This window comes from Bidens hawaiensis, unplaced genomic scaffold, assembly GCF_021521415.1.
Source record: "Bidens hawaiensis isolate Kalapana, Puna unplaced genomic scaffold, B.hawaiensis_p1.1 tig00019471_1, whole genome shotgun sequence".
NCBI classification, from domain to species: domain Eukaryota; kingdom Viridiplantae; phylum Streptophyta; class Magnoliopsida; order Asterales; family Asteraceae; genus Bidens; species Bidens hawaiensis.
This window is the reverse complement of record NW_027492959.1, coordinates 96,332-168,420: the sequence shown is the minus strand read 5'-3', so window position 1 is coordinate 168,420 and position 72,089 is coordinate 96,332. Positions and strand designations below refer to the sequence as shown.

Sequence of the window (72,089 nt, the reverse complement as noted above, 5' to 3'; positions counted from 1 at the left end):
CCAAATTTCATGAGAAATCAATGACATGTTGATGAGGGTGATTTTTCATCTAATCTCATTCTTAGTGATTTTAATCATGTGTTAGATGCCCTAAATATTACTTGGCTTAAGGAATAAGTATGGGTCCACCATAAGTTATATTTCACTGACATTCGTGGAACTTATTCAAACAGAATATTCAGGCATAATTCTTTTATCATTCAAAATGCTATTTACTTGTATCTAATAAGTATTCTATGGTCCGCGGTCTTAAAGAGATCCATTCATATATATTTAATACGATTTCTTCTAAATATGTCCTTTAAGTTTATTATGACATCTGGACGTTAATGGAATCGAATAAAGTCTAACATATATATGATAGATTCCCACGTCATGTACATCATTGAAACTTCTCTTGTATTTTTTCCTAGAGATATTAAAGATCAATTAGAGCCTTAAGTGTCTCAATCATAACTTACAAGATTTGCAAGAGGTGGGGGAATGAAAACTTGATATTATCTCAAATACACCTCTTGTACAAGACACTGCTCCATCATAACACTATTCCATCAAAACTTATCTCTTTAGAATTTACTACTACTCTTACAAAAGTTTCATTGTTGCTTAAACGTGGACAAATTCAGATTTCTCACTAAATAAATCCTCACCAAGAGAAACTGTAACAAATTATATTATTAACTTGTTTCTCTGTTAGAATCTATTGGCCTTTAAACACTGACCCTAAGTATGCTAATTTCCTAAAGGATTCTAAGGTTAGTGAGAGCAGTAAAAGTCCTTATAATGACTTGTTAAAAGTACAAGAGGCGGGGGGAAGAGAGTCATTAAATTTTACTCCAAATTTAACTCCAATTACACCTCTTGTACACCATACTACACCAACTCTTACACCCTTAGAATCCTGAATATGGTAGCAGCCTAACCAAGAGCTAATCCTTAAAACTGAGACTTTTAAAATTACCCAATAATCAACTCAGGAGGCCATCTAGGTTTTAAAACCTACTAAAATTAATGATTATGTAACCTCCCGAACTAAAGTTGAAATGGATGTTGGAAAGTTTAATGATCATACCCCTTATAATTAAACCATTAGCATCAATCATAATTGACTCCGTAAGTCAGGCTAACGTTTTGAGATTTGGTTGAGTCACCTAAGAATGTTCATAACTAAACTAAATTCCAATGCGATACGTTAAGACAGTAAGAAGCACGACTGATTGTTAAAGGTTATATTCAAGAATAAACCAATTATCAAAGAATATTCTTACATATATTACAAAAGATTTCTTTAAGGATCATTATTGTTCTAGTAGCTTATAACAATTAAGAGCTACATTAGATGAACATTAAAACAACTTTCCCTAACAATCGGCTTACATATTTATATGTTCATAAAACAACCTAAAAGTTTTAAACTGAAGGTCAAAGAACATTTAGTCTATAAGTCAATAAAATCCATATATGGGCTAATGCAAACATCAAAATGTGATGAAATCTTTATACAATTATTTTCAATCAAATACCAAGTGGATTAATGTACCTACCTCAAGATGAGTGGGAGCAACTAAAAACAAACTTGTCCTTATATAGATGAGTATATGTTACATAAGTCAAAGCATTTTTCACACACTTTGATATTATAGATCTGAGATATATACCTTACACATGTAACAAATAATACTGCTATACTTTAGAGGATAATAGGAACACATAGATTATTTCCTTATATGCTTTATTAAGTAGAAGCCTTATATAAGTTCAAGTCTATACTCGTTTAGATATTACTCAAAAGAAATGAAAGACTTAATTTAAAAGAAGAAGTGAGAATTCAAACTGGTAGATTACTCTAAACTTTGTCATATTTAGAGATAAGAAAATGTAATTTTCGGGATATATTCTTATGTCAGTAGACAAATCTATCTCATGGAGGAGTCATAATGAAATGATAACAACAACCTAAGTCATAACGACATAATATGTTGATTAATTACAACGCTGTTGTCAATAAATGTTGTTGAACTTTTATTAGTGGACTCATAAGTTTTATCAAACTCCATATAAATTATATATTTAAGACTTATTGTGATAAAGTCAGCTACCATGTTTTCTCAAACAGTAACAGTTTGAGAGGTGCTGCATTAAATTTTGATATGAAATTAATTATTCGTTTATGAACGAATTGAGGAATCTAAATTTTCATATCGAATACATTCATAATATGCTTAAGGATCCTATAACTAAAGGTCTATTACCCATAAGTATTATGAAAGCGATTATTATCATAAGGGGTTTATTGATGACCGCGTACATATCATACTATGAATGATTAACTATTAAATTTCCTCATTAGTTTTGATTTTGTACGTCTCTTAATATGTTCTGCATGCATAATGACATATAGACGAATTAATATTCAAATCAAACATTCTGAAGGGCTTACTTGAAAATTTTGATCATAAATACTTAGGTTTTAAATAAGGACTGCAGTATGATTAATGGGGGTCTTGGGCTGATGTTCAATTCAATGACTGTATTTCTCTGCTCCAGTTTAAGTTTAAAACTAAAATGAGTGTTAACTCCTGATCAGGCTTATCTAATACTCATAATAAATGATTACTCGGCCAAGTGAGAGAATGTAAGAATAATATATAATAATATATATTTATATATGGCCATTATAATCATTTATATAATAATAGATCAAAATATTAATTATATCTTATTATATATTAGTTTGGTAATTGTCGATGGGCCATATTACCTATAATTAACTAATAAAGGGTTTCCCTTGGGTATATATATATATATATATATATATATATAAATATTAACATCATAACGTAATCATACACACATAACAATTTGTGTGCCTCCTCTCTCCTAAAACCGGGTTCCTCTCAAGAACCCTAACACCATCCTTAACTATATATCCTAAAGGGGAACTCAATTAAGATGACAAACATGTCGACTACATCATACCCTGTTTCGGTTCCTACTCTTCATGCTATAACAGGTTCATAGGTTTAATATTTATCATGTTTTCTATTGCTTACATGAAGAACTGATCAACATTAACCATAACAACCAAAGTCCACAAACATAGTTTTTAACCAATAAAGCACTAGAGTTGGAAAATAAACATCACAAACACAATCAGGTCATTCATCCACAACTACTAATCCATCTAATTGAGCTAAAACCTTCTGAATTGCTTCAGCTGATTGCGAAGAATTCTCATGGCGCCTTCGCTCTCCACAGCTTGCAATTTATGCAGTTTGCTTCAAGACCAGAAGAGGAAGGTCTTGGAGAATATATTGAACCTCTTCGAATACCAGAAGAGGAACATCCAGGAGAAGGTGGGAGAGAAGATATCTAGATTGCGTAAGCAATGATAAGAATTAAACAATTTAAAAAATTTTAAAAAAACATTTACATAAATAACAAACCTCTTGAGGTTCAATCGCCCACCTAAAACCCACATCCAAAATCTTGGGCTTTTGGCTGTCACAGATCAATCAACTTATTAAAAAATATTTACATGGTGAGTCTCTTATGCACAAAACATTTTTCATATAGAGAAAATACTACAAGCTTAGTAATTTAACACCAAAATAAAGTGAACATCAAATTCTCCTTTATGAAACCCGACGGTCTATCCATTATTAACAACTGAAGGTTGTTAGTTTGTCAAGCTTGGCTTTAGTGTTAATTCCCACACATGAGGAATGGGGATGAAACTTGAACCACATGTGTTTGTTAGAACCAAAAGAAACCTGAATAAAAGAGCCATAAGCAATGTAATTAGAAGGAATGCAAGCTTGACCTACCAAGATTTGCATGTTTCACACTGAATCATTGTAATATCAGGATTGCAAGGAAGCCTACACGTGCGGTACCTTAACATATTATCACAAAACAGATTAATGAATCATTGTAATCAACAAGTGCAGTGCCTTAAATTATTATAAAAAACATATGATTATTATGTAAACAATGTAGCATACACGGTAAAGTTTGTGTCCTCTGTAAAGACCTTGTTCATCGGATCATACTTTGAACGACATAAATACACATAGCATCAACTTATTTGAAATTTCCATATTGCTCCTCCGGATAAACCATACAGCTTTTCTCGATGGCATCAATGCTCACCTCATTAGTGTGATCAGAATAAAGCATCTCATTTTTTCCCTGAAACGGTAGCCTTCCATATTCAGTTTCCTCTAGCATATAGTACCATGAGATACGAGCTTTATTTCCAACAAACATCTTCACTTTCGCTACCCATAATTTGTTATCTAGACCTTCGGGATTCATGAGCACATCGTCCTCGCCTATTTTCGAGGGGAAAACAACAAACATTTAGAAACTAACAGATCATTCAAAATAATTTTTGTGATGTTTGATATAGATGAAACATACAACACATAAATTCGCCAGATTTGAGTTTCCTGCAGTTCTTCATAGATTTGAGTTTCTTGCCTTTCCCATGGATGCGGATGTTTAACTGGTCACCGACAGACATTTGATCAGGAAATGCAAAACAGGTGCAATTTCAAAAGGAAATTTTCAAAAGATACTTACAAACTAACTATATAACCCAGATAGAGAGACACACGCACATACGAATACACATAACAAATTAAAGATCAACGGGCGGTATCATGTAAGACCCCGTTACCGGTGTCCTACATTTGGTGTTGGATTTACTCATAAACGCAGTTCTAGATATCAGAGTTAATTAAAACTTTACGCGGAATATAAAACTTCAACCATAAACATTACATAACTTTAAAATCTTGTCTTATCAACACTCATAGTCATTTAAAAACAAAGCATAGTCTTTAAAACATCACAACATTTCCTTAACACGCCAATGTATTCAATTCGATGCCATGTGTCCTCATCAAGCGAACTGCCTCAATCTACTCGCCTGCGTGCATACTAAAAGTCAGCTACGCTGAGTGAGTTCTAGTTAATCACACAAAATACAATACATACACTTACCTGCAATTATGCATCCGAAGATACATAATAATTACCTTACTAATTTACTTTAATTACATAAGTCATACATACATTCGTACTTTGTTACTTTCATATTATATAAATTACTGTCCTTTTCTATCTCATATATCATTAGGGTCTGATCCCTTTTTCCTTTGTCTATCTCAGATATTATTAGGGTCTGATCCTTTTCTTGTCTATCTCAGATATTATTAGGGTCTGGTCCCTTCTTACTTCTATATCTCAGATATTATTAGGGTCTGGTCCATTCTATCTCAGATATTATTAGGGTCTGCTCCCTCTTTCTTCATCTTCGTACATACCGTCTTTACATACCCATAACATACATACTTTCTTTAATCATTCATACATACTCATATAATGTACATATATCTATCATACACATTCATCTATCGTAAACATACCTCCCTTGTTAGCATGTGCAATATCCGAAGATCGTTCACATACCGACAAGCTTTCATTCACATTTAAGATATACATACATAGCATATAAACCATATAAGGCATACACTTACCAGTTAAGGTAAGTGTATTAAATACCACATCGAGTATGCACACAGCCCAGAAATAATAACAAGGAAAAGGGGCTAGAAACTCACCTGAATGCGGTCACGTTCACTGTTTATGGTAATCCCTTTCTTGAGTTGTACACGACTAACTGTATAACAATTACACGTATCAATTACTATCACTACCCATAACGTCTTTCTAGTTCAATTCTTACCCACAACGAACGGGGGTCCGGGGGCAGCGCCCCTGGCAGCGGGGTTCTAGGGGCGGCAGCCCCTAGCGGGGTCCAAGGGGCAAAGCCCCTGGCTGGGGTTAATTCATTTCTCAGCGAACTTAACTTTTGGCGAACTTAATATTAAGCGAATTTAACATTTAGCGAACTTATGTACAAGCGAAGTTATATATAAGAGAACTTATATGAGGCGAACTTAATTGTAAGCGTACTTATATACAAGAGAAGTTATACACAAGCGAAATTAGCATGTACCAAAGTTGGCCACCAGCGAACTTATTCAGTGAACCCAGCTGCAGCGAACTTACCTGCAGCGAAGTTCCCCAGCAGCAACTACAGTTCGCTCTAAACCCCTTAATCGTATCCGTTTCTTCGTGAAATCCTTGGATATGATGCAAGCCAAACCCGTAAACGTTCTCATGTTCATTTTCGGATAAAACTTGATCCGTAAGCGCATAAAGTTTGGACCTTTAAGATTAAAACGTTCAAAACTATATTTTAGGGTTCCGTATTAACGAGCCGTATATGCTCACGGGTTCATTAGGTTCGTTTTATCATCAAGTTTGCTACTTTAATACTTGTTCATACTCAACCTACTCTAGGTTCAAGTTTCAAGACTAAACGTTTATAAAAACGTAAACTTTAAAGGTAAAACGACTTACCTGTATGCGTTCTTTGGTCTCGGTTAGCTTGCTTATGGACTCTAGATCTTGTGTATGGCTCGTATAGCAAAGATCTACCAAAACTAACGTTCGCTCGATCCCGCTTCACCCCTTTCTCACTCGTGGCCGTATAAGTGCGGTGGTGTGTGTGTGTTTGGAGTGTGTAGAGATTAGGATGAAAAGAAATGAGGATTTAGGGTTTTAGGGTGGTTTAAGGAAGTATTTATACTCCTTAAGGCCCATGGACCTAAGGCCCATTACCCTTAATCCATCTTACTTAATCTAAGTCCATGATCCTTTCTTTGTTTAATATTTAATTAATTACTAACACACGATAATTAAACGCGACTTTCTTATTTAATATTAGAATATTCTAGGACGTTACAAGTCTTCCCTCCTTAAAGAGGTTTCGTCCCCGAAACCTAACTATTACTTAAACAAACTAGGGTAGAACTTGCGCATTTCATCCTCAGCTTCCCAGGTAGCATCTGATCCTTTGCGATGCTTCCATATCACCTTCACCAAAGGTATGACCTTGTGACGAAGTTGCTTCTCTTTGCGATCAACAATCTCTATCGGTTGCTCGATGTAGTTCAGCTGTTCATCAACCTCGATGTCCATTAGTGGCACGTGAGACGTGTCATCAGCTAGAAACTTCCTCAGATGAGAAACATGGAAGGTCGAATGTATTCCCTCCAACTCGTCAGGTAAATCCAGCTTATAAGCTACTTCACCCACCCGATCTAAGATTTTAAACGGTCCGATGTACCTCGGACTCAACTTTCCTCTCTTTCTAAAACGAATAATTCCCTTCCAAGGCGAGACCTTGAGCATCACATTGTCACCAACGTTAAACTCAATCGGTCGTCGCCGCTTGTCAGCATACGACTTCTGTCTGTCTTGAGCGTCTTTCATTCTTGCTTTGATCTGATCAAACTTTGATGAGGTTTCTTGCACCCCCTCTAGGCTTCCCATCTCTTTCTGACCAATCTCACCCCAACACACCGGGGTTCTACATCGTCTACCGTAAAGCATCTCAAACGGCAGCATACCAATACTTGAATGGTAGCTGTTGTTGTAGGAGAACTCTGCTAGGTGCAGGTGATCATCCCAACTTCCACCAAAGTCTAAAACACAAGCACGTAGCATATCCTCAAGAGTTTGGATCGTCCTTTCAGACTGTCCATCTGTTTGAGGATGATATGCCGTACTGATGTTCAATCTTGTCCCCATAGCTTCATGGAATTTCTTCCAGAACCTCGAAGTGAATCGAGTATCTCTATCGGACACGGTCGACATTGGCACTCCATGCTTAGATACAACCTCTTTGATGAACAAACTTGCTAACGTTTCTGACAAGATGGCCTCTCGTATAGATAGAAGGTGAGCACTTTTGGTCAAACGGTCCACTATCACCTAAATGGTATCATGATGCTTAGCTGTACGAGGTAGCTTAGTTATGAAATCCATGGTGATGTGTTCCCATTTCCACTCAGGTATCTCTAGCGGTTGCATCTTCCCATAAGACTTCTGATTTTCGGCTTTGACTTGTAAGCAAGTTAAGCACTTACTGACATAATCTACTACATCATTCTTCATTCCAGGCCACCAGTAATCTCTTTTCAAATCTTGATACATCTTTGTAGCTCCAGGATGAATCGAGTATCTTGATTTATGAGCTTCATCTAAGATTCGACCTCTGAGATCTCCATGGCGTGGAATCCACATACGGTCAAATCTAGTCTTAACACCATGAGTGTTTTCCATCAACTCATCCTGCTGGCCATAAATCCTTTCTTTCTTAACTAACCCTTCATCTACTAGCACCTCTGACTGTACCTTGACAATCTCTTCAAAAAGACTTGAGTTCATAATCAGCTGGTATGACTTCACTGTTGCAAGGACTTCCTCATTCTTACGACTCAGCGCGTCGGCGACCACATTAGCTTTACCAGGATAGTACTTAATGTCGCAGTCGTAATCTTTTATCAATTCTAACCACCTTCTCTGCCTCATGTTCAATTCTTTATGCTCGAAGAAGTACTTTAAACTTTTATGATCCGTATAAATAGTACACTTAGTACCATACAGGTAATGCCTCCATATCTTTAAGGCATGCACTACTGCTGCTAGCTCTAAATCATGCGTCAGATAAGTACTCTCGTGAACTTTTAACTGCCTAGACGCGTAAGCTATCACCTTCCCTCGTTGCATCAATACGCAACCTAACCCACGATGCGAAGCATCTGTACAAACAACCAAATCCTCGTCACCATTGGGTAAAGCAAGGATTAGAGCTTGCGTGAGTCTCTTCTTTAACTCCTGAAAAGCTTCTTCTTGAAACTTACCCCAACTGAATACTATCGTCTTTCGGGTCATACTGGTCAGCGGTGCGGCTATCTTGGAGAAACCTTCGATGAATCTCCTATAGTAGCCAGCTAACCCTAAGAAGCTTCGTATATCAGTCGGATTCTGTGGAGTCTTCAGATTAGTTATCGCTTATATCTTAGCTGGGTCCACGGTAATCCCTTCAGGATTGATCACGTGACCTAGAAATTGCACTTCTCGCAACCAGAACGCGCATTTCGAAAACTTAGCGTACAACTTCTCTTTCTTCAAAGTCTCTAATACATCTTTCAGATGCTCAGCATGATCAGACTCTCTCTTTGAATAAATCAATATATCGTCGATGAAGACGATAACTGACTTATCCAACATCGGCCGACACACCCTATTCATCATGTCCATAAATGCGGCGGGAGCATTTGTTAGACCAAACGACATTACGAGGAACTCGTAGTGTCCATACCGCGTACGGAACGCTGTCTTAGGGATGTCTACCTCTTTCACCTTAACCTGATGATAGCCTGATCTGAGATATATTCGTGAGAACCAACTTGAACCTTGTAGTTGGTCAAACAGATCATCAATCCTTGGTAAAGGATACCTATTCTTTACCGTAAGCTTATTCAACTCATGAATTACAATGCACATCCTCATACTTCCATCCTTCTTCTTCACGAATAACACTGGTGCGCCCCACAAGGAAACACTTGGTCTAATAAAACCCTTGTCGGGGAGTTCTTGCAGTTGGGACATCAATTCCTTCATCTCGGACAGTGCTAGACGGTAAGGCGCTTTCGCGACGGGTTGGGCTCCTGGTATTAAATATGTCTGGAATTCTATCTCTCGCTCCGGCGGCAACCCCGGAAGATCTTCAGGGAATACTTCTGGGTAGTCGCGCACAATTGGAACGTCTTTCATCCCTTTCATCTCAGCCGTAGCGTTGACAACATACGCTAGGTAGACACCACATCCATGTCATAATAAACCTTCGGCTTTTATCATCGAGATGACATTAAGCCCGGAACTTTCCTTATCACCATAAACCGTCACCTCACTACCATCCAAAGACTTTAACCTTATTACCCTACTCTTACATACTATCTGAGCTTCAAATTCAGATAACCAATCCATTCCCAAAACCACATCGAACCCTCCTAAGTTCACTACATACAAAGTAACAGGGAACTCATGTCCCTCTAAATATTTTTTATCCGTAGTCCGTTTAACCTATATGGGCCTTTTTATTTTGGGCCGACCGAGGTATTAAAATCCTCGGGGCCGGCCCTGTCTAGTGTTATGTGTAGGGCGATTATATTGTCTTGTGTGTCATACTTTATGTTTCCAAAAGGATTTTGAAGCCATTGTTGAATGAAATATGAATTTTCTTGAAGTGCATGATCATTTATTAAATTGTGAGTTAATTATGTTATGTATTAAAATATGAACAGGTTGGGGTTGGATTCTGAGTCTCATTATGATGTTTACAATGTGAATGTGTAGGGCGATAGCCGATAATATCGACATATAGCCTGTTTCTGGTGACGGATCCCCTGGATGTGCCCCAAAGGTAGAAGAGACGAGACCTGATTCATAACTTAGTTTTCCAACATAATCATCATCATGCCCTCCTCACAAGATCCATCAACACAGAAAACGAATTTAAATCCGAAAGGATCTCAAATGCATTGTATATCTGCCCTAGTGTGAACCAACAACCGTATCTTCTTCTCGTATTCTATTTTCTGAAAAAAAAAATTATTATAAGAAATAACCACAAGAATATAAGAAACAAGTGCTAGTGATTACCTTGAAAGCAACATGAGAATTGCTACGATTCTTAATCTTAATCCGAACAGCACCAAAAACCATAACAAACTATCAGATCATTGTAATTTGACATGTAAGTTAGCCAAACCGCATGCAAGCGAGAATTGCTCGAGATTGGTTTGCAAAAAACTCGAATCTAGTCGAGCTTAAACGAGTTTGAGCCTAAAAACAAGTTTGTTTAGTAAAGCGAAAACTTCATAGAATAGAGGAACATGACGAGCCTGTTGATGAGTCGGCTGATGAGTATGAGACAGAGCCGAAAGTTGATGTTGTGTTTGAAGGTAGGACGAAAAAGAAACATGATAAAGGCAAAAGGAAGGCCGGCGAATCCTCCAAGAAGCCTGTTGCTGGTACTGATACGGAGGAAAAGTAAGAAGAAGAGCCAGAGCGTCCGCTTAAACGCTTGAAGAAGGCCAAAGATTCATCGAAGTCTTCGCCTTCCAAAGTACCTCACATCAAGGTACGAATCCTTCGATTTCTTTTACGATAAGTGAATTCCAAACCACCACACCACAAACCACCACATTACCTAACCCACACATAGGATCCCCCACCACCTTAGCCAAAACCATAGAAGCCCTCCAAGCCGAACAGAGTAAATTCACTAAGGCCGAAACCTCAACCTCACCTAAAACCAAATCCAAAACCAAACTTATATCACCACCCAAAGCCCCAACAAAAACCAAACCTAGGATTGTCCTTTGGACCAAACCCAAACCCAAACCCAAGAAACCATCACTTAGGGATGAACCCATCACCTCTCCCGAAACCTCACCAACCCGATTAGATGAACCAATGCCTTCAATGTTTAAAGACATTGCCATAACCACCCAAGCCGAAACTTTTACTTCCCTTAAGACCTTGCACCCGTTACCTCACCAACTTACCAATTCACCTCACCAATTAGAAGCACAACTTTTTTGTCCTTCACATTCACATCATCTATCCACTCCCAAACCACCACATCAGCCATAAAAACCACAACCACACCAACCAGCCTACCCTTAACCATCACTACATCATTCCCTACCTTAACCCTAACCCTACCATACCAACCACACCACACTCAACCATATCAACCACACCTCCCTCAACCCATAAAAGCCCCGTCATAGCTTCCACTCCAATCTCGAGTGGCAAATCGAAGACTCTCCTGTCGATAGGATTAAGGCATTGGAATATGCAAATGAAAACCATGCCAAGAGAGAGCTAATGTTGATTAAATTCATCAAAGATCAACACGTTATTAATAAAGAAGTCACTCAACAACGTGACGCTCTGGCTGATCAGTTGGCCATCCTACAAGAAAGACGTGATCTAAATCAAGCTCAAATTGCTAGTCAAAAGGATTGGATTGATTTGTTGCAGCAGAGAATCAACAACCAGCAAGAGTTAATCAACAACAACTCATTGAGGAATGCTGATCAACATGTTGAGATAGAAAAGATTGAATCGAGGGTGTCCAAGCTGGAGACTGATCTTCCCTCTTCCTCTACCTTTGCAAGCAACTTCGGAGGGGAACTTGATTCCACTCTTGATAAAGTGTGGATCGACTTTGAGCGTATGGGCTCAAGATTCAGTGCGTTGGAAGGTGGAACAAACATGAATGTAGATCATTTAATGGGTGAGAGTGTGAGGCTGCGGGGTTTGATTGAGCAGCTTGAAGGAGAATTAAAAGAACAACGAGCGAAACAGGGTCGCTTGAATGAGTCCTGGTAAACAGATTCCCTGCTGTTATAGAGGTGATGCGGTTGACGGACGAGGACGTGGAGAACTTGAGGATGCATCTTATGGAGACATTTCGATGGTTTCTTCGTGTAGTTGAGCCAAGGGCCGAGCAGAGCAACCGACAACGAACTGTTCTTGCTAATCTGGCCACTGATGCCAAAAGGGTCAGAGCTCTTGAAAACGTACACGGTTTCCTATACACATGAGAACCCAAAAGAGATGAGGGTGAAGAAGGATCTGGTGCAAAGGCTGGTGCTGATGAGCCTGTTGCAGTTGTTGGAACTGTTGTGGTCACTGAACCTGTAGTTGCAGTTTTGGAACCTGTAGTTACTACTGCTGCTACATTTGGGCATGTCAGTTCTAAAAGTTCACCACTTGTTGCACCCATCACTACTGCACAAGTCAGTTTTGTGTTTACAACCGCCATGGTTGCTTATACTCCACCACAACAAGCAGCTCAAGGTGATTATGGTGATGATGGTGACGATGATGAGTCTGATGATGAAGACGATGATGGTAATAATGATGATGAGGTAGATGGTGATGAGAAGAAAGATGATGATGATGACCACGAGCATGACCGTTTTAATGATACTCATGGAGGAAATGGCGGTAGTGGGGGTGATGGTAGTGGTAGTGGTAATGCCTCTGGTGGAAATAAGGCGAGTGAGGATGAACCGCCTAAGGAGGCTGAGAAGACGCGTGAGACGGATGTTGCTGTTGAGGCTGAAATCGCCTCTTTATTTAACGTTTGTTCTTTTGTAGGTACCGACTCACCGGTCAAGAAAGCGGTGGAAGAAAATATCAATGACAGTGATGATGGCATCAACTATTCTCCTAACCCTGACCAGTTAGAAAGAATGTTGTGCCTTCCATTGAAGAACCAGTTGTCACTCCTGCTGCTAAGCCTGCTCAAAGGAAGTTTGGAAAATGTGTCAAGTACTTTAGCGTGAGCAGGATGGGAAGCTTGAGATGGAGATCGACGCTGTACCATGACTCCAATCCCATTCTATATGCAAAGTGGCACAAACATAGCAACATTTGGGCTATTCGACGTGCAAATGGTGATCTGACATATCTCACATATAGAGATATGCATACCTTGTTCGTCCTCGACATGAACTACTTCAGAAAGACTATAGCTCGAGATGACAACAAGGACTCACTATAGAGCGATTCATGAAGCGAGAATGGAAGGCCTACTACCCGACATTCACAGTCAATCCGGGTAGGTCTTACAAGTCAAAAGAGATCAATCCTTTCACCAACAAGGCGTCCAAAGGTCGAAGATACAATATGCTAGAAGATCATGGTGAGCCAGTTTGTCACGGAAGGCCCTTTGAAGACGACTTTTTCTTTGACATCATTGCTTGGGAGTTTGACAACGAGCACGGTGAAGTCATCATTCACTGCATTCGCACTCATGACCCGAGGCTCTTTGATGAACACGAACTTGCAGGTTTTGGACTCAGCGGACTTAAAGAAGCTTGTGGAGTCGCCCCTGTGTACTGTGTACTATTGAAGATGTCCGCCGTGACAGGATCACTACAGTATGATATCAACCCAGACACGATGTTAGTGCGGAAACCAAACACCGTGGTGATTCAAGAGAAATATAAATGAAGAACAAGATGAACACGATGTATGCGTCAGTCTAACCAAATCGTTACCCAACAAGAAAGTTCAACAAGTTCGTCCAACTACTTTGTAACACCCCGGCTAAAGCGGAATACGCCCGGGTGTGACGTACATATTGCCCAAAGCACATGTGACACTATTAAGTGACAATAATATCATTAATTCATTCAAATCCCAAGTACACAAGTTGTTCAATTAAACAAATACAAAGGAAAACAATAAAACCCATGTCTTATTTATTTATTATTGAAATAACCTATCTTCTAGTGACTTCGTCCATTTCATACTCTAATGAAAGTACTTGTAGCATATATATAAAATAATGTCAACTAAATTAATAGTTGTTGAGTTCACACAGTTTGAAATAATTATAAAAACCATACAATTCCATGAAAACTTGTGAAAAACACGTAAGAGTTCTTTACACTAGAAACAATGGTCCATGAGTGTAAAGAATAAATGAAGGTCTTTTCCAGTTGGGATTGTGCACCAACGTACTCAGATCGGAGTCCCTTTTTCACCAGAAACAAATGGTCCATGGGTGCAAAGGGAGGGGGGCGTATGATCATACTTATCGAAGAAATCCATGCACGTAATAATTGAGCAAGTAACAAGTAAACACACAAGTCCATGATGCGAATTGTAGTTTGTAAATAAAAAATAAAATAAATTGCATTTTTGATAGGATATATATGCTACCCCCAAAATAGTTAAAAAGGGTATAAAGGGGGTGTGAGAAACTCACATTGATGTTGAAGACAAACTTGAAATAAAACCGAAAGCGCGTAAATGAAACCAAAGCAATTGAACTTCACAAACTAGAATTAAAAGTACAAAAATCAATATTAACTAACGACTTATAAAAGTAGATAAATTGGGTTGTCGGGATTTAGAAGTGTTTGAATGTATATTTTATCATTTTATGGTGTTTTGATAATTTAATATTATTGTTAAGTTTTAACGAATTTTAACAAATTGTTAATAAATTATGAATTTAATATTAGTTTAGGTTATGAGATTGAGAATGTTTATGAATTATGAATTCATAAATATAGTTTATAAATATAGTTCATAAATATAGTTTATGAATTTAACAAAGTGTTGGGTTTTGGGTGAAAAATGATAAATATAGTTTATAATAAATTTACTTAACTTAAAATAATTTTTATTTGGTTTATAATGATTTATGAATCAATATATAGTTTATAATAATTAATATAAAGGTTTTATAAATAAAACTATAAAAAAATACATTCCCGGGTTCGAACCCGAGTCCTTATGGACACAACACAGCAGACTAAGCACTGGACCAGCTTAATGTTTTGAGAACAAAATGGAAACAGAAAAATATATAAAATACAAATAGTTCATCATCTTTCTCAACAAAACCCTAGGTTTTCAATTCTCCAGATTCGTTCTAGATTTGTTTGATTTAGGTTAGGGGTTTTGTTAGACGTGTCAAAACAATGAAAACCCACCTATCAATTACCTCTAACGGTGCCGGAATGATAGTGAACGAAGGGTGGCCGGAATCGGATTTTGACGAACGGTTTATGGGATTTAGAGTGTATATTAGATGGAGATGAATATGTGAGCAAGTTTAGATGAACGAGTAGGTTGTATTTATAGCCTCAATTGATCCGTTGGATGTTTAATACGAGTTATTGAGATTTTAATAAAATCCGGCGGTTTGGGTTGGGATTCGGCCGTTGGGGTTGTTATTACGCATAATAGGTATTGATTAAGCATTAAGATGGTGAAGAAACGAGTTTATAACATTAAAATGGGATTAAAATGGCGTTTTGGAGAGATTTTAATGTCGCCGGAATGTTTCTGCCGTCGCCGGAATTTGGCCTCGCCGGAAAAACATGAGGGATGGGGAAGAGAGGGCTGGTTATTATTTAATATTAAATTAAAATTCAGATTTTACACATTCAGCCCCTATACTTTCATATTTCCTTTAAATCATAATTAAACTATCTTTACCATTTGAACCTTGAACTTTAGAATGTTATAACAATAACAAAGAAGTTTATAAGCTTAGGTATTTTTCGTATTATGCCCGAATAGTTCGGGACTCGTTTAAGTACAAAATTAGATTCCGGAGCTTTGTTATTTGTACATAATCAGTAGAGAATAAACGAAATATGATTTAAATCGTCGGGAATATTATTCAAAATATAAACGAACGTTATGAATATATCGAAACATCAAACGTGTCGGTTAACGAACATAATAGAAGTACATAAGATGAAACTTGAAATTTATATTTAAATTTATACATACATTTATAAATAAAACCGAAAATTTAAAACGGGTCGGATTTTCGGGTTTGAAAAGTAACGAATGTTACATACTTGTTGAAAAGCAACCATTTCAAGACCCAAACAATGACTTCGAGTACGAGTCCGAGTGCGAGTGGTGATAGAAGTCAATAAAGCAAATACCAAAGACTAGAGGGAGATTGTTAGGCTAATTTCTAGTTAGTCTTTTGTATTTGTAACATGTATTTGGTTTGTATTTTATTTATTGTATCTTTTGGATGCTTGGCCCTAGGCCATTTGTATTTGTAGCCTATTGGGCCATTTTATACGAAATATGTGCATGAGAATAAACACACTATATTATCATATATTGTGTGTATATCATACACAACTAGAACCCTTTGCAAATCTTATCTTCACAACTTACAAACTATCTTTCTCTCTTCCTCTTGGTAATAATAATCACCAAACAAGATCCGAGATCTCAGTCCTAACTAGTTGTTTCGCCAACTAGTGTAGAGGTTGATTCAAGATACCTAATAATAGTTGTGTGTTGTTAGATCCGGTCAAGAGACCTACATCATGCTATTTTGCTTCTCATTCTAGACTGCCACGTCAACATCACATCATACTTCATTTCACTCTACTGTCTTTCAAAATATCAAAGAAATTGTCACCAATTCACCACTTTCCTCTATTTTTAATAAAATAATAATAATTATATAACTAAAATTAAATTAATATAACTCAAAATTAATTTTATTTTTTTACGTTATTAATATAACAAAAGTAGATAATAAAATTAATTTAATACAACTCAAACTAATTTATTTTTTAAAGATATTAAAGATTACATACGTAAAACATATTATTATTAATATCTCTACTGTATATAAAGCATGAGTTAGGAACCTCTTAAATTTTAAGAGGTACCAAACTCATTGTTTTATATACAATCTACAATGCATACAAAATATGAATATTAAGGGTAATTAAGTCTTTACTCACAAATACAATGTTATAACTTTGGCCCCTCAACTTCACCACCTTTTGTGTAAAATTTAATCATAGTTACACATGTGCCCCCTAATTCAAAACTAACCACCCCACGATTTTTTAACGGTCATAAATTTTTAACACGTTAATATTTTTTCAAAAAAATTACATCATAAAAACGAGCATTTTATTCTCTTTAATTTAAGTATGATATTGCTATAGTTTTTCACTTTTAAAAAGTTAGCATGTGACGCGCTTACCATTTAGAACCGGGTAACATGTCGATTCGGGCGTGCTTGAGTCATTTGTAAAAAGTACATTAGGATCGAAATGAGTCGATACAAAAGTATGGTTAATTTGGTTCGGGTTCGAGTAGAAAGGGGTTAGGTTAGAATGTTGTCGAGTCAGAACGGGTTTAGGGCCAAAACGGGTTGGTTTAAAAAAATGATTGATTTCAAATTACTGTATATTTCAGGTTTGTCTTTTGATTTTTGTTACATGTTACACATATACCGTTGTTTACATGTACCAGGGTCTATAAACACGTGTCCAACACCACGTAACGCACATAACCTAATCTTGGTAAGGGCTCAACCCAACGCCCTACACCGTTAATCGGAATGAATTACACGTGTGGTGTTGGTTAAGCATGTTTTGATGCCGGTAACGTACATTCTCGTCCGGTTACGCGTGTTCAATCGTTGATAATACGCAACTGGCTTTGCACGAGTTACGCATCCAATATTAGGCTACGTGCGCTCTGTCATCAGGTGACGATGTACCGACACGAATTATGCTTTCAATAGAGAGTCGCGTGAGCGCCCCGCTGCATCGCGCGGGCACATAGCTAGTTAATTATAAAAGAATAAACATAGTATTTGTGACATCTGCCCGATCCGACCCGACCCAGGTACCCGTTTCTCTGACCCGATCTCTTTCTTTTATGATTTAATATTTATTTGTACTTATATTTTATTTTTAATAATAATAATATATATTTCCTTCCCGCCTCTTTCTCTCTCTTTCTTTCCGCCGTCCCCTCCCTCTTCCTTCTCTCTTTCCGCCTTCTTTTCCCTCTTGTCGCCGTCCCGCCCTTACGCCTTGTTTCCCTCTTTTTCTTCTAACTCTTTGCTTGTCCTTTGGTTCTTCCCGCCTAAGGATGTCTGCAGCTCCACGCGCCAGACTCCTTTCATGGAAGCCTGCGTGAAGACATCTTGTTCCTGCGATGCGTGAAGAGAACTCTTCTCGCAGCGCGCTAAGAATGCATGTTCTTCCCGCAATGCGCTAAGAATGTATGTTCTTCCCGCGATGCGCTTAGAATTCTAGTTCTTCACGCAGCACGCTAAGGATTTGTGATTCTTCCCGCAGTGCGCTAAGGATTGTTGTGCCAGCCTTCGCGCTCGCGCACTCAGCCTTCCCGCGCTTAACCCTTGATATTCTGTTTATTCTAGCCGTTTGCTTTTGTAAATGTCTTTTCTTCTGAGCTGTTGACCTAACCTATCTAATGTCTGAATAGTTACTTTCGGCGCAGCATGCGTACCAACCCCATTGGTTGGTAGAAAAAGTGACTGACATTATCTTTTGAGATCTGCTTTTCCATGCTTTAACCAGTAACTTTATCTGTCCTCTCCCATGCCTTTTTCTGGATCCTGTCAACCTTTTTCTCTTTTTCCCTGCTGCCATATCTTTTGATATCTCTTGCTTTTGGCATCTTTTACTTTTTGGAGATCTTTTCCCCTTTTCTAGGGATTGTGTTCCCTAGGGTTTCCCTATAAATAATAATGTTATTTTTCTTAACACTGCACACACCAACACTTATTATCTTCCTCTTCCTTGCTCTCTGCCGTTGATCCTCTGCCGTTTCCTTTCTCTTTGCCTTCGTCTTCCTCCCTGTTCTGCCCTGCTTTTCCGGTAATATATATTATATATAATAATTTACTTATTAATTATGCTAACTTATAATCAAGACTTAAATCAAATCATTAAAACAATAATCTTTAATTATAGGTTAACTTGTGCTTGTTTAAAGTTGGTTCTTGCTTTATCTATCATCGCATCTTTATCAAGTGAGTAATCTCGTACCTAATCCCTTTTTGCTTTTAATGTTTTGGGATGTTCATGTGTTCATACAAACTTAGAGTCTTAAACTTGTTTATGAACTTTAGTCGCGCAGTATCCCATGTGTTGAGGACGTAGACTTGGCTGTTTATTTGTATGTGTGGATCATTAACCGTCTTGTCGGTCTATTCCGCAGTTTTCATGGTACCATTAGATGAACACGGGAGAACTATCGTTTATGATTTTCTCTTTTATTTACACATGCACAGTTAGTCTTGTTTGTGAGCTCAATTGTGAGCACTGGCAGTCTTATGAATCTTAGAGTTGGTCCCGATCAGATTACACCCTTGTTGAAAACCAGACATACACATGTTTGCGCGCAGATTTATTGTTATCTATGTATTGTATTAAACTTGATTTCTCACCAACACGCAAGTGTTTGACGTTTATTTTAACACGTTCAGGTTTGCAGTAGCTGTTTTGGAGCTTGTGGACACATAGGAAGTTTTCTTTATTTTGGACCTAGATTAAAATGTATCAAGACAAGTTATTGCTGTTCGAATATTTTGATTTATAATTTATGATGATTTATGTTATCTTATTTATGCTTTGCGCGTGCGCGAATGAATGTATTTATTAAATATTGACACCCAATAGTGTCACGAGTAATGAAACAATATGTGGCGCCCCGATGTATAATCCGCCTTTGGTCGGGGTGTTACAGATTGGTATCAGAGCTCGTTGACTTTAGGATAGGTGGTTAGACGTAACGGCCTAGAATACCTAAGAGTCCCTTCTCGCGCATGAGAGAAATCTCATGTTTGCGCGCTTATTGTTAATTACTCGTTATTTATGAATATGCTCGCGCTTGCGCAGTATATGATTTTATTTCGCGATATTTCGATGAATTTCGATTTTTATTGATTTTTTTTCTTACATATTCGTTTGTTGGGTTTGAAAATCCGAAAAGTCATGGTGATACATGAATAGTTGATTTTCAATTTCCATTTACGATTATGTTCTGAGGTTGGAGACTTGAAAAGTCATGGTGATACATGAATTGTCACTCTCCAATACTCATTTTCTTGTATATTTTATATTGAAGATTGAAAAGTCATGGTGATACATGAATCATCAATCTCCAATACTCGTTTGCTCGTATATTTTAAATTGGGAATTCGGGAAGTCATGGTGATACATGAATTGTCGATTCTTGATTCGAATTTGTTACCTTTATTAAGTCTGCATTTAAAGTCATTTAATCTACTTTAACTTTTGATAGTATCTAACCCTGCGAAACCAAGCTTTATGAGATTATACTTTGCACTAAGACATTAACCAAAATTAAAACTTTTATAGAATGCCTCCGCTATCTCGCCGATTTCAGAGAAGAGAAGCCTCGCGCATGCGTAGACAGCAACGTTCCCAGGAAATGGCCGCCGCAATAGCCCAAGCTTTGAGCCAAAACAATACCAACACCTCTGGTTACAACATTAAGTCCTTTAACGCGGGTAACCCTCCAAAGTTCACAGGTCTTGAAGGAGCCACCGTGATGCTCCAATGGCTCGAAAAGATTGAAAACACTTTCCTCCATACCCAATGCCCCTCAGACAGACGAACCCTATATGCTTCCAGTGTCCTGGAATCCAGAGCGCTTACGTGGTGGAATGGAGTAGCTCATGCGCGTGGCGCAGAAGCTGCTTCCAGCATGCTCTGGGAGGAATTTAAGGAAATTCTTACGCGAGAATTCTGCCCTCCCAACGAAGTTAAGCGCCTGGAGGAGGAATTTTGGAATCTTAAGCAGTACAGCGGTGAAGCGCGCGAGTACGCGACGCGCTTCCATGAACTAAGCCTGCTGGTCCCTCACCTTGTTACCCCTTCACGCCGAGCAATCGAGAAATTCCTTGGGGGTCTCCCCATGGAAATTCAAGATTCTGTATGGGCCAGAAACCCAGTTACCCTCTCTGACGCCATTGAGTTGGCCGCTGTGCTCAGCGACAACCATGTCAGAGCAGGAACCCTGTTCCTGCGGGGAACTGAGAAGACCAAACTCACCAAGACTGTCCCTGAACCAACAGAAACCAAACCTGAACCCTCAAACCGTAACAACCTCAAGCGCAGGCGCAAGGCCTATGCGCTTACCAACCCGCCCATTGTCCAGCAACCCGCATACCAACCTCCAGTTCATGCGCCTAACCCACTGTCAGCCTACCCAACACCTCCTGTAGTCCATAACTATGCCTTAACCAATCCCGCACTCCCTGCCCCGCCAACTAAGAAACCTTACACAGGAAACCATCCCTTTTGCCCAACCTGTAGATTTCACCACCCAACCCAAACCCCGTGTCGACTTTGTACCCGATGTGGCCGTACTGGTCACCATGCAGAAAACTGTAGAGTCCTTCTCGCCAATCCAATTGCGCCAACACCACCAGTCTACCCGCAGAACCCACAACCAACCTACCAAAACCCACGACCCAGATCGTGCTTTAACTGCGGTGATCCCAGTCATTTCCGGAACGCGTGCCCGAGACTGCAAGTGCAAATCACACAAGCGAATCCGGTGAACCAGATTTCAAACCAAGTAACGCGTGGACGAGCTTTTAACATAACCGCGCACCAAGCGCAAGCGAATAATGACGTAGTTAATGGTACATTTTTACTTAACGGATTTTATGCTTCTGTACTTTTTGATACTGGCGCCGATCGAAGTTTTATCTCTCGCGCCTTCGAGCAGAAGCTTGCGCGACCGCGCAACGATTTAAAAGAAGATTTTTCAGTTGAATTGGCTAGCGGTGAAACTGTTTTAATAAACTCTGTGATCAAGGATTGTACGCTTAACCTTAATGAAAACGATTTTCTAATCGATCTCATCCCCATGCCTCTTGGAAGTTTTGATATTATCATTGGTATGGACTGGCTTTCGAAGAATCGCGCCGAAGTTATTTGCGCCAAGAAGATGATTCGCATACCTCGAGAAAATGGTGATCTTCATATCTACGGCGAGAAACCCTCCCGCGGTCTTAAACTTATGTCTTGCGCCGAAGCCCAAAGACTCATGCGGAAGAAGTGTGTTGCATTCTTAGCCCATGTGGTTAAACCTGCTGAAGAGAAGAAGCTTCGCGATATCCCTGTTGTGCGTGATTTCCCTGAAGTTTTTCCTGATGATCTTCCTGGTATCCCTCCCGCTCGTGAAGTCGAGTTTCGTATTGATCTTGTCCCTGGTGCTTCCCCCGTGGCTAAATCTCCTTACCGTCTTGCGCCCGCTGAGATGCAAGAATTGGCAAGCCAACTTCAAGAGTTGACTGCTAAAGGATTCATTCGCCCTAGCTCTTCGCCCTGGGGTGCTCCGGTGTTGTTCGTTAAAAAGAAAGATGGATCGTTTCGCATGTGTATTGATTACCGCGAGTTGAACAAACTCACCATTAAAAACCGGTATCCCTTACCGCGTATTGACGACCTCTTTGATCAACTCCAAGGTGCCTCTTGTTTCTCGAAGATTGATCTCCGCTCTGGCTATCACCAGTTGCGCATCCGCGATGAAGATGTTCCGAAGACTGCTTTTCGAACTCGTTATGGCCATTTTGAATTCTTGGTCATGTCCTTCGGTCTAACCAACGCACCCGCCGTTTTCATGGATCTAATGAACCGGGTGTGTAGGCCTTTCTTGGATAAATTCGTGATTGTGTTTATCGATGATGTTCTGGTGTATTCTAAGACCAAGGCCGAGCACGAGCAACATCTCCGGTTGGTATTGCAAAAGCTTAGAGCTGAACAACTCTATGCTAAGCTTTCCAAGTGTGAATTTTGGTCTGATGAAGTACAGTTTCTTGGTCATGTTGTAAACAAGATGGGTATTCATGTCGACCCATCCAAGATTGAAGCAATCAAGAATTGGATTACGCCATCCTCTCCTTCCGAGATCCGTTCCTTTCTGGGCTTAGCTGGTTATTACCGGCGTTTCATTTCGAACTTCTCAAAGATCGCTTTGCCTTTAACAGCTCTAACGCACAAAGGTAAACAGTATATTTGGGGCTCGAAGCAAGAAGAAGCCTTTCTAACGCTCAAACGTTTGTTGTGTGAAGCTCCTGTTCTTGCGCTACCTGAGGGTAATGATGATTTTGTAGTGTACTGCGATGCCTCCAACCAAGGTCTCGGTTGTGTTCTTATGCAACGAGGCAAGGTTATCGCTTACGCATCAAGGCAACTCAAGGTTCATGAAAAGAATTATACAACTCACGACCTCGAACTAGGTGCAGTTGTTTTTGCCTTGAAGATCTGGAGACACTACCTTTATGGCACTAAGTGTATCCTCTACACTGACCATAAAAGCCTTCAGCATATCTTTGATCAAAAGGAACTTAACATGAGGCAACGCCGATGGAACGAACTCATCAGCGATTACGATTGTGAGATCCGGTATCATCCTGGTAAGGCTAATGTGGTAGCCGACGCGCTCAGCCGAAAACCCTGCCAGCTTAACTGTATTTTGCCGCGCACGCAGCTTCACTTCGCGCCGATTCAAAGCAACCTTGAATCGCGTATTCTTGACGCGCAGCGCGCATCCATCAGTAATGGTAACCTTCGCGCCGAGTTAGCGTGTGGCGCGGAAGCACTCTTTGTCCCTAATCTGAGTGGAATTCTCTGCTATCTCAATCGCATCTGGATTCCCTTTGATGAGAATCTTCGCGCTGATATCCTGAGTGAAGCGCACAAATCTCGGTATTCTATTCATCCTGGCGCTGATAAGATGTACAAGGATTTGCGCATAACTTATTGGTGGCCCGGTATGAAAAAGGATATTGCTGTGTTCGTAGCTAAATGCCTGACTTGTTCTAAAGTAAAAGCTGAACACCAACGCCCATCTGGTTTGCTCGAACAACCAGAAATTCCTACGTGGAAATGGGAATGTGTAGCGATGGACTTTATTACCAAGTTACCTTTGACAGCAAGCAAACATGATAGCATTTGGGTAATAGTGGATCGATTGACTAAGTCTGCTCACTTTCTGCCCATTCGTGAAAACTACCGTGTTGAGCATCTCGCGCAGCTTTATGTCAAGGAAATTGTCTGCCGCCATGGTACTCCTTTGAGCATCATATCCGATCGTGATGGCCGTTTTATATCTCGCTTTTGGAAATCTCTCCAATCTGCGCTAGGAACTCGCTTGGACATGAGTACGGCATATCATCCCCAGACTGACGGTCAGTCTGAGCGAACTATTCAAACTCTTGAGGATATGCTCCGATCTTGTGTTCTTGATTTTGGAGGTAATTGGGATTCGCACCTGCCTTTGATCGAGTTCTCTTATAATAACAGCTATCATTCCAGTATTGGTATGGCCCCATTTGAAGCACTTTACGGTCGTAAGTGCCGCTCCCCGATTTGTTGGAGCGAAGTGGGTGAAACTCAAATCACAGGACCCGAACTTGTTCAAGAGACAACCGATAAAATCGCCAAGATCCGTGATCATCTGCTGACTGCCAGAAGCCGACAGAAGAGTTACGCAGATCGTAGGCAAAAGCCTCTCGAATTTCAAGTTGGTGATCTTGTTCTCCTCAAAGTGTCGCCTTGGAAAGGTGTTGTCCGCTTTGGGAAGAAAGGTAAGCTTGCTCCTCGTTATGTTGGACCATTCAAGATTCTCGCGCGTGTGGGAAAAGTTGCCTACAGACTTGACCTGCCGCCCGCGCTCAGTAATGTGCATCCAACGTTCCATGTATCCAATCTCAAGAAGTGTTTAGCTGACGAGAACCTTCACATTCCACTTGATGAAGTTCAAGTTGATGAATCTATGCATTTCGTTGAGAAGCCTGTTGAGATTATGGATCGCGAGGTTAAGCAAACCAAGCGCAGTCGTATCCCTATTGTTAAAGTTCGCTGGGAGTCCAAGCGCGGAGCCGAGTTTACATGGGAAAGGGAAGATCAAATGAAGATCAAGTACCCGCACCTGTTCTCTGCGCAACCTACTTCGAGATAAATTTCGGGACGAAATTTCTTAAAGTAGGGGAGACTGTGACATCTGCCCGATCCGACCCGACCCAGGTACCCGTTTCTCTGACCCGATCTCTTTCTTTTATGATTTAATATTTATTTGTACTTATATTTTATTTTTAATAATAATAATATATATTTCCTTCCCGCCTCTTTCTCTCTCTTTCTTTCCGCCGTCCCCTCCCTCTTCCTTCTCTCTTTCCGCCTTCTTTTCCCTCTTGTCGCCGTCCCGCCCTTACGCCTTGTTTCCCTCTTTTTCTTCTAACTCTTTGCTTGTCCTTTGGTTCTTCCCGCCTAAGGATGTCTGCAGCTCCACGCGCCAGACTCCTTTCATGGAAGCCTGCGTGAAGACATCTTGTTCCTGCGATGCGTGAAGAGAACTCTTCTCGCAGCGCGCTAAGAATGCATGTTCTTCCCGCAATGCGCTAAGAATGTATGTTCTTCCCGCGATGCGCTTAGAATTCTAGTTCTTCACGCAGCACGCTAAGGATTTGTGATTCTTCCCGCAGTGCGCTAAGGATTGTTGTGCCAGCCTTCGCGCTCGCGCACTCAGCCTTCCCGCGCTTAACCCTTGATATTCTGTTTATTCTAGCCGTTTGCTTTTGTAAATGTCTTTTCTTCTGAGCTGTTGACCTAACCTATCTAATGTCTGAATAGTTACTTTCGGCGCAGCATGCGTACCAACCCCATTGGTTGGTAGAAAAAGTGACTGACATTATCTTTTGAGATCTGCTTTTCCATGCTTTAACCAGTAACTTTATCTGTCCTCTCCCATGCCTTTTTCTGGATCCTGTCAACCTTTTTCTCTTTTTCCCTGCTGCCATATCTTTTGATATCTCTTGCTTTTAGCATCTTTTACTTTTTGGAGATCTTTTCCCCTTTTCTAGGGATTGTGTTCCCTAGGGTTTCCCTATAAATAATAATGTTATTTTTCTTAACACTGCACACACCAACACTTATTATCTTCCTCTTCCTTGCTCTCTGCCGTTGATCCTCTGCCGTTTCCTTTCTCTTTGCCTTCGTCTTCCTCCCTGTTCTGCCCTGCTTTTCCGGTAATATATATTATATATAATAATTTACTTATTAATTATGCTAACTTATAATCAAGACTTAAATCAAATCATTAAAACAATAATCTTTAATTATAGGTTAACTTGTGCTTGTTTAAAGTTGGTTCTTGCTTTATCTATCATCGCATCTTTATCAAGTGAGTAATCTCGTACCTAATCCCTTTTTGCTTTTAATGTTTTGGGATGTTCATGTGTTCATACAAACTTAGAGTCTTAAACTTGTTTATGAACTTTAGTCGCGCAGTATCCCATGTGTTGAGGACGTAGACTTGGCTGTTTATTTGTATGTGTGGATCATTAACCGTCTTGTCGGTCTATTCCGCAGTTTTCATGGTACCATTAGATGAACACGGGAGAACTATCGTTTATGATTTTCTCTTTTATTTACACATGCACAGTTAGTCTTGTTTGTGAGCTCAATTGTGAGCACTGGCAGTCTTATGAATCTTAGAGTTGGTCCCGATCAGATTACACCCTTGTTGAAAACCAGACATACACATGTTGCGCGCAGATTTATTGTTATCTATGTATTGTATTAAACTTGATTTCTCACCAACACGCAAGTGTTTGACGTTTATTTTAACACGTTCAGGTTTGCAGTAGCTGTTTTGGAGCTTGTGGACACATAGGAAGTTTTCTTTATTTTGGACCTAGATTAAAATGTATCAAGACAAGTTATTGCTGTTCGAATATTTTGATTTATAATTTATGATGATTTATGTTATCTTATTTATGCTTTGCGCGTGCGCGAATGAATGTATTTATTAAATATTGACACCCAATAGTGTCACGAGTAATGAAACAATATGTGGCGCCCCGATGTATAATCCGCCTTTGGTCGGGGTGTTACAGTATTAAAGTATATAAAAATAATAACATCCCATGACCCCAACCTAACCCATGTCTTGCACCTTTTCTTTTTCCCATCTTCTCTCAAGCTCCATCTTCTTCTTCTACCTCTTTCTATTTATTTGGCTTTTCATTTTTCATTTTTCAACCTAACTCACAACAGCAGCAACAACAGCAACAGCAACAGCAATAATAATAAAGTCGATCTTTAAACCCCAGCTATGATCTTCATCCATCCGCAAGTGTGTTGTCACTATTGTTAGCAAGCAAGTGGACTAGACTACTTTCATAAAATGTTAGTAACTCTTTACGTACTCATTATTTCCATATGTTAGTTATTCATCTTTACGATTTTTAACTGTTTGATATGTGTTCTCGTTTGGTTGGTGTAATGCTTCCTCTTAAAAAGAATAGGGACTTATATTAGAATTAGATTCACTTTTTTTTATCTTTAATTGTGTGATTAAAAGTCTATATCTAAAACCTTGTTTATGTTGTTCTTAAAAACTAGATCTAAAAGTTTTATTTATTTTGTTCTAAAAGTCTTGGAAAAAACTATTGTTGTGAGTTCTAAAACTTTAATGGAAAACCCTAGATTTGGGTTTGTTTGTTTGTTTGTTTGTTTGTTTTTCATCATTCACTCTCTTTTACGTGATGTTTCAAGTTAAATGAATATGAATTGCAATAAGATTCACCTTTTTTTTCTTTAATTGTGTGACTAATTGTCCAGATCTAAAAGTCTAGGCAAAATCTTTTGTTGTGTACGTGTTCTAAAACTTTAATGGAAAACCCTAGATTTGGGTGTTTTTTTCCATCATTCATGCTCTTTTACGTAAGTGAGTTAACTCATAAAAGATTGATTTTGAATAAACGGGTCTTTGAGGTATGTAAAAGAATATAAATGTGTGAAGGCTTAAATAAACGGAAAGAGTGATGTTAATATGGCAAAATGTTTGTGATAACAAGAATGACAAATCGAGTTACTAGCTAACGTGACTTTAGTACCTCATGATATGAGAATTATATTAATAGTAAGAGACTAGTTATAATTGTGAACAATATATTAACCCAACATATGCTAAATGAAATAACTACGGCTCGTGTTGTGATAATCGGTTGGTAATTTCCAGCCACAAGACTAAGATTAGAAAGGGTAACTTAGTCGCAACATATGAAGTGCAAGCCTAGAAAAGAGCTTTGTCCAATTGTCCGTGAAATAATCGGTTGAGTGTTTGAGATTCATGATTTTTGATTATTAGAACGCTTAAGGAAAAGAATTTGGAACAACAAATTTTCGAACACTAGATCGATCTTACCTATTCTGGAACCGATCTAAAAATTGGTTCCTCTACAACAATCGAACATGAGACTTGAGAATTACAAAAAGGTTAATTTTTTAGTAGAAATTAAAAAAAGAAACTAATCTTAATATGTTTAAATAAATGATAATCAAATTATATTATATATTGTTATAAAACCTTTATATATTCTTTTAAATAATTTGAACTAACTATGATTTACTCCGATTTATAAATCTGCTCCGACAAATAAACCAGTAAGACGACCTGTTCGATATCTAGTCCGCTTAAAAAAATTGATATAACCTAACAATTGTTTATTTTTCTTGGTAGGTATGCGAGCCGAGTAATGGAGAAAGTGGGCTACTTAGAGTCGAATGCCAAAACGAAAGCTTCAGGCGACTTTGAATGTTTTTCGATTTGCATATGGTTATATATTAAAGGCTTCATACCTAAACCAGGCATTGAACTGGGTCATAGGTCGGACCGGGTTCAAAAACCGGACATCCTAATTATTTTTAGAAAATAAATTATATAAGTAATACATAAAATTTGTTTAATATTTGGATTTAGAAATTTTTCATTTAATAATCATAAAGGCAAAAAATAAATAAATAAAATTCAAATCTAATAAAGAGTCAACAAATACCTTAATAAAACGTTAAAAAATAAGCGTATTAATGTAATAGGCTAATAGCAGTAAAAAAATTCATAAGGTACCCACAGATAATGTTTAAAAGCCCCCAACAAAAATACCCAGTTAAGTAAAATCCTACCAGGCCCCTCAAAATTATCCAGAGCATCGAATCATCTATTAGTTTAATTATAGACTTAGAATTGTTGATTTGATTGTAACTTTTTTATTTAAATTTTTATAGGTTAGGCTCCTACGAAATAAGTCTCATATTGCTCTTATGGTCCGACATCTTTATAAACTATAAATTTTCTTTTAAACTCTTTTGGTCCATTTTTAAACTTAGTTAATTGTGTATTCTAAATAAATTGATTAATTTTTGCATAGTTTTCCAACAATAATAGTTGATGGGCCATTCCATTCACCAACGCAATATTACGACAAGTATGGGATCGTATTGCTTATTGGGTTAGTATTGAGGCAACCCTTAATCCCTTATGCTAAGTATAATTAAAAATATTGTCAGGAAAAGTGCAAATAAGTTGAACGAAACCCGCGTCTATTTTTTTCTAGATGACATGGGAACAAAATTCTTTTCAGTGGTTTAAAGATACCATAAACGAAGTGACGGAAATGGATCGTCATGACAATGTAGAAGTTAACTATTACTGCAGTGTTGTTTACGAGGAAGGCAATGCAAGGCCTGCACTAATCAGCGTGCTCCAATCGTTGAGATTAGCCAAAAAAAAGGCATGGATGCCATTTCGGACACTCCTATTAAGTCACACTTTGCCAAAAACCAAAATGGTGGACTGCTTATGAATGAATTGCTCTTAGGCACACGGGTTCAAGAATAAGAATAGGTTAGTCTTGTTACTAACTTATTCTCTTTTTCTTTCTTTTAACTACGTAAAGTAAAATTGGCTCGTTTTGATGGGTTGGGTCATGGATTGAAATGGGCATAGTTGTATAACTTTTGTATGGTACACATTTGCAGGGGGGTTCTACTGTGGGCCACCGGCACTATCAAAGGAGCTAAAACAATTATTGGCTTTAGATTTCTTATAAAATGCGTCAACCAAATTTACCTATCACAAAGAGAACTTCTAAGAAATTAAAACAACTCAAACCTTTAGAATCATATATCCCTCTCATCCCACCGAACCCACCCCACCCTCATGTGTACGCAGATATGAAGGTCAAGGCTATTAGAACAAAGATTAAAAGATATGATTGGACCTTTTGAAGATATCAATAATCTTATATCTTTATCTACAAGTTATTTTAAATTACCTATATGTTTCTTAGTCTAATTATGTTTCCTAGTTTATCTTGAATTTTTGTTTCCTTTAATACCCTTGGATTGTTTAATAATAACTGAAAATTTATTTGGTCATTCGTCTTCTTTATCTTGTATTTTTTTTAGATTTGCGGTTGTCTCGAATAAACCATATTAGTAATCCAATAAAACCTTTTGACTATTTCTTGTTTGGTGTATCCACTTATGCTACTCAATGTTTTAAAAACCAGTATTTTATTTGTACCGGATTGGACTAAAAAATGGTACAACCGGTTGAAACGGGAGGTTCAACCGGTTGAATAGTTTACCTTATAATTGCCTATATATGTAACTTTAATATAAAAATAACCTAAAACTAAATGATTTCTATAACAAAAAATAATCCAAATGTTAATCCATTTAAAAAATAATGCAAAAGCACTCAATTTTAAAAAATAGTTTTAAAGTTTACACGTTTGAATGTTAATTGTTGGGTTAAAGGTAATTTTGAAAAAATATGGGTCACAAATATAAAAAATTTCTCAGGCTTAAAAACCAGTTTATGGGTAAAAACCGGTATATTGGACAAAAACCGCCGGTAGGATGTTCTAGCAAATCGGTCAAAAATACGGGACTTAAAATACCGGTCTATTGTGCGAAATCCGGTTTAACCGGTTCAACCGGCCGGTTTGAACCGGTTTTTAAAACACTGATGCTACTCATCTCATAGACAGCACACAAATCGGCCAATACGATCCATATCCTTAGTAAAAAAATCCTTAATAAAAATATAAAATCACATAAACTCTTCATTGCATAAAACTAAAAAGTTTACTATGATTAGAGAAGGGTAAACAGTCCATAAGAGTTTGAACAATATCGGTGGTCATGAGCACGCTTGCAGAAACAGAAACATTGTTTCTCATTTACTGTGTTTTGAGTTTATGTATAGATTGAAAAATGTACCACTTGCGGGTTATTTTTGTAGGGATTATGATGGGGTTCACATGATACTTTTCATCCAGAAGCTTATCTATTTACAATTAGCAAGTCAATAATGATTAGAAAGTTATGTTAATTTAGTAATAGTTTAATATTCGAGTAGAATGGTTTACGAGATTTTAAATTGTTTAATGTGTTTAAGTCCTACTAGTTGTTATTAATTTTAGAGTAAAGTGTCATTTTAATTCTTGTGGTTTGACAAATTATACGAATTTAGTCTAAAAAGTTTATTTTTTGTATATGGACCCTCCACATTTCCAGTTCTTGCCAATTACATCCAAATCACTAACCCGTTAAATTTTATCATTAAGTCAGGGGTAGACATGCCTTTTCACTATTTCTTTATTATAATACTTATTTCAGTGAACTGCGGTTTTCGTCCTTCTGGTTTGTCCAAATATGCGGTTTTAGTCAAATAGTTTTAAGTTTGCAATTTTCTTTCCTAAGGTTTCATTTCACTTGCAGTTAAACTCGAATTCCCTAATCTCGTTAAGTTTTGGTTGTTAAACCCATCAGTGTGTCCTTCACGGGGCAATTTTGTTCCTTCTTTTTTTCCCTTTTTCCCCAAATACACTCCAGCCTCTCACGTGAGGGGATTGCGAATTAAGGTTGAGGTTTATTTGGAGAGAATAAAGACAAAATTGATCGTCACATGAGGGGCACGCAAATGGGTTAACGACAAGACCTAACAAGGTTAATAAATTCGGGTTTAATTGCAAGTGAAATGAAACCATAAGGAATAAAATTGCAAATTTGAAACTACTAGACTAAAACTGCAGATTTTGACAAACTAGAGGACGAAAACCGCAGTTTACTTAAATAAGTATTATAATAAAGAAATAGTGAAAAGACATGCCTACCCTGACTTAACGATAAAATTTAACGGTGTTAGTGATTTGGATGTAATTGGCAAAGAACTGGGAAACGTGGAGGGTCCATATGCAAAAAATAAACTTTTTGGACAAAATTCGCATTATTTGCCAAACCATAAGGACTAAAATGACACTTTACTCTTAATTTTATATATAACTTGTTTGGCCGTTAGAGATATAACATAACCTATATAGATTTTTTAATAAACCGGTCAAATTGGTCTCTAGCTTTATTTATGTCTGTGTATTCTCTTCGGGATATTATCAAGACAATAATAAATACGAGACAATAATCTGCATTTTTTTTCAACTAGATGGGTAACAACAAATCCTGATGGGAAAATATAGTCTAGCATTCTAAGGCTATGTGCAAAGGGCGCCGATTTAGACGATTTTTGGGCGCGAAGGGGCTGCGAACACCGCCCCCGGCGATAAGTGGGCGATTTGGGGTGGTGGCGAGGTGATATTATCGCCTGGAATTATTATTATTATTATTATTATTATTATTATTATTATTATTATTATTATTATTATTATTATTATTATTATTATTATTATTATATGTATGTGAGTGTATATATATATGTATATGTATATGTATATATGTTGTGTGTGTGTATATATGTATATGTATATGTATATATGTTGTGTGTGTGTGTATATATGTATATGCAAAATGAATCCTAGAAACAACCCGAACCAACCGAACCACCCATTCCCTCCTTTCGGTCAACACCATGGTTCGCAAAACCAACCGAACGTGAACTTACAATGGAACCCGATGAACCTAAACCAACCGAGCTATCCGTTTCAATTTCTCGACCCGAACCTAAATATGTACGCCAACCGAGCTATATGTTCTTTTATATTTTTAGTTATGTATTTTTTTAGTTATGTCTTTCTTTTGTATTTCTTTTTAATTTTAATGCATTTTTATTTAATTATTTGAAGAAATTGGTTTTTATTTGATTAGTTTAATTATAAAAAGAAAATAATAAAAAAAGATACTATGAGCCAAACTTGTAGCCCCTACATCATTACACCCCAAAAACAAATTCGCCCCTTTTGTTGACTTGACATCACGTGTCACAATTCGCCCTCATTTATAGCCCCTCCACTACACAAAGCCTTAGAGACTAAAATAAAACAGTCAATGCGAAACATGTGACTGGTTCAGGATTCCTGCAAGAAAAATAAGGTTTTTCATGTTTCTTTGCTTTTCCTATCAACCATGCATCCATCAATTCATCACACATCAAAATGGATATATAGGCTATAAAGTGGGTACTAGCTAGTACTACACCATCTTCCTTTAAATTTAAACATTACTTTAAAACGATATTTTAAAATGATATTAAAGATGATTTTCTTAACAGCCAATATATTGAAGAGGTTATGTTAACTTGTAATTTGACATGTAAATTAGCTAAACCGCACACGAGCTAATTGAGATTGGTTCGAAAAAAATCGAATCGAGCCGAGCTTAAACGAGTTCGAGCCCGAGCTTTACTTATTAAGCTCAAGCCAGCTCGCGAACCTAAATGAGCCTATTATTTATATAACTTTTATATAGTATGCTTAATATGTATATTTATTTAATAATTATAATTGCACATAAAAATATGTTAAATATAATTAAAAAATACATATTGTGTTATATATATAAAATCACAACTAGATCAGCCCTTGCCATCATGGACTCTCAATTAAGAACCCTTTTGCCGTGTCCCAACGACAATGGAATGAGGTGCACCTGCATATTTAGCAAAATTAATTACTTGCAGAAACCAAAACTTTATGAATATTTTTTACTCTCCACCGACCACATCTTTCATCTCTCCAAGACTTCAACAACCTTACTGTCACCCACTCCGGTCGTTGCCTCTTATAAGTTATAGGCTTGAAGTAGTTTTGGTGTTCACACTGCTGTTGTATCCCACCATTTGCCGGAAAATAATTCTGATGACCCCATTCTTCGTTTAATAAATCCAGACAACTCGTAGTGGGTGCAAGTGGACTAGACAACCTTCATAAAATATCGTAATTAACTCTTTACTCTTATTATTGTACGTCTTATGTTAGTTATTCAGCTTTACAATTGTTTAGGATACATGTGATGTTTGGTAAATGAATATAGACTTTTTCTTCTTTAATTGTGTGACTAATTGTCCAGATCTAAAACCTTGTTTATGTTATTCATAAAAATTAGATCTAAAAGTCAAAACCTATTGTTGTGTACGTGTTCTAAAACTTTAATGGAAAACCCTAGATTTGACATGTAGAATATTATTGTTTTAACGCGTTATCTTATTACTTGCTGTCATTCAGGATAAAATATTTTGCAAGTCTATTATGGCTGAATATGCAACTACGAAGAATATAGGAAAACCCGTATACGAGTTGTTGCCATCACTTCTTGTTTTCCGCTCTAAGTTGGTTTTCAATGGTGATACTTTTCCTGGAGACAATGTCACCAGCAAAAGAAGCCGAACAATTGGTGGCACACTCTGTCATTATTAAATTTTTAGGTATTTTGCAAATCTTAATACCATGTTTTCCATGAGTGGCTTGCTTTTATATCATATATTTTATGTTAATTTCAGTTTCGGAAGCTGCACTGACATGGCGGACATAGTTAACTCCATGTTCAGACAATATTGGAAAATATCACAGTATTTAGATGGTTCAAAATTAAGTAAGTAAAATCCTACTAGGCCCCTCAAAATTATCCAGAGCAACGATTAGTTTGATTATAGACTTAGAATCATTGATTTGATTGTAACTTTTTTATATAAATTTTTATAGGTTAGGCTTCTACGAAATATGTCTCAAGTTGTCATCTTTATAAACTATAAATTTCTTTTGAACTCTTTTAATCCATTTTGAAACTTGGTTAATTGTGTATTCTAAATAAATTGATTAATTTTTGCACGGTTTTCCAACAATAATAGTTGATGGGCCATTCGGTTCACCAGCATAAGATTACGACAAGTATGAAATCGTATTGCTTATTGGGTTGGGTGTTGGGGCAACCCCTATGTTAAGTATAATTAAAGATATTGCAAGAAGTACAAATAAGTTGAACAAAACTGGCGTCTCTTTTTCTGGGTGACATGGGAACAAAATTGTTTTCAGTGATTTAAAGATACCATGAATGAAGTGACGGAAATGGATCGTCATGGCAGTGTAGAAGTTAACTATTACTGCAGTGCTGTTTATGAGGAAGGCAATGCAAGGTATGCACTAATCAATGTGCTCCTATCGTTGAGCTTAGCCAAAAACGGTGTGATGTCATTTCAGGCACTCCTACTAAGTCACAGTTTGCCAAACCAAATCGGCGCACTGTTTATGAATAAATTGCTCTTAGTCACACGGGTTCAAGAATAGGTTAGTCCTATCGCTAATTCATTCTCATTTTCTTTCTTTTAACTATGTAAAGTAAAAGTTGCCCGTTTTGGTGGGCCAGTCATGGGTTGAAACATACCTAATTGTATAATTTTTTTATTGTACACATTTGCAGGGGGTATTCATTCTACTATGGACCACCGAAACTATCAAAGGAGCTAAAACACTTGTCACAAGATTTCTCACAACACACGTTAACCAAATCTACCTATCACAAAGAGAACTTCTAACAAGTTGAAACAATTCAAACATTTAGAATCATATATCCACCCCACCCCACCCCACCCCACCCTCATGTGTACACAGATATGAAGGTCAAGGCTAATGGAACAAATATTAAAAGATATGATTGAATCCTTTTACAATATATCAATAATCTTATATCTTATTTACAAGTTATTTTAAATTACATATATGTTTCTTAGTTTAGTTATGTTTTCTATTTTATTTTAAATTCTTGTTTCCTTTAATACCCTGAACCTTTTAATAATAAGAAGAGAAAATTTATTTGGTCATTCGTCATCTTGTATTTTCGGAAGATTTGTGATTGTCTCAAATAAACCGTATCAGTAATCCAATAAAACCTTTTGACTATTTCTTCTTGTTTGGTGTATCCTTAATAATATTAAATAATAAAATGAACTCTTCATTGCATAAAACTAAAAAGTTTACATCATGAGCACGCTTGCAGAAACATATAAAAGAACCAATAGACATACAAACCACGATACTTAAGTTTCCGGTTCAGAGAACGATGTCATCAAATGTCGATTTATTTATTGCATCTGTCAGTTCATCGATTTCTCGACTAGTTCAAAGGGCATCTTGTCCAAAATAAGTTGAAGAGCATTGGAATGAGAAAAAAAGGTGGTGCCACAAATGGAATGGAAATATAATAAAAAGTTACCAATTCAGTCACAAAGTCTATTCCTTCTTTCACCTTGAGGCTCATGATCTTGAACTTCACCTTGCTTCTTTGATCCGAGTATCCGACTGTTTTTCATTCTTATCCGGTAGCTCAACAAACTTGAAAGCTGTTATCAATTTATGTTAGTCAATTAACCATACATATGTTGTTTGAATCTAAAGGATTTGAAACAGAAAATACAACAAGATAGTTCATTTCCTGATGTCATTTCATAAATCAATTGGCTTAAAAATTGAAGTTAAATTGTTTGAAAATTAAGATACCTTGAAAGCAACATGAGAATTGCTACGGTTCTTAATCCGAACTCAGTGGTGGATCTAGAAAATTTTCTCACAGGGTCGGGAATTTTTATGGTTGGTACTAATACAACTATCGGGTCGGGTCGAATCGGGTCGAGTCAGGTCATATATATAAAAAAAAAAGATTACCAAACAAAATATTAGATAACAAATATATTAAAGTTGTTTCTCTACGAGTTTTCATTTTTTGAAATCTAACCATTAATCATCTACTTTAACATTGACAAACAAGTCTTTCTCAATGTAACAAATACAATTGTCGCTTAAATTTTCATCACCCATTCGATTACGCAAATCGGATTTCACATACTTCATCGCCGAAAAGGATCTTTCAACGGTTGCGGTTGCAACGGGTAATACGAGAGCTAAACCATTCAAGTTTGAACCAATGCAAAGGAATGATGTTTCTTTGTTTGAACCATCAATTGAACAAGACTTGCTAAACCATTCAAGTTTTTAAATCGTTTATCTCCTTTCAAATTATCGATGTATGTCGCGAGTTCAACCGGGAGTCTTCTTTTATCACTTTTATCAAAATCATATGGGTACAACTCGACTAATCGTAATATTTTTGGAATATAAAATGCCCGAAAATTATCACAAGGAGTCAAACAACTCAACGAAACAAGTAAGTCGGATGTTACCCCAAATTCCCCCAATTTTTTTACATAGTAGTCTAAATAGCATAAACCTTAAATCTAAAAGCCAAACTAAATTAGACATAAATTAAATGTATTATGTTGTACCTGGAAGGCTGAAAACAATTTTAGTGGACGTGAGGGTTGTTGCCTGTTGGAAACTTGGAAACAAGTTGTAGTGCAGTAGTGGACGTGATATTGTGTGAGAAGATAAGGTGTCAGGGTGAGTGACTGAGTGCGCCCCTGGTCGGAATTTCCGATTCCGGCAAGTGGTGAGATGAAAGGACGAAGTGAGGCAGCAAAGGCAGTAAAAAAATAAATTTTAGAAGTTAAAATGGGATTTTGGGTTTTGGGCTAAAAATTGAGTAGGGTTTGAATTGGGTTTTGAACTTAAAAATTGGATTGGATATTGGACTAATGGACTTGTTAATATTAACGACAAATTTAATAAGAAAAATTGTTTATATAACGTTTATATAATTATGTTTATAAAATTGTCATTGTATTTTTTTGTTAGGGTTAGTTTCAAAATCTCCTGGGGTTATCTTGAAATTATACAGGGTACGGCTTTAAAGTTTTACATGGGTCGGTGCCAAAATTTTATAGGGGTCGGTCGGGAATTTTTCGGCATATTAACACTGATTTTTTTTTTCACAGAAGACGGGGGACACCCGTCACTTATGAGTGGCTACGCCCCTGATCCGAACAGCACTCCTCACCTGTTTACCAGGATCATTTGCAACACCAAAAACCATAGCAAGCAATCATATCATTGTAATTTGACATGTAAATTAGTCAAACCGCACGCGAGCTACTTGAGATTGGTTCAAAAAAACTTGAATCGAGCCGAGCTTAAACGAGTTCGAGACCGAGCTTTACTTATCGAGATCAAGCCGGCTCGCAAACCTAAATGAGTCTATTATTTATATAACATTTATATAGTATGCTTAATATATATTTATTTAATAATTATAATTATACCTAAAAATATGTTAAATATAATTAAATAATACATATTGTGTTATATATATAAAATTACAACTAAACCAGCCCTTGCCATCTTGAACTCTCAATTAAGAACACTTTTGCTATTGCTGCTACTAGAGGTGGACAAATAAACCAGTTAACCGAATTAACTGGAAAATCGAATCGAAATCGAACCGATTTAAAACCAGTTATATAGAAACCAGTTTGGAACCAACTGAAACCGTAGGTTCGGAACCTATTTGTATTTTTCTCCACCTAAACCGTTAACCGAACCGAGGGTGTGACAAAACCGATCAAAACCCGAAGTGAAACCGGTTGTAGGACCGGTTTCAACCCGAACCGAAACCAATCATATGTCGGTTTTGACTTTTGTTGACCAAACATAATCTAAGTCGTTAGATTAACTAATAAATTGGTCAAATTCATCTCCAGGCTTACTTTTGTCTATTCTCCGCGGGAAATACCAGACAATAGTTTGCGTTTTCTTAACCTTTTTTTGACGGCCAACAAACATAGTTAGCCTAGGTACTCAGTATGAGGTGACCCAATGGCAAAAGCCCACCGCCATCTGGCCCAACCTAGTTGTACGGAGCCCTTAGGCGTCTTCATGTTATCTCCAGCTCCGGGGAAGACCCACTCGCGTGAAGACCCACTGGTGGTAAAACTCGGACGCCCTCAGAATCGAACTGGAGATCACAAAGATCCAAATCTTCCTTCATGTCTCCCAAAATGTTGTAAGCAAGGATTGAACTTGGGTCTCAATTTCCTACCACTACACTACATATCAAAAACATTGAAGTAGCAAATCCAGTTGGGAATTCTTTTTCAGGTTCCAAAATCTATGTATAACTCTAAAATGTTGAGTTTTGATTAAAGTACAAAAGGGTTAGCCAACTAGCACATGCTAATAACGTCAAATAAGTTATCAAAGTTTGTTTGTATAAGAATATAAGATCATGCATAGTTAAATCTAGGTAACCCCAGGTATTTTACGTCATGCGACGCTTAGTCAAAATTTCAAAGTTTTGCAAAAAAACAAGTGTAGTAGAAAATACACATAACTCTCCACAATCCTTTTTTATTCCTCCACTCTCTCGCTATCTCTCACATAACTCTCCTCAAAACACGGGCCATTGCAAGTTATGTACGTAATGTCACCCAAAATGCCACTCAAAACATCACCCATAATTTCTAGGGGCAGTGTTCCCATACATTAAAATGGTTGCTATGGGCGCCTTTGGGGGGGCATCATTGGGCATCGATGCCCCTACACACCGCAAAGGGGGGCATTTGGGGGGGGGGACCTTGGAACGCCGGCCGCCGGGCACGCTTGAGCATTATTGGTAGGCCCTCTCTCTCTCTCCATACATACATGCATGCATGCATACATACATACATACATAATGGGCCGCCCAAAGGGCTTTAAACCACAGCGAGACATTGTTGGGGCATCGACGCCCCCGGTACTCACATGGCGCTGACGTGACACTGTGAAAGGGCATCGATGCCCCTTACCATAGAGACCAATCTTATGGCTTCAAAACGTCACAATAAGGCCACCACTACGAATGGTCTAAGGGCAAGATGGATGATCATTTAAGATACCTAATACCCACTAATGCTATAATATCATTTACATCATATACTACCCTAAAATCATTTAAACAATAGGCAACATTGCTCTCTCTTCCTCTCTCTCCCCCTCCCCCCTCCACTAAAACAATTATTATTATATAATACAATTTAGAAATTTGGTGTCGTCAAGCCCTAATTGGGCCACTTGGCGGCACTATATTGGCCAAGGTATTTTGTTTTTTGTTTCTTTTTTTCATTTTACTTCTAGTATTGTAACAAAAACCGACTGAATATCAACTTTTTTATAGTTCTGGTATCGTAATGAGCGTGATAGAAACAAACCAAATTCGCGTAGACTCACCGCATTTTATTTTAGTTATGATACTGTGACGAATGTAACGAAAACCACCGAATGCCAATTGTATTTGTGTTTTTTTTTGTTTTTAGTTCTGGTAAAATAACGTCGTGACGAAAACTGGCCAAATTTGCGTAGACTCACAGCCTCAACATCCGGGTTCGACAACGCTCGAGTCTAATCAACGCCCGAGTTTTACCTGCAACGGTGGTTCACCTCCATTTTTATAGACTTTTTTGTTTTGTTTCTTTTTTTTAGTTCTGGTATCATAATGCATCTAACCGAAACCAATCGAATTCATGCCAAATCAACTCCTCAACGCTCCGGACCGACAGCGCTTGTGTTTTATCACCGCGCATGTGTTGCGCCGGGTAAAACACTAGTTAGCTTATAATTTTAATTATTCATTAATTCGGCGAACATTTTTATTTTAGCTCCAAGTTTGAGAGCGCGGTGGTATAACACACGAAGGTCGCTGTTCAAAAGAAATGTTTATGTATACACATAATATCTGATTTTAAACTTTCATTTTATAAAAATTTGAAAGCTACCACTTATTTTTCTAAATGCTACTAAGTTATTATCATGTACGTTATATTCAACTGAAAGTTGTTTCTTATACAAAAAATTTGAAGGAAAAAAAGAGTAATGTTCGAAAACTGGCTCGATATCACTCAAAAAATAATCGGAAAATGTTTGTTTGATTTTGGCTCGGTGTGGCTCATGAACAGCGCTACTTGTTCAATTCGTTGATGTTTAGTTATATTAAAAACTATGTAGTTAAAAAAACCCAAAAATATTGTAGCACACTTCTATATATGGTTCGTTAGCATTTTCTCTTATCAAGGAATTCCACCAGATCAATGGCCCGCCTTGAATGATCGACGTCATGATGATAAAAAACTTCACACCTCCCGTTCTTCATACATTTTTCAATATGAAAGATTGTGAAGCACATTGAATCATCTCGTCTTCATACTTTCAAGCACGTACTACCAAAAGCAGCACACCCGCTACGAGAATCAATCTTTGTGTGCCTGCAAAAGGACCTAATCATGTAATTTAACTTGTTATCAGATAACTACAACCATACTTCCTGTTGTATGGTTGCAAAAAGGCAGTTAATTTAGGCATGCTCATGTTGAAACCGGTTATTTTAGTGATGGTTGAAACAATTGTAAAACCACGAAATCCGTGAAAACGCCCCCTCACCCCAAAATCAAAGTGTGGTGTCCAAGTTTAGGGCCGGCCAAGGAAGTGTGTTTCATAGGTGCATCCGTGGCCCATGTCCCACTCCTTTTGTAATAACTAATTATGTAGAAAGAATTTACTCAAATTAACTTAAGATTATGATATTGGAAAATTATATCGATTCTTAAAAAACAAGAGTTAAGTGTTATCTTAGTACATGTGATTTGTTTAAGAATACATCACAGTTAATTTTATATTATAATTTTTAATTAATTTTGTTAAAAAAATGGTTGTTTTAATGATTTTCATAAAGTTTAATTAAAAAATTTTTGACCGACAACTTTCTTGTATATTAAGCCATCAAACTTTCCCGTTTGGAAAGCCCGGTTGTCCCACTATAACCAAACTATTTTGTCTTAAACGGGTCCACGCTGACTTTAGAGTTTGTCTTGGACATTACTCTGTGAAATCATACCGTTAAGAGCAGAACTTTCAGGCGTTACACGCGACGGGACTAAAACCTGGACGGTATTGGGATTCAAACTGACAATCTCGCAAGACATAACTCAAATCTTTCATTACTCTGCTATAAATAACACAAGTGTGTAATGAAGTTGGGTATCCATAAATTCATAAAGTTTATTTAATTATTTTAAAAAAAAAGTGTATTTGGTGGCCATTGAAGGTTTACAAGTAGGTGACGTTATTAAATGCGTAATTATGTAAGTGAGCAGCTAGTTGAACTACATTGTACGTTTACAAGTCACTTTTCTCACATGGCACAGTATTGGTTTTTATGGCTTTGCAGAAACATCACGTGGCGCAGACCTACAATATTGGTTTTGACCATTGTACAAATCATGAGACTCTTTTTCATTTCTCATAAATAACTTCACCATCGCACTTTTCTCACTATCAATTTTCATTTCAACCTTCACAATGTCGAAATCCAAGCCATTACTGCCCCAGTTGTGGCCACTCTTAATTCATACTACTATTGATCAACCTGTCCGCCACTTGCTGGAATATTAACAAGTGGACTAGACTACTTTCATAAAATAATTGAACTGACGGTGATTCAAATAACCGAACTATCCGAAACATTAATTTTTTTTTAATATATAACAAATAGCAACAGCATGTGTCTATGTGATATGAAAACCCTAATCCTTTCAAAAACACACCACTCTCATTTCTCATATCATATCGCAGCCTCTGTTCTCTTCATTGACCGTCGGCGTCGACCACGGGCATCTGAATCCACTTCACAGATCCAGCCTCCACTCCACTCTCTTCCCGATAAGGTTGGTAGATTTTCATATTTGCAGGTTATATTTGTTGTTAGCATGGAATATTGGAAGTTGGAAACTTGGAACTATGAAGTGGTGATTTGGAAGATTGATTTGAATTCTCAAGATGTTTGTTGTGTTTGTTACTTTATTTTGAACAAAATTGTGTGTTATTTGGATTTTTCTTGTTTTGTTTGTTGGATTTGAAAGAATTGAGATGATCCGATGTTGTATGGATTTATTATTTAAAGCTGAGTTTTTTTTCCTTAATATTTTCGGATATCCGAAATTTTGAATTCGAAATTGGATAGTGAAAACCACTATTCGAAATGTTCGGACATCCGGTTACGAACGGCCCTAATTTTAGCCATTATTCACTATGTCCAACCCAAAAGTGTGTAAAAGCTTATTCAAGGCTTCAACCCAAACGAATTAGGGTCACCAAAAACATTTGGGCCTTTATTCAATAGGTCCAAATCACTACCCTCACGGCCTCACTAATCTCTTAAACGTCATAAATCATAATAACACTCTCCGTCTCTCGTAATTAGGGCTGTTCACGAGCCGAACCGAGCGAAGGCTTGCTCGTTGCTTGGCTTGTTTAAAATCGAATCGAATCGAACGGCCGAAATTCGAACCGAGCCAAAATCGAATCGAGCATTTTTCGATCGAACATCGAGCGATTTCGAGCATTATTTATTTCTTTTTCGCTTTAAAGTTTTCAATAAAAAAACAAGTTTAAGGTTGTAAATTATATATTTTATAAATAAATTAGTAGTTTTGTAGACAAACGTGTAACAAATTGTAATTTTTAATTAAAAGTAAGTTTGAAGTGAGATAAAATGATCATGTAAACACATTTCTAGTATTCTAAAAACTTGAAGAGAAAAAATAAAACTATAAAATTGACGAAGTAGGAAAAATTTTAAGGGGTTAAAAAAAATTTAAGCTTATATTTATGTGTTTTGTCTATATATTTATACATTTGTTCATATATAATTATATATAAAATAAATTAAAAATATTCGAGCCGAACCGAACCGAGCAGACCTTCCCTCGTTGCTTGGCTCGTTTGCAAACCGAACCGAGCAGAGCGGCTCGTTTACAAACGAGCGAGCATTTTCCGAGCAATCGACGAGCGAGTTCGAACGACGAGCGGTTTGGACGGCCCTACTCGTAATACATTCTCTACTTATGGTACTCTAACGATACTCTCTTTATAATTCTTAGATTTAGAAGATAGTTGATAGTGTTGGGCAAGCAGGGGGGACGCCATGTAGGATTCCAACTTGAAATTAAGTTCGCAGGCCGGACCATGTTTAAGTATTTGTTTATTTCTCGTTCCATGGCTTTTTTTAGGAAAAAATATTACTTTTAATCTTCAGTCTATCCAAATTTTGTGTTACTCATTTTAGTTTGTCTTTAATAAGTAATATATGAAAACTTTAAAAAAAATAAAAATGTAATAATAATAATTATCTATCATCTAACATTTTTCAGATTGTAATTTTGATTTTAAAGATACAATCGGTTTGGACAAGCAAAAAAATACCCGTTTAACTTTAATGCATGTTTGTACCATGGTGAGAAAGATGGTCTCAGTTTGATTTTTTAGAGCGCACTCGGTTTTTGTCTTATCGTGTGTTACATTAGAGAGTTACATTTTTGTTATGACACTACAGGTGTCAAGTGACAGTTGACGGTACGGTTTTCCGAAGGAACGCCCAAGCCAAAATCTAAAGCCAGTACACAACATGGTCTGCTCAAAGTGGGGCAAAAACTTCAAGGAATTCCACCAGATCAATGGCCCGCCTTGAGTAATCGACGCCATGATGATAAAAAACTTCACACCTCCCGTTCTTCATACATTTCCAATATGAAAGATTGCGTAGTACATTGAATCATCTCGTCTTCTTACTTTCAAGCACGTACTACCAAAAGCAGCACACATGCTGCAAGAATCAATCTTTGTGTGCCTGCAAATTAAGGACCAGATCATGTAAGTTAACTTGTTATCAAATAACTACAACCATGCTTCCTGTTGTATATCTAGAGGTTGCAAAAAGGCAGTTTAGGCGTGTTCATGTTGAAACCGGTCATTTTAGTGATGGTTTAGACAATTGTGAAACCTTGAAATCCGTCGAAATTCAAGCCATTACTGCCCCAGTTGTGGTCACTCTTCATCCTGCTGTTGATCCGCCAGTCCGCCACTTGCTGGAAAATAATTCAGATCACTCCATAGACAAACTAGACTAGAATACAGCATGCAATAGTTTGTTGCTGTTATCACTTTTTATTAATAGAAAGTAAATGTGTAGAAAAGATGTAAATGTGTTTGGTGTGTCAACAGCTACCCATAAATCCATAATGTAAGGGGTTACAAATGGAACCTTTTTTTCCTCATTCAACTTTTAAACAGAAGCTAAGGAGTTTTAACTCAACTATGTAGTTAAACTTGAGACTCAACTATTGCGGTCTATACCGCTCGTCGCTCGATTGTAAACGAGCCGCTCTGTTCGGTTTGGTTTGTAAACGAGCCAAGAAATGAGCAAATGTTTGTTCGGTTCGGTTCGAATATTTTTAATTTATTTTATATATAATTTATATATGAATAAATATATAAATATATAGACTACACACATAAAATATAAGTATGCAATTTTTTAAACCATTTTAAAACTTTCTTATCCCATCAATTTTATAGTTTTATTTGTTACATTCAAGTTCTGATAAAAATATTAGAAATTTGTTTACATGTTATCTCACTTTAAACTTTTTTCTCCTAAAAAAATTACAACATATTACATGTTTTTCAAAAAACTACTAATTTGTTCACAAATACATATTTTTTACAACATTCAAACGTGTGTCTTATTGAAAAAATAAATAAATAACGCTCGATATCGCTCGATGTTTGATCAAAAAATGTCATATTCGATTTTGGTTCATTTCGATTTCTGCTCGATTCGATTTTCAGTCGTTGGGTTTAATTCAGTTGTAAACGAGCCAAGCAACGAGCAAGCCTTCGCTCGGTTCAGCTTAGCTCGTGAACAGCCCTAGACTCTACTAAGAAAGAACTTTAAGAAAAACGTTTTCATAACCCCACGACAATGGTGATTGCATTTCACCATTGTGTGTATGTGTTTTAGATGTGCAAAGCAAACTTTTTATTGATTTATTAAGTTGCTCGATATAAATGGTGACCAGTGATCGTGCGTTGGTGGGTGATGAAGTATGAGAATCACTAATGTTGTAATAAAAATAATTAAGTCGTGGTATAGTGCGACGTATTCTCTCATGTCACCCAGGAGACTGTGATTTGATCTTTGTCAACAACGGGTTTTTTTATGTTTCTTTTTTCACATGTGCATTAATTTGAGGATTTTTTTTAGATCAATATAAAACCCGCTACCAAACAAACTCGTGTTATATCAATATATTTATATATGTGTATGCATATATTTTGATACATATATAGGAGCTACTTAGTTGGTTAAAAAATGTTATAATTAAAAAAAAAAACAACATGCATAAAAAAACATTATTAGTTTTTATAATCACAACAAAATAACCAAAACTAACCTACTCTCTAACTGATGCGCGCATGCACGGCGATAGAGTGGTGACTCGCGAGTGCGCGTGCATGGCGGAGGTCTCTTGCGCAAAACCCACATGGTGGTTTCCGCGGTGGCACATGCACGGCTGTGGAATGAGAACCCGCGGGCGCGCGTACATGGCGGCGGAATGGTAATTTTTTGATCTGCAATTTAAGAGTTAGACCTGCAATTTTAAACCTAAAATCCAGGTCTGTAATCTAGATCTAGATCTGTAAATCAGATCTGGATAGATCTGAAGCTCGGAGCAGATTTAAAACCATCACAGATCCGGAGACTTGATCATTCGAGTCCGGCAGTTTCTTTTCGCACAGATCTGGAAGCCTCTTTTAGATCTATGGATCTTTTTGAGCTTTAATAGAACAAGCCTTGAAGCCTTTTTCTGTAAACTTCCAGATCTGGATTTTTCCTGGGAGAGATCTGACAGCCGAGATGAAGATCGAAGGGTAGTTCGTTGCCGTCCCACGGATGGCGCCAATGTCGAAGCATGAAATGAATCTGACCTGATCCATGACGATGTTTCCACGGATTTTGAGATGAACGAACCACGTCTTGATCTTCTTCTTCAGCTGCTTGAGACCTGCAATGGTTTTCGGGGGTGTGGAGGTGACTGCTAAGAAATCTGAAAGATCTCTTGTTTACAGACACAAAAAGTGGTGGTGGCTCTTATTGAGTATGACCCCCTAATAAGGAGGTGGAGACCTCCTTATATAGAGAGCCTCATGGCCACCATCATGATACCCTAATGGGCCTAGCCCAGTTAGGGTTACCTCCACAAAACCCCCTCAGCCCAATAACATTGTATTAGTCCATGTAATAAAATAAGCCAAACATAATAGATTTAGGGTCGTAGAACCGGGTTTTAGTACCATACCCCTACAATTGTTGGGCCTTATATACGCATTTTCTACCTCATGGGCTTTTGCACTTTTGCATGTAATTACTTTTAGCTGGCTTAAAACAGCCTATGCGTTATGTCACATAACTTAAGTGTATAGTGTATACATCATTTATTTTATTTTCATCACAAAAAAAGTCTAGTGATTACAAAATAATATAGAATTATAACTAAATGGTCATGCTCCAAGCTTCAAAATGCCAATAATCACCTTCAAAACGCACATTTAAACGCCCCATAAAACATGAAACCGAACTACATACCTTTAATTTTTTCCCAAACCATTTGAGGCAAGAGATACAATCCTTGAAAAAAATGTTCTCATAATATCACCAGGGAGTTGATCCGCAATCAACCCATAGTCCCATAGAACCAGTACAGAAAGACGGGACTTTCACCCTTTTTCTTTCCCCGCAACACATCCACATGTCGCAATAAGATCCAAAGAAAAAATGAAAAGAAAAATGATGAAATAACAGCATACGACCATTGGAGGTTCTATGGATTCGGTGAATTTACCATAGCAATTATCCACCATAACCTTACATTTTGGATTTTGTGACTGCAATAATGCTGTAATGAAACATTTAGTAATAATATCATGAAATTATTACTTTACACACCTGATGATGTGTAATCGTGTATTGCTCTCTAAATTTCAATCACGCTTAAACTTTTACACCAAGAATAACTGCATGATGTTAGATCAGTGCACATTTTGTTTTGGGTTTTATAGCAACCGAAAGAGTGTCCCAGTCAAGCCTTCCGCAACCTGAAACAAGGTACCATGGATTCGGGTCAAAATGTGGTACTGGATACAACGGGTTGGTTTGGGTCGAATTAACCAAACCGTAATCAAACAGCAACCGAGTTAACCAAGTCAAGCAATTAACTGATGATTCGGTTAAGGAATAACCAATAAAACTGAATATTGTGGTTCGCTTTTGATGTTTGAATAACTGAACCAAACCAGCTTCAATAACTGATAAACCAAAACCACAACCAAATTAACAGAACCGAACTGAACAATTAACCGATGGTTCAGCTAAGCCATAACCAAACATTACAGTCGTTGTGGTAGGCGATTTAGCTACAAACAACAAGCTTTAAAATAAGAAGTCTTATCAGTAAGAATTACTAGATCAAACCATTACCAACATTTCATTTAAACCAGATCAAGACTAACCATCGCTAACAGTTAATTTTAAGTCTATTGGACTAAATAAATAAAGCAAAAGGTTTCTTCCAAATAAATAAAACCAAAGAAACAAAACAATGACAGAAAGCCAGAAAATAAACCAAAAAGTACCATTTATTCAAACAAAGCAAAACCATAGAAATTGTATCATAACACTTGTCCCAAATACCAACACAATTCACCAGAAACACTTTTGAAATCCATGAAAACGAACATTCACCAGAAACACTTGAAACCCATCACACGAACATCTAAAACCCACCACGCAGACGAAGGACAAGGTGAAGGGTGGACTCTTTCTGAATGTTATAATCAGCAAGTGTGCGTCCATCTTCCAGCTGCTTCCCAGCAAAGATCAGCCTCTGCTGATCCGGTGGAATCCCCTCCTTATCCTGTATCTTCGCCTTCACATTGTCAATGGTGTCCGAACTCTCCACTTCCAAAGTGATCGTTTTCCCAGTCAACGTCTTCACAAATATCTGCATGCCGCCTCTCAACCTCAACACCAGATGCAAAGTAGACTCCTTTTGGATATTGTAATCAGCCAGAGTCCTGCCATCTTCCAACTGCTTACCTGCAAAGATCAATCTCTGTTGGTCCGGTGGGATACCCTCCTTGTCTTGGATCTTGGCTTTGACATTATCAATCGTGTCGGAGCTTTCGACATCAAGAGTGATGGTCTTTCCAGTCAACGTCTTCACGAAGATTTGCATACCGCCTCTAAGCCTCAACACCAAATGCAAAGTAGACTCCTTTTGGATGTTATAATCAGCAAGAGTCCTGCCATCCTCCAACTGTTTTCCAGCAAAGATCAACCTCTGTTGGTCCGGTGGGATACCCTCCTTGTCTTGGATCTTGGCTTTAACATTATCAATAGTGTCCGAGCTTTCGACCTCAAGAGTGATGGTCTTTCCGGTCAACGTCTTCACGAAGATCTGCATACCTCCCCTAAGCCTCAACACCAGATGCAGAGTAGACTCCTTTTGAATGTTATAATCAGCAAGGGTCCTGCCATCCTCCAACTGTTTTCCGGCAAAGATCAGCCTCTGCTGGTCTGGTGGGATCCCCTCCTTGTCTTGGATCTTGGCTTTGACATTATCAATTGTGTCTGAGCTTTCGACCTCGAGAGTGATGGTCTTTCCGGTCAACGTCTTCACGAAGATTTGCATACCACCACGGAGACGGAGGACAAGGTGGAGAGTAGACTCTTTCTGGATGTTGTAATCAGCAAGAGTCCTGCCATCTTCAAGTTGTTTACCGGCGAAGATCAGCCTCTGCTGGTCTGGTGGGATACCCTCCTTGTCTTGGATTTTAGCTTTAACATTATCAATGGTGTCCGAGCTTTCAACCTCAAGAGTAATAGTCTTGCCAGTTAAAGTTTTCACAAAGATTTGCATACCACCACGGAGACGGAGGACAAGGTGGAGAGTAGACTCTTTCTGAATGGTGTAGTCAGCAAGAGTCCTGCCATCTTCAAGTTGTTTTCCGGCGAAGATTAAACGCTGCTGGTCTGGGGGAATTCCTTCTTTGTCCTGGATCTTAGCCTTGACGTTATCGATTGTGTCAGAACTTTCGACCTCAAGAGTGATGGTCTTGCCAGTAAGAGTCTTAACGAAGATTTGCATCTGTTCAAACCAATAAAAGCAAGAATAAGTAACAATATCTCAACAAATTCATCTTCTACAATACACACAGAGATCCATATAATTCACTAAACCAATATACAGTTAAAATACAACACGTTAACCAATATCAGACTGAAGAACAAATTAATTCACAAAATACGAAACTTAAAATAATGATAAACACTATGCAATCAAGTAGATTGCAAGATCCATACAAAAAACTGTTTAAAATCAAATGAAAAACATCTAAATCGTTATATAACCGTTAGATCTAACGAATTCTCTTACAGACATATTCATAATTGATTAGAACAGGTGATCTGAATAAAACTGTTCAAAATCAACACCAAAACACATAAATTGTCAAATGATCTAACAGATTTTATTACAACAAACAGATTCACAATCGATTATATCTCCAAAACCAAATAAAACTATTCAAAATCAACACCAAAACACATAAATTGTCAAATGATCTAACATTTTATTACAACAAACAGATTCACAATCGATTATATCTCCAAAACCAAATAAAACTATTCAAAATCAAAAGAAAAACACTTAAATTGCTGTGTAATTATCAAATCGAATTAGACCTAAAATTGTATAACAAAAAGCTACCTACCAATCAAAATACCAGCATCACGATAAGAAACACATAAATAAAACAGGTTAATAATCGAGTCGATTACCACATCTAAACACAACAATGCTTATAATCAATCAATCGCTTTGTAAGCGTTAGATCTAACAGAATTTCTTACAAAAAACAGATTCATAATCAATTAGATCACATTATCTGAACAAGACTGTTCAAAATCAACACTAAATCACCTAAAACGTAACACGTAAAGTTTTATAACATGAAAGCTACCTAACGCGATCAAAAACAGATCAATAGACCTTCAACAAAACACAACCGCTGTTCATCATCAGATCAAATAAGAGACAAAAGCGTACAATTAACGACAGATCTAATAATTTCATAATTATAACAAATTTTAATCCATATGATTGCTAGATCTAAACCTAAACTCAATAGTAGTGCATCATCGGATCAAATCAGACGTAAATTCATACAAACTAACATCAGATCAAACAACTTCATAACTATAAACAGAAAAATTATCCATACGATTGCTAGATCTAAACCTAAACTCAACCGTTGTTCATCATCACATCAAATCAGGCGTTAAACCGTACAAATTAACAGCAGATCAAACAAATTCATAACTCTAAACAGAAAATAATAATAATCGATACAACCGCTAGATCTAAACCTAAACTCAACCGTTGTTCATCATCAGATCGAATCAGACTTAGATTCGTACAAATTCATACAAATTAGAAACAATTTCATAATTCTAAACACATTAGATCTAAACCTAAACTCAACCGTTGTTCATCATCAGATCGATTCATACAAATTAGAACCAGATCTAACGATTACATAACAGTAAACAGATTAATAATCCATGCGGTTGCTGGATCTAAACGTAAACTCAACCTTTGTTCATCATGATATCGAATCAGACTTAAATTCGTACATATTCATACAAATTTATACAAACTAGAACCAGATATAACGATTACATAACTGTTGAAAAGAAGAATTAAACGAAATATACCTTGAGTGAATTGAAGGAATGAGAGAATTTGATGAAGAAATTGGTGAATTGTTTAGATGAACGAAAAAGGAAGAATTATTAGGGTTTTATTAAATAGGATGATAAGAAGATATTATTGGATGGTGCACGTTAAAGAAAGGTTAACGTGACGGTGCGGTTAGATAACCATTGAATAAGAATTTGACACGTGTAATATAAAGTGTTGGTGACCGAATGCTAAAGTTTAGAATAAGAGGCGTTGATGGTTAGGAGATTGAATGGAGTTGCTGAATTATAGGTTGCCGTCTTGTATCTATATCTATCTATCTATAATATATATAAACGAATACTCAAAAATCCAAAGGGGCTGTTTGGTTGGAGGATTTTATGGGATTTGGAATTAGAATCCCATTACATAACCTGTTTGGTTAGGTAGAGATGGAATTGGAATTGGATTTCATTTCCAACCAAATGCTTCAATTAATGGAATTCATATTACTTCCCTATTCCAAAGGAAAGTTAAAAATACCTCTGGAATTATGGGATTTGGAATTAGAATCCCATTACATAACCTGTTTGGTTAGGTAGAGATGGAATTGGAATTGGATTTCATTTCCAACCAAATGCTTCAATTAATGGAATTCATATTACTTCCCTATTCCAAAGGAAAGTTAAAAATACCTCTGGAATGTTTGTGACATTACATAAATAACCCTCATCACTGCCATATGTTATCTTCTCTCTATTGGACCTCACGAACCCTAGCTGCCATGTTCGCTCTGTTCGATCTCGCAAGAACCCAACCTGTTATGTTCGATCTCCTTCTCTGTTAGAAATCTCCTCCATTGTTGTTGTTAGCAACGCTAGCGGATCTCGATCATCGTTCTCCTTTGTTTGGTAAGTCTTCCTCCCTCTCTATTCCCGTGCTATGTAATACTACTACTGCTAGTATTTAATTTCTCTAGTTTTTACTCAAGTCTTTTCTCTTCCCAACCAACTAACCATATATTCATGGCCACCAAATAATTCCATTTTTCTTGCTTATTAAATCATCGGTTCTTGGTTATTTGCTAATTTCTTGAATTCAGACTGTGATTTGTTTGTTTAATTTTGGTAATTTGTTTGATGATTTGAGACTGCCTAGTGTTTAATATGAGTTTTTATTGTTTCTTCAATTGCACACCATGTGCTCGACATATTGCCTCAAATAAATTGATGTTTTTAATTGAACATTCATGTGCTTTTTTAATTGAACATTCATATTGCCTAAAATATGTATTTACTATTTTAAGGTAATTATGTCATTTTACATGTTTTTAAATTCCAATTCCAGTAACAAATGTACCAACCAAACACATGAAGGATTCCCAAGAAAATCATTTCAAATTCCAATTCAAATTCCAATTCCAATTCAAATTCCAATTCCTTGCAAAACATTCTGCGAACCAAACAGCCCCTAAGTGTTGTGATGTGGTTACTCCCTATTTTTTTGGAGTCACCAGGTTTACATGATTTTTAAATAGAGGCTTCTCATGCATTTGACCCGAATTCACGAGTATGAGTCTTACCAAACCCAGATATTCCTTAAACGTGTTATAACGTCACATTAAATTAAAAATTATTCATGTGAATCCTATAAAATAGGATATACTAAAAATTATTATATGATTTTTTTTAAATATTATTTGTAATTAAAAAACAATTTTATAGTAAAAAAGATTAGCGGGTCTTGGGTCTTACCAAACCCAGATAACTTTTAAACCGGGTTATAACATCTTAGTTATTTGTGAAACATTTTTATTTGCAATAAATAAAATTAAACCCAAAAAAGTATATAAATATTAAAAACGAGTGATGTAAAACAGCCCCCGTAATACGGGGATAAAAAAGGAAAACATAAAAATTCTATGTGTCACGATGTGGTTATTCCTCATTTTTTTAGAGTCACCAGATTTGCTTGATTTTTAAATGGAGACTTCTCATGCATTTAACCGGGATTCACGGGTATGAGTCGCATCAAACCCATATATTTCTTAACCGGAGTATAACATCTCATTAAATTAATAACTAATCTCACCAAATATTTGATATAAAAATCCTATAAACTAGGGATATACTAAAAATGAATATATGATATATTTAATATATATATATATAATTAAAAAACCAATTTTATAGTAAAAAATAAACGGGTATTGGGACTCATCAAATCAAACTCATATATAAATAAAAACTCCCTATTTTTTCTGAAGCCACCAGATTGCATTATTTGTAAATAGTAGTTGGGATTTTCTAACATATACCCTAAGGGCACATATAAGGACCATTTATTTATGAAATATTTTTATTAAACTATCACTTTACATTAGTTACATTAATCTTGTAATAACTAATAACTACCATATTTAACCTTCTATTATTCCCTTTTAAATCTTTCCTTCACTAATGACTACTAATTAATTTATTTTAATTTCCACTAAAATTACTATTTCATCACTTCTAATTTTCCATCATTTTTTTGTAAATATTTAATATTAAACACCCACTTTCATTACCTTTCTATCTATTTTTTAAGATTAAATGATATAAAGCATTACTATCATTATGCAAATGGATGGACGTGTTCTTTTGGATCTGAATGAGCTTTATGTTAAAGAAGATGCTAATAAAGAACAAAGTGAAAACTAAGAAAATAATTTGTGATGAACCATTCGTTGTTCAACGCTCTATTTTTGTTATCATATAATAGTGAAATTACTTATTCTTTTGGTTTTTAAACTTTCGTATTTTAATATTAAAAAAGTCTCTATTAATTTGTGTGCACAATAAAAAAAATCACTTTCATATTTCAATATTCTTTACATATATATGAATAGAAAATTGGTGGGAATTTAGAAATGATGAAAGAGTAATTTTAAAAGGAATTAAAAATAATTAATTAGTAGTCATGTATGGAATGAAGATTTAAGAAGGAATAATAAAATGTTATTATAGTAGTTATTACATAACTAATATAAACTATTAGATTTTTAAGAATTTTCCATAAATAAATAGTCCTTATATGTGCCCTTAGGGCATATATTAGAAAATCCCATAGTAGTATCTCAAGCATTCGACTCGAATTCACGGGTATGGGTCTCACCAAACCCAGATAGCCATTAAACGGATTAGAACATCTCAATATATTAAAAATTAATCTCACCAAATATATGATATAAAAATCCTATAAAATAGAGATATAATAAAAATTAATATCTATATTTTTAAAAAAATATATTATTTATAATTATGAAACTAGTAAAAAAAAATAAGCGGGTCATGGGTCTCATCAAACCTAGATAGCGTTTAAACGGGTTATAATATCTCATTTATTTGTTTCATCATCAAACCCTAAGTATATTATTAATTTCCTTACAATAAATAAACTTAAAATACAATAAAAATATATATATATTAGAAACACGTAAAATGTAAAACAAACCCCGTAATCAAACCCTAATTTAATTTTTCAATATGGATTTAGTTACACAATTCTTTTTTCTTTTAAGTTTTAACTTAAATGAAAAGTTTCACAAAATAATATGCAAATTATAACAAATGAACATAAACGAATAAATATAAAAATTAAGTAGATAAATCATTCAGCGTTTCATTAAAAATTGAACAAACCCAACATAAATTAATCAAAATAGGTTCAAATATATTATTAACTTCTTACAATAAATAAACTAAAATCTAACAAGATACATTCACCATAGTAGAAATAAAATTTTAAACAACCCTCCATAATACGGGGGACAAGACTAGTTGGAATATAAAAACCTTCTAAAGTATGATTTCAAAATTATAATCTTTTAACAACTCTCATTAAGAATTAATGAATTATAACGTTTACTGAAAGGTTTTGGGTAGGGGGGGGGGGTCATTTGGGTACCTTATATCTCGTACTATACTCGAAATGGGTATAAAGCTGGCCCGATTGGAAGACAAAAACAAAACGAGATTTTGAGGTCTTTTTTAAATTTATTGTTACAAAGCAACACATGATCTAATTATGAATATATTTGTACTTTCAAATAACTTAAGGATCATTTTCACTATTTAGTATTTACAATGTTGTTTGCCTAAATTTGGTTTGGTTTTCATCATCTACTATGTTTTTGTTTAAAATTTGTCTAAATTGGAGGCCTTATTCAAATGAAGCCTAAAGCTCTAACTTGATTTTACCATCTCTAAAGACGGTCATGATAAGGAACATCATTGCTGCATAATCAGATAACCAGCTCGGGTACCATAAGCGGGTTATGGTCACCGATATTAAACATGACAACTCGTTGCAATGGACCGTTTGGGGTTTATTCCAATACATTAAAAAATCTTTTTACTATTCTAATTCACACCAAAATACACACAATGTTTTACACACACAACCAATATTCTCCATGAAATATATGAAAGTTCTTTCAACCAAAAAATCTTCTATAACCCAAGGAGTATAATATGGTGTCGTTGAAAATATGTAGTAGTATTATGACTCAATGAGATGTATTCACTAGAGCAATCTCTATAACTTTGATCGAAACTTCAAGATTCAAGAAGACTTAGGATTCAGGAACAAACTTGTAATATTATGTTGTGTATCACCAACGAATTGATTCTTTAAGAAACAATTCATATTTTCAAAGTTAAGAGCGTTCCTAAAAATCATGAAAAATGTCCATATTTTTTTTTGTTTGTCTCATTACAAATATCCATTTTTAAAAGTTCTTAAGCAATTTTTAAGTTTACTCTTAAATACACACAACTAAAATTAATAAACAATATTGATGAACCCAATTTCCAAGAGCATTATTGTTATTTGGTAAGCAAAAAAATACGGTAATTATCTACCTTAAACGTTGTATTTTTTTCAAACCATGACACTTTTAATGGGACGGGTGGAGTATGAAATTCAGATTAACAAAGGAGATTAATTAGTCAATGAGAATTTGATAGATTAGTCTTGAGAGTGTACTTAAAATTCCATGGTTTATTATCATATGGTTGCTTTGATGGAGTTATCAACCAGCCGAGTCAAGAATCTAACCAAACAACGTATCATAGTGCGGGTGGATTCGTGGAAGGGGGTGCATTCTTTTTAAAACGACGACACAATATCCAATTTTACACCATGCAAAATACACCTAATTTGAAACCTCACCGGCCACTTGGTTGAGTGGAAACCAATGTCATTGGGCCAAAGATCGATCTTGGCCACAGATGCATTTAAAGTTAACGAAGTAATTAGATTTCGAACGAAAACTGGATTTTAATGAAACATATTATTTTTTTATGAAACCCTGACCCTCAAAATCGATGGCCTATACTAACGAGAAAAAAAGAGAGGCTAGTTTCACCTTAGAGACTCGATATACATATTGATCTTTGTATTATTGGTTGCAATCACTTACAAAGATGATGCATGCAAGGTGTTTTTAGAACAACTTAGAGAAACAAGAAAAATAAGAACCAAAGGAACCTTCATAAATCTTATAAACCCTGATCCTTAAACCTATAAATTAGCATGTAAAAGAGATTAACTTCACCTTAAAGATTTAATTTCTACCCAAATGAAGAAATCGGGTACTGCTCTACCGATAGATCTAATGACCGCCTTCGGTGTTGGTGTAAGCTTGCCTAGGATGTCCTCAACTTCACAATATATGTTTAGCCTTTGGAAGGAAAAATAACTAATTTGGACATAATAACCTAAACAATAACCAAACAAGACATTAACTATAGCACTACTTTTGTTAATTTTCCAATAAACATCTAACTAAATCCCACCCATGTTCTTAAATTATCTTGTATATTATTTCCACAAGTAACATGACAATCATTGTACAAACATTTATAGTATCAGTAAAAACGTCGTTGATGTTGTATATTTTTGCGGTGAATGGTCCTTTTTATGTTCGAGTTAAAGTACTAGGAGTGTATTTTATGTTTCATATCCTAACACTACCTTATCACTTATCTGTCAACAAACATCAATGTAAACAAACAGTCTAGCATATGATATGATGACTATTATGATTTATGAACAGTAAAAAGATGGAACATTTAATATAACTTACTGGCTTTCAGAATGTCACAGTTAATTATATAACATGGGGTAGGTTGATATTTGTAAACAACATTCAATTCTAAATAACTCACTAATGCTTTTCAAACCAAAAACACATAGATTCATCATAATCATCTATAACTCTATATATGATGTAAGCATGCATATAATGATATGATGATGATGATGATCATGGGTAGGTTTTAAGAGTGGCACCACAAAATGTGCAAATAATAGCCTTGTGAGATCTCCAGTAAATTGTAACATAACAGAATCTTGTTTTGGTTATGATGTCAGCAACACTAGCTCCTCGTCGGCATCTCGAACAAGATCCTGCGACTGGTTTCGTGCTTTTGATCTTTCGGTTTTGATCCACTAGAAAGCAAAACACCACCATATATGTGTGTATAACTATCTATCTATCTATATGTTTAGAGAGAGAGAGAGAGAGAGAGAGAATTCAAGAGGAGTGAAGTGAAGAATATGTTTTGATGTTTGAAGAGTGCAATGAGTGTTACAACAATGTTTTGATGGGACAAATTGGATTGGGCCTAAATAGTATTATGATGTTACAAAAATGATGCTTTATGTTGGACCAGAAGAAATGGAGTTTAATCGGTCATTGATGGGGACTTATCCCTATCATTTAGTTTCGGCGACACCAGGTGCTGATAAGTGATAACAGACTAGGCGAGTTAAAGACTTTCACTAGTTGGATACTAAACTGAACCGGTTTTATATCACCGCGCTATCATGCCTTCGGATAATTGTTCACGGGCGTTGGCCTTATGTGAAGGTTTTCCTCGGATCAAAAGACGAATGTATCACAATATAATGAATATTACCAGTAGTCCATTTAAAAACTCGTTGGTCAAAAGAAAAAAACTCAATGGTTGGATCGGATAACTCACGTTAATAGTTTAAAGGGGTTGTTTGCTACTGGGTCATTTGTATATGTTGGAATTAATCATTATTTTTAGAGTTTGTATGACTATGGTAAGGATGATTTTAAAATTTTTTAACCGTTAATATGTTAAAATGGTATGAATATTTTAATTTAATAAGCAAATAATATTGAAAAATAATAACATTAGTTCTAATATAGTTTTGTTTGTTTTGTATAATGGATTAGGACGAGATCAATCTTAGTTAAATATAAATTGGTGATTAGTTGGAAGTTGCTGCTAAACATACGTTGATGACGGATTGGACTTGGACTCGTCAGTGGACTTAGACTCAGGGGCGCAACTTATGAGGGGGCGGGGGTGTCCCTAGTCACCCTCGTTTTTCCGCTTCGTAATTAAATTTTTGCGATTTCGATCGAAAAATATTTGTAGGTATTTAGCCCAGTCACCCCTCAATGACTTTGGTTACCCTTATGACTTAGCTCAAGCTTAGCCACTGTTTAGACTCGCCATGGCCTCATGGGTGTATTAAAGAAAAGAGAGGAAGAATTATACTTCAAGAACTCAAAATTGTCTCTATAACATCATTATTATTCATCTGGTCTCTGAATCACCTTGGTCTTTATTGTTATTTAGTTAGATTCAGTCTAGGTATGTAGTTCTTAGTGCATTACGTTTGTTTTGTAAGATCATTGTGTTAGTATTCCATAGTGCATTTCTTGATCTTGCTCATTTCTTGGTTGAAACATTTATGGTTTGGGTTTAATAATAAGTATGTATATGCGACATAATATAATCTTTTATTAACAACTAGCGATTTACCCGCGCTTTGCATGGTAAAATCGGTCGGTAAAACTCAGGTGACGCAACGGCGAGTCAACGCAAATTTAGTCAATATTAGTTACGTTCGTTACGGTATTGAAACTAAAATAAATTGAAAACAAAAAATAAATATAAAAATTGAGGTATGGCAATGAGGTGGCATCGGTTGGTGGGGGACGACAACAACGTACGAGTCAACGCGAATCTAGTCGGTAATTGCTACATTCATTATGGTATTGGAACTAAAACAAAATGAAAAAAAAATAAAAATAGAGGTGAGCCACTGAGGTGACGTCAGTCAGGCCCAGATGCTGAGACAATGACTCAACGACACTCGTATAACATATTATAATTTTTTTGTTAACAAATTTAAAACAATGTTTATTCGGTCGGTAAACCCGATCGTTGGTAAAACTCGGTCGTTGCAGTGGCGAGTCGACTCTTATTTGGGAGTGTGGGGGTGAGTCAGTAAAACCGAGGCGCTGGTAAAAAAACCGAGTTTCTCGGCGGTGGCGCAACACAAATTGTCATTTCGTTTACATTTGTTATTGCAACGAAACTAAAGTAAAGTTCGGTAAAACCCGGGCGTGGGTAAAACCCAAGTGTTGTCGGTACTGGATGTTGTGCGGTGAGTCGGTAAAACCCGAACATTGTGGCGGTGAGACGACACGAATTCGGTAAAACAAAAAAACAAAATGTTTGTTATAAATCTAGAAAAAAAAATTGGTTGGTAAAACTTAGACGTTTTAAAATTTTGATTTATAATAAACTTGTTTTATAAATGCTTTAAAATTATGTTTATCAAAACATTGCCTGATGGCCCAATAATTACACAAGTGGAAAAAATTTGAAGAAAATATGTTTTGCCGAATTCGTGACAAATGAAAAATGAAAAAAAAAAATCAAGAAATATACTTTTTTGCCTCTTGCTGTTGATGAGAAACCAACCCGGGCATATCATGGAACTCCAACTTTCAAACAAAACCAACAACCCAACGGACCAAACCCGAACTTTATGTTTTAGTTGCACAAGCACCTTATTTATATGAAAGTCTTGGAACCTATATTAACTTTGTGACACCAACTTTCTCTTTTACTCTATATAAATAATCATAAGCTATAAGCTATATCGATAACATAAAATAAATATACAAACCACAAACAAACCTAATCAATTAAGTCACGAAACAAGAAACTTGACAAACTCAAATTTACACCATCACGACTATATCAAGAATAATAACCAAGCCCTATTTTTTTATATCAATATAAATGAATTGAACTTGATCTCCTTCGCCATCCTTGCAATTGATTATGGTTAATTTGCTATTTAATATTGTGTTGTTGCGAGCTTTCCAAAGCGACTGCTTCGTGGATATAAAGATCACTTGTAGTACCTTGTTATGTGTTGCATGTATTGGAGTACCCTTGGAGACAGGGCCGGCTCAACATGTTCGGAGGCCTAAAATTAACTAAAATGTTGAGGCCTTTTATTCTTGTGTATAGCTATAAAGAGTATCCACGAATTATAGAATATGAATGATATGCAATGATAATGGGCGCGTGACGTTCCTCCTAGACTTGTGGCTAATAACTGAGTTATTAAATCTAAAAAAACGACTTTCGAAAACCCATAATACAAACCTATATTTTAGATTGAGGCCCTACAAAACTGGAGGCCCAAAGCCTTCGCCTTATTTGGCTTACCCAAGAGACGGCCCTGCTTGGAGATAGCGTGCATTCTGGACTTTAACCCATGTTATCAGGGCCGTCTCCAAGAATTTATATGCCTCGGCCGGGTTGAAATAAAAAGGCCCGTAGACTCTAACGAGTAACGAAATATTATAAGCATAAAAAGTTTTGGCCTTATGTAAATGGGATATTTGTTTGTTTAAATAATTAAACTTTTAAATGGCCTTACTTAGTTATGATTTATGTTGTGTAAAAAACTTTGTGTATAAAAATAAACTAAAAAATGTCTCAAGTGGACTAGAACTTGCAACATTTTGCTTGAAAGTCATACCCGTTAACCACTTGACCAAACTAGTTATTGTATAGTTAGAGTAAAACATTAAATATACATATTATTTTTCATAAAAAATACATATATATAAAAATTGTGACCCCGAAAATTAAGTGCCCTGGCCGGTCGACCACATCGCCCTATACCCGAGCTGCCCTGTATGTTATTATTAGAAAAATCAAACCGAGTTGATAATTTGAATTTTGGTTCGGTTCTAAACCATATCCAAATTGTGAATTCGGTTATCGATTCCATAAATTTTACTTATTCGGATAAGCAAACCAAACTCAATCAAATAAGCCAAATAATAATGGTTAACCAAACTGAATAAACCAATAAATCTATATTCACTTCGGTTAGACGCATTTTTAATTAGGACCGATGAAGTTTTTGGTTTGCTCAAAAATAATCAAAACCAAATAAACCAAAATCGAATAAAACGATGTGTGAATAGATGAACATCTAAGGCTCATGAACTAATATTGGACCATACGCTTAAGGGCAGGATGATCCAAATATGTGATTTGTTGTTTCAAGCCACCTACCATTGTCACAATTTGTACTAGATAAAAAACTAATACACGAACAACTTACATATTCAATGGTGAATATGTGATTAATTCAATCAACAATAAACTCAAAACTAACTTATGTACATTAATGCGATGAACATCAAAAAATACTCAAGAACGACTCCGTCTAAACGTGTTTTTATCAAGAATAATGAAACCTAAACGTGTAGAAGACAAAGAAGAAAGATGATTAGAACGAGTAGATGCAGATAATAATCAAATTTGATTTATCCATTTGTTTTAACAACCCTTATATTTGTTATAAATAACAAATGTGTGGGCCTTGGGCCTTGACCTTCATGAGCTTCTATCCAGCCTATCAAACTTCAGCCCACTCATCCATAAGCTAGACATTTAGGAGCATCAGCTTCAAGCCTAATAACGCTTCCAGCCCAACAATTCTCTGATGACCAGCCCAAAACATAAGAGGTAGTTAAAAAAACATCAATAAACAACCAACCGACACATTAGGATAAAAAAATTGATAGACATTATTTTTAACAACCATCCAATTAACTAATTATTTTTCAGTTAACCAAGTCAACTAAATAAAAATAATTGAAAACTAGATTAAAAATATCTAAAAAATTAATAATATAATTACAAATAAATCATCATTTCACTAATTAAAAACAAACTATAATTCTAACGGCGTCCTATGGAACGCATCGCTGAGGTGAGGGTATTTAATTTTGACAGCATCTCATCTATTAATTTTAGCATGGTCTTAAAATTATAAAATTGTCATTGTGTCCATCTAAAATGTTTATATGTAAGAAGATAGATATAGATATGATAATGATAGATAGACCTACATTAAGCACCATTAAAAACTTTGTAAGAGGATAATTATGATCCATTAACCTAAAGCAGTTACATATAGAATATAATAAATGTTATTATTAATTGTATATAACAAAACTACTAATTAACAAGTCATTAAATCAGTTATAAATAGTTGCCTAAAAACACTATTGTTTAATATATACAAATCTTGTTTGTGATGAAGAAAAATATAATGCATTTTCTCTTCTTTTACATGTTATTTATCAACTTTATGAATGCGGTTCTAGCTGAGTACCCGCAAGAAATTTGCAATTCAATCGGTACCATCATTTTTCACTTAACAAACAAACACATGTATATTTATTTAATGTATTTTAATCTTATTTTTTTTTGGTTTCCAAACACTCAAACAGGTGATGGTTTTACAGTTATTACTTCGCCAAAGTATAATAATGGTGATTGTAGTGTAGTGAGTAATATGGGACCTTCGCCTTATTTTGAACCAGACCTTGCATACATACTAATTATAAACTGCCAAGGAACCCAACACGATCTCTTATGTATGAAGTACTCGCAATCCTATGTGAAGAAACGTGGATCTACTCACTGGTAGCAGATCTACTTTCCTCGGGTATGATTAAACTGTTTCACCGATGGTTCCTCTGAATCCGTGTTCTTCCACCTACAAAATGAACAACGCTGTTACTTACCCCTCAGAAAGGGACAGAGGGGTCCTCTTTGGGGTAACCCTCCGGCGTGAGAATCAGTATCTTTGTGGAGAAGATAATAAAGTGTGAGTCAGTGAATCTCAAGAGTATTGCTGAATCGCTGAATACTCTTGATTGTGTGACTGTGTGTTTTCTCTAACTGACTGTGAGTGAATATAATTCAATATGATTGAATGTGATATCACTGCTTGTAACTGTCAATGATTGAGTGTGAATGTGTCATAAAAGTGGAGTTGATGCTGTATTTATAGTGCTAGGGTTACCACCGGTTGGGCTCAACCTCGTTGGCTTCCTCCAATCGCACTGCGCCACGTGTCCTCTGGGACACCTGGCGCTTTCTCGTTGGTTGTAATCACGTGGTAACACATGTGTCATGCTGAGTTGTCGACCTTTCATTCGGCAGCTATCAACATCAGCATATTCTTTCTCCTTAAAAAGATACCTTCTGGAAGGTTGTCTGATGTGCACAATCAAGGTTGCCCTAATCCTGATTTGGATAAGGACGAGGTTGATTATGTGCACGTATGATATGCGCTCACCCTGAGGATGCGCGGGGTCTTCTCTTTATTCTCACGCGCAGATATTTCATGCGCATATGTGATATGCACGAGCATGTGATATGCGCCGCGCGCTGATGCGCTGCGCGCATATGTGATGCGCGAGCATATGTGTGCCTGGGCATATGATGCCTGAGCATGTTTTGTATGCGCCATGCGCATAGGTTTTGGCTTTGTGCCTTCATAATGTCTTTATCTTGTGGGTTGACCCGCCTTGCTTGGTGTTGAGGCGGGTACATACCTCTTCAAGCCCCCCCCAGTCTAATGTGTGTCTTATCTCGCGCGAGCGCGGTAAGATGGATATTAGACTTACTGATTTTTGTCTTTTAATGGGGTTTTGTCGTTTTCCTGGTTGCTTCCATCGTTGCGCGAAGTTCTATCCATTTGGTTGAAAACGAAGGGTCCAAACACGTGGTTGGTTGGTGATGACGTGCGCCGTAAACGTGTCGTTTTCCTGATTTTTGTCTTTTAATGGGGTTTTGTCGTTTTCCTGGTTGCTTCCATCGTTGCGCGAAGTTCTATCCATTTGGTTGAAAACGAAGGGTCCAAACACGTGGTTGGTTGGTGATGACGTGCGCCGTAAACGTGTCAGACGTTTCGTGTGCTCGAGGTGCTACAGTTGCCTTTCATGTCCCCTCACACAGCTGTCTTGAACACGTGTCGCACTCGCATTGGTTAGTACCTGCGAGTGGGGGCGCGTCTCTGTTCCGTGGCAGGTCGGTTACATCTTTTTGTCCCCTCACACAGCTGTTAGGGACACGTGTCGCGCCTTCGTTGGCTTGCCCCTGCGAGTGGGGGCGCGTGAAATCCGATCAGCTGCCACATTTCTCTCTCCTGGGCCTATAAAAGCAGGCCCTTAGGAAATTTTTATCTTCATCTTCATTGTTGCTAAAATTCCAGTTTCTGCTTTCACATTCTGATTTGAGTGCTTACATCGATTCGAATCCTCGACTATCGGCTATTACAGTTGTATGTCTGATAGTTCGTACTCGTCTAGCCCTTCAATCACCTCCGTTGCCTCTCGAAGACGCCGTGTGAAATCTGTCGTGATGTCGACATTGAAGCAAAAGGGAAAGGGGAAGAAGGTTGTTGAGACCACATCGGAGGAAGTAGGGAGGACCAAGGCCACCAAAAGGTGGAATGAAATCCCCTGCAAATTGAAGCAGGCAGATCTCGACAACCTCATCACCTCTCAGGGCTTTCCCACCCTGTTTGGCTGCATGTTGCCTAGGTCCGGGCAAACGGCGGCGGACCCGCCTGCCGGCTATATATCCCTATATAGCCACTTTTTTACCCACTGCAACCTTCGTCTCCCGATGACAAGGTTTGTGGGTGCACTGCTGAAGTTCTATGGGATTCACATGTCCCAAGTCCATCCGTTTGGACTCGTGCGCGTGACTCACTTTGAGTTCATGTGCAAATCCCAGCGCGAGGAACCCACTCCTCGGCGCTTTCAGTATTTTTATAAGGCCAAGATCCAAGACAATTGGATCTCTTTTATTCCTCGCAGTCAGAAGGTGAAGTGCTCCACTGTTTCATTCAAGAGAGCCCGTTATCCAAGTCGACGGGTTGTGTAAGTTTTTTTTTTTTTTTTTTTTTTTTTTTTTTTTTTTTTTGCGCGAACATCGTTCTTTTGCTGATATCATTTAACTTGTCTTTGCGCAGTCACCAAGGATTACATCCTTGCCGCTTATGATGAACATGTGGAGGGCGGCTCCGTCGAACTTGGCGCTGGGGAGGTTGGTTTCCCGGATCGCTTCGATGACATGTTCATCCCAGTAGATCTGGATTTTGACTTTGACGGTGACGCGCCTGGTAAGCCTTCGCACTTCTGCTCATTCCTTTAGAATACCCAAGTTTATTAACAGTTCTGTCGCTTGTTTTTGTAGATGCGCTTGAAAACTACGAGCTAGAGCTCGCGGAAGAGGAGGAGGAGGAAGAGGAGGCGCCCCTACTAAAGCGCAAAGCTAAGGGGAAATCTGGCGCAGGGGCCAGTAAGAAACAGAAGAAAGATGACACCCCTGTCGCTCATCCCCATGCTCAAACGAAGGGACCTAAGGAAACCCAGGTGTTTACCACAAAGGTTTCTTTAGCTTCTCTGCCTGTGAGAGTGGGCAGACCTCCTGTCCACTTGAGGTATGGTGGCGTCGCCTCCTCCTTTCGCGCGGCTGAAGAGAGAAGCAGTGCCGCGCCTGCAACAGGTATACTTTATTTATCTTCATCTGGCTGAATTGTTATTAAACCTTTGCTCCTTTAAATGTTTGCAGAGGCAGGGACGGTAACAGATCAGCCGCAGGCGCCACAAGGTGCCACGGCTGCGCCGGGGACTCCATCGAAATCCCCTGTTCTACCCTCTGAAAAGGGTAGAATGGATTTTATGGCGATGTTCGATGCGCGAACAGAATTGCGCCAAGGTAAGTTTTGCACGTATGTCTTCTGAATTTTTCCCTTTGGAGTCAGTCATAAACAATTTTTCCTTGTTTATTTGTTCATAGGAGTTGTAGCTGGCGCAACAGTTGCTGGTGATACTCCTGGCGCCGCTGCCGGCGCCGCTGGTTCTGGTCCTGCTCCTGCTAGTGCTGAGTCTCCCCTTATTGGGATTACCAAGGAGCAGGAAACCGTATTGCGCGCCGAACTGGCGGCGTCGAGACCTCCCTCGCCTCCTCCTGCACGCAGCCCTCCCCGCGAGGCTGGTTTGGAGCCTTCCAGGTCGCAGGATAAGAGGCCTGTTGAAGAAGACGAGGAGGATGAGGGGGTTCAAGTTGAAGACTCCTTGGGAGACCGCGCCAGCCCTGCGATGCCGCAAGTGTTCGCAGCGCAGACTTCTGGTGGGGCTGGCGCTGACTTTCCTGCTTCATCCCCGCAGGTATGTATTGATTTGTTGGTCCGCTGCGCGTACCTCCATATAAGTATGTTTTATGACTTAGAACTTTTCTTGTGTTTTTGCAGGAAGGTGACCACGTTTACCGCCCGAGATGGAATATTAATGAAGAGAGTTCCTTTCAATCCATGGGCGTATGCGCGGACTTCTGGGCTCATGCCGTGCCTCCTACTGAAAGGAGGTATCAGGAGGAGCGCACCCGCGCGGACTTGCTGAACGACCATGTTTTCGCTGGGTCGGCTTTCTTCGCTGCTTCCCAAGAGCTTCGTCGTGATTATATTAAAGTACGCGACGCTCTTGTGGAAGCCCAGCGAGAGGCTAAGGTGGCCGCCTGGAACCTGTCTGATGCTCGCGCGCGAGCTGAGAAACTCCAGGCGGAGCTCAGTGAAAACCGAGCAAGTGCCAACACCGCATACATCAAGCGCGGGCATGAGCTCCAAGCTGCGCGGGAGAAGCAGCAGTTGGCGGAGGCCGAAGTTGCCAAGTACGCGCGCAGAGTGCGTGTCTTGGAACAGCAGGCCGAGGCGCGTGACCAAGCTATCGTCCAGAGTATCACTGAGAAATCATCACTGGAGAGCGAGGTTGCGCGCCTGAAAAGGGATTTGGCGGCCGCGCAGGCCGATAGAGATGAGGCCTTGGCGACGGCGGCGTCTAGCCAGGAAGCACTTGGTGCTGCGCAGGCGGAGAAAGAAAAAATTTTGGCGGCAGCAGCGTCTGATAAGGAGGAACTAAAAAAGACTAAGGAAACTGTTGAGTTATTAAACTCTCAGGTTCCTGCCCTCGAGACGTCTGTTGCTGGCCTCGCGCAGGATCGCCAATGGCTGGTGTCACAGGGCATGGCTCGCTGCGCTTTGGCGATGAAATATTCCGCCGAGTTTCAAGCCCTTGTGATGGACTGCAATGCCGCCGCGCGTTTGGTGGGCCGAGCTGAAGGGTTTACGGATGGGTATGAGTATGGCATGTTGAGGAAGAACCCATCCGAGTACCCTTACAAGAGCGATGCGGCCTGCGCGGACATGGCCGCGGTGGGGGAAAAGTATATGAATACTCCCATCCCCATCCTTATGCAGGTACCTTGATCTTAATGAGTTTTACTTGACTAACTTTTCTAAGTGTTTTGTACTCATTACTTTTCTAATGATTTACAGATAGCTGCGCTTGCTGACCAGCCCGACCTCGGCGCGCTAAAGAAGTTGCTTGATGATTGCGAGAGGGCTGGTGGCGATGATGGTGGCGCGGGGGATGTTGCCCCTGCCAGCGGCTTTGGCGCGGCGAAAGAATCTGCTCCTGACACCGTTGTGATCGAAGACTCCAATGAGGAGGAAGAACTTGACTATGGTCAGTTCGGGGATGAGGAGCAGACCGCGCCAGATGCTGCGGGAGATGATGAGGGTGATGAAGCGGCTGACGTCGACGTGGAGACTTGAGAAGCCCTTCATCAAATTTTGTATATTTATTTATTTATTTATTTTTTTTTTTGTACTTGTAATTTGTAACTCATCATACTTGTAAATTTAAATGCAGTGGAATGAAACTTGTTTTCTCCTTCTTTCATCTTGCGCATTTCCATTCATCTTTTCATGTTTGCTTGTATAGATATAAGATATGGTTGCACGTTAAAATAAGAACAAGGTTGTAAGGAAATTATTCACTTAACCATAGTCCTATTTTGTAAGTGGTTTCGCAGTATCTTGTTTATGCTGACATGCGCGATAACTTTTCACAATTCCTTTTTCGCGCGTCATAGTCGCGCTGTTTTTACATGGAAGTATGAGTTTTAGCCATTACATGTCAGCATGCGTTAGTCAGATATCCACTTTGATTCCTCGCGCGATCTCGACCTGAGACCTTAACAACTATGTTATGGCATGTACTCTGCCTTAGTTGTGTTTAAGGATTTTTATGATCAGGCTGCGCGGGATGTAAGATGGGTGTTTGTGAGTGTTTTGAGCTAAGGCTCTTTGTTTTGGGCTAAGGCCCTGACGTATTTAGAGTTAAGACTCATTAACGTGTTTGAGCTAAGGCTCGTAGGTTTGGGCTAAGGCCCTGGCGTTTTAGAGTTAAGACTCGTTAACGCGTTTGAGCTAAGGCTCGCGCATGTATGTTTTACTTCGCTTTATGTTGCTTTGAAGTCAATATAGTGTTGTCATATTGTTCCAAATTAATAAAGGAAGTGTGAAACACGTATGCAAAGGTAATAGAACAAATATTGAAAGATAGCGCGACAAATATTGAAAGATTGCGCGAATCATCATTCATGATGGCTTAAAAGTCTTGATTACATATTTGAACTTTTTACATGAAGCATTTTCTAAGTTGTGCCGCGTTCCACGCGCGCGGTATCTTTTTTCCATTCAAATCTTTTAAAGTGTACGCGCCTTTCCCCAAATCTTCTGAAATTTGATAAGGTCCCTCCCAATTGGGGGACATTTTTCCTGGGGGTATCGCGCGACTAGCTTCATTGTTTCGAAGGACAAAATCATTTTTCTTGAAGTGGCACTCTTTAACGCGCTGATTATAATATTTTTCCAGCTTTTTCTTGTATCTGGCTTCATTAATGATAGCCGCTTCTCTGCGCCCTTCAAACAAGTTAAGGTCCAATCTTCTTTCGCGCTCGTTATCAGTTTTGCTCATCATGAGTACCCTATGGGATGGGCATCCAATTTCTGCTGGGATCATAGCCTCTGTCCCATAGGTTAGGCTGAACGGGGATTCGCCATTGCTAGTTTTGCTTAATGTCCTGTGCGCCCACAGGACATTAGGTAACTCTTCGACCCAAGAATGGGATTCTCCCTCCAACCTTTTCTTCAGCCCATTTAGCAAACTTTGATTCGCGCGCTCCACTTGGCCATTCCCCTGAGGGTGGTAGACGGACGTGAAGATTTGGTTGATGTGCAATTCTTTGAGCCAGCTTGATATCTTCCTGTCAGTGAATTGTTTGCCATTGTCGCTCACAATTTCCATAGGAAGGCCAAAACGGCAAATGATGTGGCTCCAGATAAATTGCTTCATCGCCTCAGCTGTGATTTTTGCTAGTGGTTTGGCCTCAACCCATTTTGTGAAATAGTCTATCGCCACTACCAAAAATTTCACTCGCCCTTGCGCTTGCGGCAGGGGCCCCACAATATCAATGGCCCATTTGTGGAAAGGCCATGCGGAGGTGACTGGAATCAAGTTGTTCTTTGGACGCATGGTGTTTGGCGCGTAGCTCTGACATGCCTTGCATCTTTGGATTTCTTTTAGCGCATCCAAGTACATGCCTGGCCAATAGTAGCCTGAGCTCATCGCCTTGGCAACCACCATGCGCGGACCAGCGTGAATTCCACAGATTCCTTCATGAATCTCCCTAATCACATAGGTTGCTTCTTCAGCATCCAGGCATTTCATGAGCGGTCCAAGATAAGAGCGCCGATATAATGTACCATCAAGTAATTCATAGTTCTGTGCCTTGTGTCTTATCTTTCTCGCCTGTGCGCGATCGTCCGGTAACTTCCCCTCCTTCAGGAATTCCATTATTGGAGTTATCCAGGATGAAGGGGTTGTATGAATTACAAGGACCGATTGCGTTTGCACTGACGGGCTGCTCATTACTTCCACCCTGACATCTTTGCCAAAGTGATCAAAATTAGTTGATGCCATTTTACTCAACGCGTCAGCGGACTTGTTTTCGCTGCGCGAGATGTGTATGATTCTGAAGAAGTCAAACTGCTCAACGAGCTTTTTTGCCTGCTCTAGATACAGAGGCATTGTGTTCTCCTTGGCGTCATATAGGCCGTTGACCTGAGCAGCTACCAAGTAAGAATCAACATGCGCCTCTAGTCTTTTAACCCCAAACTTGCGCGCGATGCGCAGACCAGCCAGCAGGGCTTCATACTCAGCCTCATTGTTGGTACTCTTGAAGTCAAACCTGATAGCATAAGTATATTCATGATTATCAGGGTCCACCAGTTTGAGGCCTGCGCCGGACCCTTCGCTGTTGGAGGCTCCATCAGTGAATAGCCTCCAAACATCTTCTTCATCATTTGCTCGCGGAGGGTCTACCTCGCGCTGAGCTTCTTCAATCTTTCCCTCTGGGATTTCCGTGATGAAATCCGCCAAAACTTGACCCTTTATCGCTGGACGGGGCTTATAAGTGATCGTGTGTTCACCTAATTCCAGCGCCCACTTTGTCAGCCTTCCGGAGAGCGCAGGGCGTCGCAAGACTTGCTGGATGTTGTAACCAGTCAGAACTTCAATAGGATGACCATTGAAGTATCTATGGAGCTTGCGCGACGCGTGTGTTAGTGACAAAACTAACTTTTCCATGATGGAATAGCGCGTCTCAGGGTCTGTGAGCACCCGACTCACATAGTATATTGGCGTTTGTATCCCCTTGCGATCCACCAATAATACTGCGCCGATCGCGCGGTCTCCAGCTGACAGGTACAATGTAAGGGTTTCGCCAGGAAGTGGAGCTGTGAGCGCTGGTAACTTTATGAGACATTCTTTTATCTCAGTGAAAGCTTGCTCGGCCTCAGGCGTCCACTTGAATTGGCTCTTCTTCAAACAGTTCCTCAAGGTGTTAACGAATGGAGTAGATTTGCTGGCGTGGTTCGCTAGGAACCTGTTGATTGACACCAATCTACCATTCAGCTTCTGAACCTCTTTCATGGTGGATGGTGAAGGCATGTCAAGGATGGCTTCCACCTTTTCAGGGTTCACCTTGAAACCATCCTTAGTGACCATTACACCAAGAAATTTCCCCTCTTCTGCGCCGAAAGTACATTTGCTCGGGTTGAGCTTCATGTTAACCTCCGTTAGGCGCTGAAGAGTTTCC

The 72,089-nt window shown here is 37.7% G+C and overlaps 2 protein-coding genes across 2 annotated transcripts; both read right to left on the bottom strand.

The window, feature by feature from the left end:
* Positions 1 to 48,757: 48,757 nt before the first annotated feature.
* LOC143558446 (polyubiquitin) lies at positions 48,758 to 52,082 on the bottom strand. The gene is made up of 2 exons (XM_077047285.1): positions 51,915 to 52,082; positions 48,758 to 50,286 (listed from the first exon to the last, which is right to left on the bottom strand). The coding sequence occupies exon 2, from the start codon at positions 50,284 to 50,286 to the stop codon at positions 48,913 to 48,915; it is 1,374 nt and encodes a 457-aa protein (XP_076903400.1). The 5' UTR covers positions 51,915 to 52,082; the 3' UTR covers positions 48,758 to 48,912.
* Positions 52,083 to 58,185: 6,103 nt separating this feature from the next.
* Positions 58,186 to 58,629, bottom strand: LOC143558435 (uncharacterized). Its single transcript, XM_077047274.1, has one exon. The coding sequence runs from the start codon at positions 58,394 to 58,396 to the stop codon at positions 58,190 to 58,192; it is 207 nt and encodes a 68-aa protein (XP_076903389.1). The 5' UTR covers positions 58,397 to 58,629; the 3' UTR covers positions 58,186 to 58,189.
* Positions 58,630 to 72,089: the final 13,460 nt, after the last annotated feature.

Bases quoted from the DNA above. Each gene is read 5' to 3' on its own strand.
- LOC143558446 (XM_077047285.1), bottom strand. From the start codon at position 50,286: ATGCAAATCTTCGTTAAGACTCTTACTGGCAAGACCATCACTCTTGAG.
- LOC143558435 (XM_077047274.1), bottom strand. From the start codon at position 58,396: ATGGTGGTGTTTTGCTTTCTAGTGGATCAAAACCGAAAGATCAAAAGC.